The 72,089-nt window shown below is 34.7% G+C and overlaps 3 protein-coding genes across 3 annotated transcripts; 1 reads left to right on the forward strand and 2 right to left on the reverse strand.

Moving 5' to 3' along the window:
- The first annotated feature begins 26,588 nt into the window (after positions 1-26,588).
- On the forward strand, positions 26,589-36,061 carry LOC132170193 (ent-copalyl diphosphate synthase 1-like). Its single transcript, XM_088517258.1, has 15 exons — positions 26,589-26,685; positions 29,167-29,253; positions 29,389-29,465; positions 29,589-29,892; positions 29,987-30,170; positions 30,346-30,560; positions 31,181-31,301; positions 31,393-31,505; positions 31,605-31,831; positions 31,955-32,070; positions 32,485-32,583; positions 32,658-32,897; positions 33,932-34,058; positions 34,556-34,750; positions 35,824-36,061. Exons 1-15 carry the CDS (start codon positions 26,604-26,606, stop codon positions 36,058-36,060), a joined length of 2,424 nt encoding a protein of 807 aa, XP_088373384.1. The 5' UTR covers positions 26,589-26,603; the 3' UTR covers position 36,061.
- Positions 36,062-47,059: 10,998 nt separating this feature from the next.
- Positions 47,060-47,575, reverse strand: LOC148589979 (protein SUPPRESSOR OF NIM1 1-like). The gene is made up of 2 exons (XM_088515989.1): positions 47,204-47,575; positions 47,060-47,113 (listed from the first exon to the last, which is right to left on the reverse strand). The coding sequence occupies exons 1-2, from the start codon at positions 47,573-47,575 to the stop codon at positions 47,060-47,062; spliced, it is 426 nt and encodes a 141-aa protein (XP_088372115.1).
- A 1,109-nt stretch (positions 47,576-48,684) lies between these two features.
- Positions 48,685-53,005, reverse strand: LOC132170196 (cytochrome P450 71D8-like). The gene is made up of 2 exons (XM_088515993.1): positions 52,106-53,005; positions 48,685-49,302 (listed from the first exon to the last, which is right to left on the reverse strand). Exons 1-2 carry the CDS (start codon positions 53,003-53,005, stop codon positions 48,685-48,687), a joined length of 1,518 nt encoding a protein of 505 aa, XP_088372119.1.
- Positions 53,006-72,089: the final 19,084 nt, after the last annotated feature.

Below are 72,089 nucleotides of genomic sequence, written 5' to 3' on the forward strand. Positions count from 1 at the left end.
CTCTCTCCAAGTCATTCACACTCATTCCACATCTCTCTCTCTTGAACCGGTTCATATCTCTCTCTCCTTTTTTCCTCTCTCTCCACGTCTCTCTCTCTCTCTTTTCTTTTCAAGTCTTTCACTCTCATTCAACATCTCTCTCTCTCTTAATTTCAAAGAAAAAGACATCTCTCTCCCTCCACTCTCCACCATTAATATTCTCCTCTTTTTTCTCTCCATCTCTTTCTTTCTCTTTCTCCACTCTCCAACGTTAACAAAAACGTAATCTATTGGCCTAAAAATTCAAATTGGAGGTAATTATTCTTCTTAATCTTTTTTTTTTTTTCCAGACCAACAATGTTTTAACATATACTAATTTATATAAAGGGAAAAATATAAAAAAGCCCCCCAAACTACCAGCCGTTTTCGATTTAGCCCCCTAATGTTCCAAAAGTGATAAAGTAGCCCCCTAAACTACCAAACTATTGCATTTTGGCCACTCCGTTAGTCAAAACCGTCAGTTTGGACGGAAACTGCAAAACGACGTCGTTTGTTACAGGTAAGTTACTACAATGCCCTTTTGGGAAAAATATAAAAAAGCCCCTCAAACTACCAGCCGTTTTCATTTTAGCCCCCTAATATTCAAAAAGTGATAAAATAGCCCCCAAACTACCAAACAATTGCAATTTGGCCACTCCGTTATTCATTACCGTCAAATATGATGAAAAATTTAAAACTACATTGTTTTGGCAATGGTAAGTTACCAAAATGCCATTTTTGGAAAAAAATATCATATTAAAACAAGCAAGCAAAACGGCACCGTTTTTCTTAAAATTAGGGTTTCCTTACACTTACCAAAATGATGCCACTTTGGTAAGTGTTAGGAATTAAAAGAAAAAACCCTAGACCCCACGTAGGTGACCCACGAAAAAAACCCCCAACCCTAGTTTATCTTTGTCCCCAAAACCGCCGGCCACCACGTCGTCTATCTCCGACAGCCTATAAATCTTACCCATAACTCAATCTTTTTATTGTATTTCATAGTATAGCTGTCGGATCGGTGTTGTTTATCTACGAACGTGATTTTTTTGTTTGATTTCTACAATGGGTAAGAATTTTTCGGTGGCGCTTCGTAGCTAGTGGATGGTGTGGCCGGCGGTGATGGATGGTGGTGGCAGGGGCAGTCGTTTTGAGAGAAAGAGAGAGAGAGGGGCGTTGCCTTTTTTTCACTTGAGGGAGAAGGTTGCCGGAGATAGAACGATGTGGTGGTCGGCGGTTTGGGGGAGAGAGATAAACTGGGGTTGGGGGTTTTTTCTGCGTGGTGTCTAAGGTTTTTTCTTTTTATTCCTAACACTTATCAAAACGGCGCCGTTTTGGTAAGTGTAAGGGAACCCTAATTTCAAGCAAAACGGCGCCATTTAGCGTGCTTGTTTTAATATGATTTTTTTTTCTAGAAGGGCATTTTAGTAACTTACCATTGTCAAAACGACGTAGTTTTGAATTTTCCATCATATTTGACAGTAATGACTAACGGGGTAGTCAAATTGCAACTGTTTGGTAGTTAGGGGGCTACTTTATCACTTTCTGAACATTAGAGGGCTAAAATGAAAACGGCTGGTAGTTTAGGGGGCTTTTTTATATTTTTCTCAAAAGGGCATTGTAGTAACTTACCCGTAACAAACGACGTCGTTTTGCAGTTTCCGTCCAAACTGACGGTTTTGACTAACGGAGTGGCCAAAATGCAATAATTTGGTAGTTTGGGGGCTACTTTATCACTTTTGGAACATTAGGGGGCTAAATCGAAAACGGCTGGTAGTTTGTGGGGCTTTTTTATATTTTTCCCTTTATATAAATCAAACTAAAATTAAAGGTCTCATGTTTTAATTCATTAGAATGTTTATGGATTTTTTTTTTCAATGTAATTTACTCGGATTTTCAAGCATATTTTTAAGTTTTTTTTTTTTCTCTACTTTGAAAGCAATATTATTTTGCTTTTTTTTTTTTTTTAATATTCATAATTATATAGGTTTTATTTGTATTGAAATAGGGAAAAATATAAAAAAGCCCCCCAAACTACCAGCCGTTTGCGATTTAGCCCCCTGATGTTCCAAAACTCATAAAGTAGCCCCCCAAACTACCAAAATTTTTCATTTTGGCCACTCCGTTAGTCAAAACCGTTAGTCTGGACGGAAACCTCGAAACGACGCCGTTTTATTAGGGTTAAGTTACGAAATCGCCCTTATGGCATTTTTTTTTTTTTTTTTTTTAAAGCTGGAGCAAAACGGCGCCGTTTTGCTTATGGTTAGGGAACCCTAAGCAAAACGGCGCCGTTTTGCTTAGGTTAATAGGTAACAGTTTGGCCTCCTTCTCCTTCACGCTCACGCTCACGCTCACGCATCCGTTCCCCTGGTTCACCCATCCCCCCGCCCGATTCTCGGCTTCCCCGTTCACGCAGCCCCACCGCACGGTGCTCCGCCCGATCGTAGCCATCCCCCGGTCACGCAGCCCCCCTCGCACGCGGCGCCGCCCGATCGTAGCCATCCCCCGGTCACGCAGCCCCCCTCGCACGCTGCGCCGCCCGATCGTAGCCATCCCCCGGTCACGCAGCCCCCACCCAGCCCCGCGCACGGTTCCGGCCGGTCGTCGCGGTCCCTTCACGCAGCCCCCCGTTCACGCATCCGGTCCCGTCATCCCGAAGGTAGCCCACTTTCCCGATTGAGTTTTTCCTATGGGTTTGGTTGTTTTGTTGAAGATTTTGTGGAGAATGGGTTTGGTTTGTTTGTGGAAGATTTTTCTGGAGAATGGGTTTGGTTGTTTTGCAGAACATTTTGTGGAGAATGGGTTTGGTTGTTTTGTATATGTATTGATGTTCTGATTAAGTGTGAAGGAGAATTCGCTTTATAGTGTCCAAAAGTGATATGGGTCCCTATGTTTAGAATATTTTTGTCTTGTCTGCCTTGTCTGCAGCACAGCCGTTGTTTTTAGTATAAATTTTTTTTTTGGTTAAAAATTGAAAGTTATTGGTTGCTGTGTATATTGTCTGCTTATTGGTTTAAAATTTTGCATTCTGCCTTCCCTTTGTTCTGTGGTCCCCCTTGTTGTAATGCATGTCACATGTGGTCCCCTTTATTGTCTGCTGTAAAGGAAGAGAAAGAAGAAAAATCTGAACAAACCATGACAAGCAATACATCATAAGGTGACCGAAAATTAACAAAAAAGAAATGAAATTGTCCAAATGTAGAGCACCCACCTTGATTCTTTCAACCTACGGCTTGGGTGTCGAATTATGATTTTTGTATGCTACATAACGCCATTTTATTTAAAATGCACTCCCAAATGAGGAACTTTCATGTAATTTTTTTTGGCTCAACAGGATATTTGTTTTGTCTTTTAATTAAAGTCTCACATTTGAGTAAATATCTGATTGATAAATGATGTCTGTTTATTCTGATTTTGATTCTCGACTTTTAGGCCTTTGGCATATTGTGATAACTGATTAGTTGATCTGAAACTTGAATATTTTTCAGTTTCTTGGTTGAATTTAGAAAGAGAGATTATTTATGATGCCCCACCATAATCTCGTATATTACATTTATTTTCATCTGCAGTCTTGCGTCCATGTGGTATTGGACTTTGTCTCCCCTGAAAATGTTGCTGAGTGCATCCAGTTGAGTGATGAAGTCCTGCTGCTTCCGGATGACCATAAAGCAAAAGTAGACAAGCTAGAGGTAGACTTCCTTAGAATCTAAATTACTCATACATTTCCCTTTATCTCGATCAATGATAGAAAAATGGCCTTAACTTTGTTTATTCATTTCATTTCATTAGAAACTTGTAACATAAATAAAGGGAAATGTATTATTAACGATAATTTAGTTCCCAAACGAGGAACTTTCATGTAAATTATTAACGATAATTACTCAAACTGTAGCATGCATCATTTTATTTATAAGCAGAAAATTTTTTAATTTTTAATTTGTGTAAGGGAAGCTTGCATATTTATTTATTGGAAAAAAAAAAAAAATCAGTTAAAGTTACAAAATTGTGTGGTCATTTTGTAACATAAATAAAGTTAGATTGGAAAAAAGAATATGTATAGCACTTACTTCATTTTTACTCTAGTAACGTAAATATATATTCTTGAATTATTTTTTTATCGCACATATACAATCATGATAATTTTATAGTGTCGAGTAACCCTACATCCGATCACTATTTCCAACCTCCATCCGCAATGGGTGACGTGGCCATATATAATAATGTCATATAAAATACTCATATGATCATATGAAGCTTCATGTGCCTTTATAATTGGGTGTGCATAATTAATGACCATATAGTGTCTAGATTTGTTTCTGATATGTTCCCTTACTTTAGATTGCATGCCTTGTACAATTTAACGTTAATTATTATTATTATTTTTATTTTCCTGTGAAGTGACTTTAAATTAGTTAAAGTTAAATTGTACTTAATAGTAGTTGATATTTACATAAACTTGAATTTCTATTAGTAATTTTTTTTTTTTAATATTTTATTGAGTTGTTAATTTTCTTTACTTCTTTTATTGTTTAGGATGACTATACGAGATCTTGTGTTCGAGGTGCATTACGGTGGTAAGATTAATAGGGGGTTTACGTGCACATATGTGGGGGGTGAGGTAGATGTGCATGATGAGACGTACGATGAGGACAAGTTGTCATTTTTTGAGATTGAGGGTATAGTAAAAAACTATGGATACAATTCAGGGGATCTAGTGTATTACTTACAACCAGGTTGTACTCTTCAAGGGGGTTTGAAATTAATTTCATCGGATCATAACGTCTTGGAAATGGTTGCTGCACATAAAGGGGACTCCTTTACCAAGCGGATCTTCTCTGCATTCTCAACAACATTTGGGGCGTACTACTGCATGTACATCAGCACCTGCCAGAAGAGGTAAAACGATTGTGCCGACTGTGGATAAGGCAATTGCAGTCATGGAGTCTAACAAGAGAAAAAGGAAGAAGCCAGATTGGCAAAAATATTAGACACCAAGAAAATGGATTACGAACATCGCACATTGATCGTTGTGGATGTGTATATATATATATATATATATATATATATATATATATATATATATATGTATGGTTAATGCTACAATTTGGTTATTTTGGATGTGTAATATGTATATAGGTGATGGTAGACAGATTAACCTTGTAGCCGTTACAATTTGGTTATTTTGGATGTGTAATATGTATATAGGTGATGGTAGACAGATTAACCTTGTAGCCGTTACAATTTGGTTATTTTGGATGTGTAATATGTATATAGGTGATGGTAGACAGATTAACCTTGTAGCCGTTACAATTTGGTTATTTTGGATGTGTAATATGTATATAGGTGATGGTAGACAGATTAACCTTGTAGCCGTTACAATTTGGTTATTTTGGATGTGTAATATGTATATAGGTGATGGTAGACAGATTAACCTTGTAGCCGTTACAATTTGGTTATTTTGGATGTGTAATACGTATATAGGTGATGGTAGACACATTAACCTTGTAGCCGTTACAATTTGGTTATTTTGGATGTGTAATATGTATATAGGTGATGGTAGACACATTAACCTTGTAGCCGTTACAATTTGGTTATTTTGGATGTGTATTATATATTTGGTTTATGTTTACAATATGTACCTTGTGTATGAAACCATTATATTTTTGATAGAAAATTCATTTTTATCAAATTATATCATGAACAGGCTCTTAACTACAATTGCACGAGGAAAACACCAATGACACCAAGACTAGGTGTAAACACTACTTTATAGAACACAATCAATGCAATTCGGTTGGAATAGGTAAATGTACAAACAATTGAAACTCATCAAATTGTCATATTAGGAAATTGAAACAAGGTTTCGCACTTTAACATAGGTTTCACACTTTAATACAACATACTAAATAATAGTCCTTAACGTACATAGGTTTCTCCCTCTCACGGCAACATTGCCCTACTAACAGTACAATGACGTTTCTCCCTATCATTAACAAAACAAGACAACAACAAAAAAGCTAAGATCAAACAAGTGGCCAATGACATCCTTAAGTTTTTTTCAATGCTATTATTTTTGTACTTTTCAGCAGCAATTTGCAACGTCAACTTTGCCACTTCAGTTTCAAAACCTTTCTTCTGATCAGCTATTTGGGCATCAAACTGTGACACAGGGAGCATAGCTTCTTCGTCAACCCACATAAAATAATCACAACCCCGATCACTTTCGCTCTGCATATTTCATAAATGAGAATTACTAACCAATTCACAAACAAAGTGTAATATAATTCACAATGGAGTTCTTCAATGTTATTTGATTTAAGAGAGTCAAAAACAAAAGAAGACAAATAAGACAACAACAAAAGGAGACCTTATGAGCTTTCAAACTATTTCTATTTATGGAGTGTGAAACATTTACATCCCTAATTCTAATAAAAAATAAAATAATAATAAGAATTAAAAAAAAAAAAAAGAGTCTAAAGACCCACCTTTCTAATTAACATTATCTTTATTTGCTTAGAACAATAAATAATTGCTGTATGCTCTAAGAGAGAGAGCTAAAACAGTCGCATAGAATGGGAATATATACCATGTTATTATTAATTATTATTATTGGGAATAGATTGACATATGTTTTCATCATGTACATAAAAACGATGTCATTAAACTTCAAGAAGCAATTAACCAAATTAATAAGGCAAAAGGGGATAATAATTAAACTTATGCTATTGGGATACAGAGTGATGAATGGGATACAAAGTGAATATGCTATTGGGATACAAAGTGATGAATGGGTCTCAGAAAATGGGGTCCTGCATTTCAAAAGTAAATGAATATGTTCATCAAATATCTTCTTCTTTTTTTTTTCTTTCCTTAATTTTTTTGGCAGCTTACTTATTCAAACAAATTCATATTAATGGGTGTAAGTCTTCTATTCTCATCACATAAGCAAATGAAAAACGTCTAATATAAGTAGTCATCATCAAAAACATCAAATGGAACCCACAAAAAAACATTGGCTACACAACATGGAACACATCTCTTAGAATAGACCCACAAATCCAAACCAGCAATCACTGTACAGATTTGAATCAAATGGAGAAAAGCATAAAGAAAGAAAGAAAGAAAGAAATCGAAAACCCCTAATTTTTAAAACCTAAATTCGCACCTTATATTTACCGCATCCAATAAACCTTCTACCAAGATTTTTCTGCGTGCGAGAAGTCATCACTGGTGATTCTATTCCGCATAGGCATTTCGTACACGTAGAGGTAGACTTCGCCGGCGAACTTCCCACCGACAGTACACAGCCATTCGCATCATCTTCGCCAGCAAACTTCTCCATCGTTGACGATGGGACCAGCTGCGTGACATGCATTACAACAAGGGGGACCACAGAACAAAGGGAAGGCAGAATGCAAAATTTTAAACCAACCCATCCAACAATAAGCAAACAATATACACATCAACCAATACCTTTCTATGTTTAACCAAAAAAAAATTCACAGCAACCAATAACTTTCAATTTTTAACAACAAAAAAATTATATTCAAAACCAACGGGTCTGCTGCAGACAAGGCAAAAATATAGAGACAAAAATATTCTAAACATAGGGACCCATATCACTTTTGGACACTATAAAGCGAATTCTCCTTCGCACTTAATCAGAACATCAATACATATACAAAACAACCAAACCCATTCTCCACAAAATGTGAAGGAAAACAACCAAACCCATTCTCCAGGAAAATCTTCTACAAACAAACCAAACCCATTCTCCACAAAATCTTTAACAAAACAACCAAACCCATTCTCCACAAAATGTTCTGCAAAACAACCAAACTCATTCTCCAGAAAAATCTTCTACAAACAAACCAAACCCATTCTCCACAATATCTTTAACAAAACAACCAAACCCATAGGAAAAACTCAATCGGGAAAGTGGGCTACCTTCAGGATGACGGGACCGGATGCGTGAACGGGGGGCTGCGTGAAGGGACTGCGACGACCGGCCGGCAGCGTGCGAGGGGGGCTGCGTGGGGGCTGCGTGACCGGGGGATGGTTACGATCGGGCGGCGCCGCGTGCGAGGGGGGCTGCGTGACCGGGGGATGGCTACGATCGGGCGGAGCACCGTGCGGTGGGGCTGCGTGAACGGGGAAGCCGAGAATCGGGCGGGGGGATGGGTGAACCAGGGGAACGGATGCGTGAGCGTGAGCGTGAGCGTGAAGGAGAAGGAGGCCAAACTGTTACCTATTAACCTAAGCAAAACGGCGCCGTTTTGCTTAGGGTTCCCTAACCATAAGCAAAACGGCGCCGTTTTGCTCCAGCTTTAAAAAAAAAAAAAAAAAAAAATGCCATAAGGGCGATTTCGTAACTTAACCCTAATAAAACGGCGTCGTTTCGAGGTTTCCGTCCAGACTAACGGTTTTGACTAACGGAGTGGCCAAAATGAAAAATTTTGGTAGTTTGGGGGGCTACTTTATGAGTTTTGGAACATCAGGGGGCTAAATCGCAAACGGCTGGTAGTTTGGGGGGCTTTTTTATATTTTTCCCATTGAAATAAGATAAATGATTTATTTGATTGCATTAAATCTTCATTGAAAGACAATTTTTTTTTTTTAAAGACTAAACCGATTTTTTAATTCATTATTTTAGAAAGTTAACAGTTAAAAATTGAATGGTTCATATTTTTGTTATCTCTCTCTATCTCTCGTTTTTTCTTCTCTCTCAACGTCTCTCTCTCTCTCTCTCTCTCTCTCTCTCTTTCCTCTCTGCAAGTCATTCACACTCATTCCACATCTCTCTCTCTTGAACCGGTTCATATCTCTCTCTCTCTTTTTTTCCTCTCTCTCCACGTCTCTCTCTCTCTTTTCTCTCCAAGTCTTTCACTCTCATTCAACATCTCTCTCTCTCTCTCTCTCTTAATTTCAAAGAAAAAGACATCTCTCTCCCTCCACTCTCCAACATTAATATTCTCCTCTTTTTTCTCTCAATCTCTTTCTTTCTCTTTCTCCACTCTCTAACGTTAACAAAAACGTAAGCCTAAAAATTCAAATTGGAGGTAATTATTCTTCTTAACCTTTTTTTTATTTTTTTTTTTTTCAGACCAACAATGTTTTAGCATATACTGATTTAAATAAATTAAGCTAAAATTAAAGGTCTCATGTTTTAATTCATTAGAATGTTTATGGATTTTTTTTTTCTATGTAATTTACTCGGATTTTCAAGCATATTTTTAAGTTTTTTTTTTTTTTTTTTTTTTTTCTCTACCTTTGAAAGCAATATTATTTTGCTTTTTTTTTTTTTTTTAATATTCATAATTATATAGGTTTTATTTATATTGAAATAAGATAGATGATTTATTTGATTGCATTAAATCTTCATTGAAAGACCATTTTTTTTAAAGACTAAACCAATTTTTTAACTCATTATTTTAGAAAGTTAACAGTTAAAAATTGAATGGTTCATATTTTTGTACTCTCTCTAGCTCTCTTTTTTTCCTCTCTCAACGTCTCTCTCTCTCTCTCTCTCTCTCTCTCTCTCTTTTTTCTCTCTGCAAGTTATTCATACTCATTCCACATCTCGATCTCTCTCTTGAACCGGTACATATCTCTCTCTCTCTCTCTCTCTCTCTCTCTCCTATTTTTTCCTCTCTCTCCACGTCTCTCTCTCTCTCTTTTCCCTGCAAGTCTTTCACTCTCATTCAACATCTCTCTCTCTCTTAATTTCAAAGAAAAAGACATCTCTCTCCCTCCACTCTCCAACATTAATATTCTCCTCTTTTTTCTCTCCATCTCTTTCTTTCTCTTTCTCTACTCTCCAACGTTAACAAAAATATAATCTATTGACCTAAAAATTCAAATTGGAGGAAATTATTCTACTTAGCCTTTTTTCTTTTTCTTTTTTTAGACCAACAATGTTTTAACATATTCTAGTTTATATAAATTAAACTAAAATTAAAGGTCTTATGTTTTAATTCATTTGAATGTTTATGGATTTTATTTATTTTTTGTGTAATTTACTCGGATTTTCAAGCATATTTTTAATTTTTTTTTTTTAATATTCATAATTATATAGGTTTTATTTGTATTGAAATAAGATAGACGATTTATTTGATTGCATTAAATCTTCATTGAAAGACCAATTTTTTAAAAAAACTAAACCAATTTTTTAACTCATTATTTTAGAAAGTTAACAGTTAAAAATTGAACTGTTCATATTTTTGTTCTCTCTCTATCTCTCTTTTTTTCCTCTCTCTCAACGTCTCTCTCTCTCTCTCTCTCTCTCTCTCTCTCTCTCTCTCTCTTTTCTCTCTCCAAGTCATTCACACTCATTCCCCATCTCTCTCTCTCTCTCTCTTGAACCGGTTCATATTTCTCTCTCTCTCTCTCTCCTTTTTTTTCCTCTCTCTCCATGTCTCACTCTTCCTTTTCTCTCCAAGTCTTTCACTCTCATTTAACATCTCTCTCTCTCTCTTAATTTCAAAGAAAAAGACATCTCTCTCCCTCCACTCTCCAACATTAATATTCTCCTCTTTTTTCTCTCCATCACTTTCTTTCTCTTTCTCCACTCTCCAACATTAACAAAAACGTAATTTATTGGCCAAAAAATTCAAATTGGAGGTAATTATTCTTCTTAACCTTTTTATTTTTTTATTTTTTTTATTTCAGACCAACAATGTTTTAACATATACTAATTTATATAAATTAAACTAAAATTAAAGGTCTCATGTTTTAATTCATTTGAATGTTTATGGATTTTTTTTCTATGTAATTTACTCGGATTTTCAAGCATATTTTTAAGTTTTTTTTTTTTTTTTCTCTACTTTTGAAAGCAATATTATTTTGCTTTTTTTTTTTTTTTTTTAATATTCATAATTATATAGGTTTTTATTTGTATTGAAATAAGATAGATGATTTATTTGATTGCATTAAATCTTCATTGAAAGACCAATTTTTTTTAAAGACTAAACCAAATTTTTAACTCATTATTTTAGAAAGTTAACAGTTAAAAATTGAAGAGTTCGTATTTTTGTTCTCTCTCTCTCTCTCTCTATCTCTCTTTTTTTCCTCTCTCAACGTCTCTCTCTCTCTTTCTCTCTTTCCTCTCTCCAAGTCATTCACGCTCATTCCACATCTCTCTCTCTTGAACCAGTTTGTATCTCTGGCTATCCTTTTTTTTCCTCTCTCCACGCCTCTCTCTCTCTTTCCTCTCCAAGTCTTTCACTCTCATTCAACATCTCTCTATCTCTTAATTTCAAAGAAAAAAAACATCTCTCTCCCACCACTCTCCAACATTAATATTCTCCTCTTTTTTCTCTCCATCTCTTTCTTTCTCTTTCTCTACTCTCCAACATTAACAAAAACATAATCTATTGGCCTAAAAATTCAAATTGGAGGTAATTATTCTTCTTAACTTTTGTTTTTTTTTTTTCTAGACCAACAATGTTTTAACATATTCTAATTTACATAAATTAAACTAAAATTAAAAGTCTCAATTTTTAATTCATTTGAATGTTTATGGATTTTTTTTTCTGTGTAATTTACTCAGATTTCAAGCATATTTTTTAGTTTTTTTTTTTTTTCCCCTACTTTTGAAAGCAATATTATTTTGCTTATTTTTTTAAAAAAATATTCAGAATTATATAGGTTGTATTTGTATTGAAATAAGATAGATGATTTATTTGATTGCATTAAATCTTGATTGAAAGACCAATTTTTTAAAAAAGTAAACCGATTTTTTAACTCATTATTTTTAAAAGTGAACAGTTAAAAGGTGAACGGTTCATATTTTTGTTCTCTCTCTATCTCTCTTTTTTTCCTCTCTCAATGTCTCTCTCTCTCTTTCTCTCTTTTCTCTCTCCAAGTCATTCACGTTCATTCCACATCTCTCTCTCTTGAACCGGTTCATATCTCTGGCTCTCCTTTTTTTCCTCTCTCCACGTCTCTCTCTCTTTTCTCTCCAAGTCTTTCTCTCTCATTCAACATCTCTTTCTCTCTTAATTTCAAAGAAAAAGACATCTCTCTACCTCCACTCTCCAATATTAATATTCTCCTCTTTTTTCTCTCCATCTCTTTCTTTCTCTTTCTCTACTACCCAACATTAACAAAAACATAATCAATCACTACAAGAAATTTACTCATCAGGGGCGACTTATTAAGGGCGACTATAAAGTCACCCCTAATACTCAACTATTAGGAGCGACTTTTGAAAGTCGCCCCTAATAGTTAAGTATTAGCGTCCACATCAAAGTAGACGCTAATAGCCGACCGAAAAGATGAATATTAGCGTCCACTTTACAGTGGACGTTAATAACTCGACCCTAATATACACGTGGGAATTATTCAAGAGGCAGGAAAAATATAAGCAGCCAAAAAAAAACTTTTAGCATCGACAAAAGTGGAGCAATAGCATCCACTTAAGTGGACGCTAAAAGTTGGCAAAAAAAAAATTTTTTAAAAAATCAAATAAAAGATTAATAGCGTCGACTTTGAAAGTGGACGCTAATACTTAAGTATTAGAGTCGACTTTGTGAACGCTAAAGAGTAGGTAGAAAAATAAAAAAAATAATAAAAAAATAAAATTGATGCCCAATAGCGTCCACTAAAAGTGGACACTGAAGACTCATTATTAGGGTCGACTTTGAAAGTGGACGCTAATACTTAAGTATTAGGGTCAACTTTGTGGACGCTAAAGAGTAGGTAGAAAAATAAAAATAAATAAAATAAAATAAAATTGATGCCCAATAGCGTCCACTAAAAGTGGACACTGAAGACCCATTATTAGAGTTGACTTTGAAAGTGAACGCTAATACTTAAGTATTATGGTCGACTTTGTGGACGCTAAAGAGTAGGTATAAAAATTAAAAAAAAAAAAAAAAAAAAATTGATGCCCAATAGCGTCCACTAATAGTAAATGCTGGAGACCCATTATTAGGGTCCACTTTGTGGACGCTAAAGAGTAGGTAGAAAAATAAAAATAAAAATAAAAAAATAAAATTGATGGCCAATAGCGTTCACTAAAAGTGGACGCTGAAGACCCATTATTAGGGTCGACTTTGTGGACACTAAAGAGTAGGTAGAAAAATTAAAAAATAAAATAAAATTGATGTCCAATAGCATCCATTAAAAGTGGACGCTGAAGACCCATTATTAGCGTCCACTTTCAAAGTGGACGCTAATACTTAAGCATTAAGTGGACCCTAAAAATTAGGTAGAAAAAAAAAATAAAAAAAAATAATAAATATTGGGGCAATGCTATTGACCCTACATATATAATAGAAAAAAGTTATTTCCCAAAAATTCGCCTCCGATAATATGTCATTATTTTTTTTATATTAATTATTGGTGAATTTTTTAATTTAATTTTTTTATTTTCTATTCTTACTTTATATAAAAAATAAATATTTATTTATTTCTTTTAAATGAATTAGTTCGATTACTCGTGATAGGATCAAACGTCCGATTGATCCTAAATCCTAATGAATTACTTCGATTGATCATGATAGATCAAACATCCGATTGATCCTACTAAATCAATTCGGTTAATCGTGATAGGATCAAATGCTCGATCAAACATCTGATCGATCCTACTGAATTAATTTGATTGATTGTGATAGGTTCAAATGATCGATCAAACATTCGATCGATCCTAATGAATTAGTTCAATTAATCGTGATAGGATCAAATGTTCGATTGAACATTCGATTGATCCTAATGAATTAGTTCGATTGATCATGATAGATCAAACATCCGATCGATCCTACTGAATTAATTCGATTGATCGTGATAAGATCAAATGATCGCTCAAACATTCAATTGATCCAAATGAATTTGTTCGATTGATCGTGAGAGGATCAAACGTCCGATTGAACATCCGATTGAAACTAATGAATTAGTTTGATTGATCATGATAGATCAAACATCCGATTGATCCTACTGAATTAATTTGATTGATCGTGATAGGATCAAATGATCGCTCAAACATTCGATTGATCCTAATGAATTAGTTCGATTGATCGTGATATGATCAAACGTCTAATTGAGCATCCGATTGATCCTAATGAATTAGTTCGATTGATCATGATAGATCAAATATCCGATTGATCCTACTGAATTAATTAGATTGATTGTGATAGGATCAAATGATCGATCAAACATCCGATCGATCCGACTGAATTAATTCGATTGATCGTGATAGGATCAAATGATCGATCAAACATCCGATCGATCCTACTGAATTAATTCGATTGATCATGATAGGATCAAACATTCGATCGATCCTAATGAATTAGTTCAATTAATCGTGATAGGATCAAATGTTCGATTAAACATCCGATTGATCTTAATGAATTAGTTCGATTGATCATGATGGATCAAACATTCGATTGATCCTACTGAATTAATTTGATTGATCGTGATAGGATCAAATGATCACTCAAACATTCGATTGATCCTAATGAATTAGTTTAATTGATCATGATATGATCAAACGTCTGATTGAGCATCCGATTGATCCTAATGAATTAGTTCGATTGATCATGATAGATCAAATATCCGATTGATCCTACTGAATTAATTGGATTGATCGTGATAGGATCAAATGATCGATCAAACATCCAATCGATCCTACTGAATTAATTTGATTGATCGTGATAGGATCAAATGATCGATCAAACATCCGATCGATCCTACTGAATTAATTCGATTGATCGTGATAAGATCAAATGATCGATCAAACATTCGATCGATCCTAATGAATTAGTTCAATTAATCGTGATAGAATCAAATGTTCGATTGAACATCCGATTGATCATAATGAATTAGTTCGATTGATCATGATAGATCAAGCATCCGATCGATCCTACTGAATTAATTCGATTAATCGTGATAGGATCAAATGATCGCTCAAACATTCGATTGATCCTAATGAATTAATTCGATTGATCGTGATAGGATCAAACGTCCGATTGATCCTAAGGAATTAGTTCGATTGATCATGATAGATCAAACATCCGATTGATCCTACTGAATTAATTTGATTGATCGTGATAGGATCAAATGATCAATCAAACATTCGATCGTTCATACAAAATTAATTCGATTGATTTTGATAGGATCAAATGATCGCTCAAACATTCGATTGATCCTAATGAATTAGTTCGATTGATCGTGATAGGATCAAACGTCCGATTGAACATCCGATTGATCCAAATGAATTAGTTCGATTGATCATGATAGATCAAACATCCGATTGATCCTACTGAATTAATTTGATTGATCGTGATAAGATCAAATGATCGATCAAACATTTGATCGATCCTAATGAATTAGTTCAATTAATCAAAATAGGATCAAATGTTCGATTGAACATCTGATTGATCCTAATGAATTAGTTCGATAGATCATGATAGATCAAACATCCGATCGATCTTACTGAATTAATTCGATTGATCATGATAGGATGAAATGATCGATCAAACATTCGATCGATCCTAATGAACTAGTTCAATTGATCGTGATAGGATCAAATGTTCGATTGAACATCCGATCCTAATGAATTAGTTCGATTGATCATGATAGATCAAACATCCGATCGATCCTACTGAATTAATTCAATTGATCATGATAGGATCAAATGATCGATCAAACATTTGATCGATCCTAATGAACTTGTTCAATTAATGGTGATAGGATTAAATGTTCGATTGAACATCCGATCGATCTTAAGGAATTAGTTCGATTGACCGTGATAGGATCAAATGATCGATCAAACATCCGATCGATCCTACTGAATTAATTCGATTGATCGTGATAGGATCAAATGATAAATCAAACATTCGATTGATCGTGATATGATCAAATAATCGATCAAACATCTGATTGATCCTAGTGAATTAGTTCGTTTGAACTGTAAACATTCAATTTAAGCTATTAATTATTTATAAAAATAAAAAATAAATAAATAAAAAATCATGTGAATAGTATTTTTTTGTTGAAAATGTTTTTTTATACTGATCGATCCTAGTGAATTAGTTCGTTTGAATTATAAACATTCAATTAAGCTATTAATTATTTATAGAAAAAAATATTGTGTGAATAGTATTTTTTCTTGAAAATGTCTTTTATACCCTTAAAATTGTTATAGAATTTTAAATTTACCCTACATTTAAAATTAAAATTATCTTAAAATAATTGTTAGTATAATTTTTTTTGTTTTTTTTTTTTTAAATACCCTAAATAGCGGCGACAATTATGTTGCCGCTATTTATGCTCAATCAGCAGCCACTACCTAATGTCACCGCTGATTAAGCCTCATTAGCAACAACTATGCAATATCGCCGCTGATTGAGGCTTAATAGAAAATTTTTGCGCCAATAAGTGGCGTGGTTTCTGAAATTTTCGAACCAAAAATTTTCCCCAAACCCTCAAAAACACGAAAATCCCTAAAGTTTTCCCCTCCCTCAAAAGCACTCAGCTCCCTCATCCTTCTCACTCTCGATCTCTCTCCCGTTGCTCTCCCTAGCTCACCCTCCCTCTCTCTCTCTCTCTCTCACTCTAGCGAGGTCTTCGGCCACCGGCGAAGCTGTCTCACCGTCGCTCCTGTCTATCTCACTTCGGCGCAAGGTTCTGTCTACTGGCGAAGAAGAATGGGGCTTGCTCTCCCTCCCACGCTCCTGTCTCTCTCTCACTCCGACAAAGCCGAAGGCTCTCTCTCTCCTCCACCGGCGGTAATTAGTCATATCATCATCTGACTTTCCTTCTATAATTACTTGTAGCATGCTTATGCCCCTTACAGTTCTTTCTTGTTTGATTTGGGTAGCTGATTGTGGGTTGATTTATGGAATGGGCAATGCAGTAATGGAAGAAGATGAAGGAGGGATGAGCTCACAACCAAGTTTAAAAAAATGGGCAAGGTGAGTTTTTTTTTTTGGCTTTTCCTCAGTTAGCTCCCTCTCTTTATTCGGTTGGGGCGGCAGAGCAGCACCTACGCGAGTGGGTCACGGTCCCGACGCCGGAAAACCTCATAATCGTTTGGGTCCCTATGTTTTTCGGTGGCCAAATATGGTGGAGAGGCTTTTTGGTATGTATTAATTTCTATTGATTTCGTTACATAGGTTTTATTTTGCTTATTTTTTTAACAAATATTCGGAATTATATAGGTTTTATTTTTATTGAAATAAGATAGATGATTTATTTGATTGCATTAAATCTTGATTGAAAGACCAATTTTTTTTAGAGACTAAACTGATTTTTTAACTCATTATTTTAAAAAGTTAACTATTAAAAATTGAACGGTTCGTATTTTTGTTCTCTCTCTATCTCTCTTTTTTTCCTCTCTCAACGTCTCTCTCTCTCTTTTTTCTCTCTCCAAGTCATTCACTCTCATTCCACATCTCTCTCTCTTGAACCGGTTCATATCTCTTGCTCTCCTTTTTTTTCCTCTCTCCACGTCTCTCTCTCTCTTTTCTGTCCAAGTCTTTCACTCTCATTCAACATCTCTCTCTCTCTCTCTCCTTTTTTTTCCTCTCTTTCCACATCTCTCTCTTTTCTGTCCAAGTCTTTCACTCTCATTCAACATCTCTCTATCTCTGAATTTCAAAGAAAAAGACATCTTTCTCCCTCCACTCTCCAACATTAATATTCTCATCATTTTTGTCTCCATCTCTTTGTTTTCTCTTTTTCTACTCTCCAACATTAACAAAAACATAATCTATTGGCCTAAAAATTCAAATTGAAGGTAATTATTCTTCTTAACCTTATTTTATTTTATTTTATTTTATTCAGACCAAGAATGTTTTTACATATTCTAATTGATATAAATTAAACTAAAATTAAAGGTCTCATGTTTTAATTCGTTTGAATGTTTATGGATTTTTTTTTTTCTATGTAATTTACTCGGATTTTCAAGCATATTTTTATGTTTTTTTTTTTTTTTTTTTTTTTTTTTCTACTTTTGAAAGCAATATTATTTTGCTTATTTTTTAAAAAAATATTCGGAATTATATAGGTTTTATTTTTACTGAAATAAGATAGATGATTTATTTGATTGCATTAAATCTTGATTGAAAGACCAAATTTTTTTAGATACTAAACTGATTTTTAACTCATTATTTTAAAAAGTTAACTGTTAAAAATTGAACAGTTCGTATTTTTGTTCTCTCTCTATCTCTCGTTTTTTCCACTCTCGCAACGTCTCTCTCTCTCTCTCTCTCTCTCTCTCTCTCTCTCCAAGTCATTCACTCTCATTCCACATCTCTCTCTCTTGAACTAGTTCTTATCTCTCTCTCTCTCCTTTTTTTTTCCTCTCTTTCCACATCTCTCTTTTTTCTGTCCAAGTCTTTCACTCTCATTCAACATCTCTCTATCTCTGAATTTCAAAGAAAAAGACATCTCTCTCCCTCCACTCTCCAACATTAATATCTCTCATCTTTTCTCTCTCCATCTCTATCTTTGTCTTTCTCCACTCTCCCAACATTAACAAAAACATAATCTATTGGCCTAAAAATTCAAATTTGAGGTAATTATTCTTCTTAACCTCTTTTTTTATTTTTTTATTTTTTATTTTAGACAAACAATGTTTTAACATATTCTAATTTATATAAATTAAACTAAAATTAAAGGTCTCATGTTTTAATTCGTTTGAATGTCTATGGATTTTTTTTCCTGTGTAATTTACTTGGATTTTCAAGCATATTTTTATGTTTTTTTTTTTTTCTCTACTTTTGAAAGCAATATTATTTTGCTTATTTTTTTAAAAAAAGTTTCAGAATTATATAGGTTCTATTTTTATTGAAATAAGATAGATGATTTATTTGATTGCATTAAATCTTGATTGAAAGACCAATTTTTTTTAGAGACTAAACTGATTTTTTAATTCATTATTTTAAAAAGTTAACAGTTAAAAATTGAACGGTTCATATATTTGTTCTCTCTCTCTCTATCTCTCTTTTTTTCCTCTGTCTCAACGCCTCTCTCTCTCTCTCTCTCTCTCTCTCTCTCTCTCTTTTCTCTCTCCAAGTCATTCACTCTCATTCCACATCTCTCTCTCTTGAACGAGTTCGTATCTCTCTCTGTCTCTCCTTTTTTTCCTCTCATTCCACATCTCTCTCGCACTTTTCTGTCCAAGTCTTTCACTCTCATTCAACATCTCTCTCTCTCTTTTCTGTCCAACTCTTTCACTCTCATTCAACATCTCTCTCTCTCTCTTAATTTCAACGAAAAAGACTTCTCTCTACCTCCCCTCTCCAACATTAATATTCTCCTCTTTTTTCTCTTCATCTCTTTGTTTTCTCTTTCTCTACTCTCCAACATTAACAAAAACATAATCTATTGGCCTAAAAATTCAAATTGAAGGTAATTATTCTTCTTAACCTTTTTTTTTTTTTTTTTTTTGACAAACAATGTTTTAACATATTCTAATTTATATAAATTAAACTAAAATTAAAGGTCTCATGTTTTAATTCGTTTGAATGTCTATGGATTTTTTTTTCTGTGTAATTTACTCGGATTTTCAACCATATTTTTATGTTTTTTTTTTTCTCTACTTTTGAAAGCAATATTATTTTGCTTATTTTTTTTAAAAAAAAATTTCGGAATTATATAGGTTTTATTTTTATTGAAATAAGATAGATGATTTATTTGATTGCATTAAATCTTGATTGAAAGACCAATTTTTTTTTAGAGACTAAACTGATTTTTTAACTCATTATTTTAAAAAGTTAACAGTTAAAAATTGAACGGTTCATATTTTTGTTCTCTCTATCTCTCTTTTTTTCATCTCTCAACGTCTCTTTCTCTCTTTTTTCTCTCTCCAAGTCATTCACTCTCATTCCACATCTCTCTCTCTTGAACCGGTTCATATCTCTTGCTCTCCTTTTTTTTCCTCTCTCCACGTCTCTGTCCCTCTTTTCTCTCCAAGTCTTTTACTCTCATTCAACATCTCTTTCTCTCTTAATTTCAAAGAAAAAGACATCTCTCTACCTCCCCTCTCCAACATTAATATTCTCCTCTTTTTTCTCTCCATCTTTTTCTTTCTCTTTCTCTACTCTCCAACATTAATAAAAACATAATCTATTGGCCTAAAAATTCAAATTGGAAATAATTATTCTTCTTAACCTATTGTTTTTTTTTTAGACAAACAATGTTTTAACATATTCTAATTTATATAAATTAAACTAAAATTAAAGGTCTCATGTTTTAATTCATTCGAATGTCTATGGATTTTTTTTTTCTGCGTAATTTACTTGGATTTTCAAGCATATTTTTATGTTTTTTTTTTTTTTTTTTTTTCTCTACTTTTGAAAGCAATATTATTTTGCTTATTTTTTTTTTAAAAAAAAATTGGAATTATATAGGTTTTATTTTTATTGAAATAAGATAGATGATTTATTTGATTGCATTAAATCTTGATTGAAAGACCAATTTTTTTTTAGAGACTAAACTGATTTTTTAACTCATTATTTTAAAAAGTTAACAGTTAAAAATTGAACGGTTCATATTTTTGTTCTCTCTATCTCTCTTTTTTTCCTCTCTCAACGTCTCTTTCTCTCTTTTTTCTCTCTCCAAGTCATTCACTCACATTCCACATCTCTCTCTCTTGAACCCGTTCATATCTCTTGCTCTCCTTTTTTTTCCTCTCTCCACGTCTCTGTCCCTCTTTTCTCTCCAAGTCTTTCACTCTCATTCAACATCTCTTTCTCTCTTAATTTCAAAGAAAAAGACATCTCTCTACGTCCACTCTCCAACATTAATATTCTCCTCTTTTTTCTCTCCATCTCTTTCTTTCTCTTTCTCTACTCTCCAACATTAATAAAAACATAATCTATTGGCCTAAAAATTCAAATTTGAGGTAATTATTCTTCTTAACTTTTTTTTTTTTTTTTAGACAAACAATGTTTTAACATATTCTAATTTATATAAATTAAACTAAAATTAAAGGTCTCATGTTTTAATTTGTTTGAATGTTTATGGATTTTTTTTTTCTGTGTAATTTACTCGGATTTTCAAGCATATTTTTATGTTTTTTTTTTTTTTCTACTTTTATTATTTTGCTTATTTTTTTTTTAAAAAAATTCGGAATTATATAGGTTTTATTTTTATTGAAATAAGATAGATGATTTATTTGATTGCATTAAATCTTGATTGAAAGACCAATTTTTTTTAGAGACTAAATTGATTTTTTAACTCATTATTTTAAAAAGTTAACAGTTAAAAATTGAACGGTTCATATTTTTGTTCTCTCTCTATCTCTCTTTTTTTCCTCTCTCAACGTCTCTCTCTCTCTTTTTTCCCTCTCCAAGTCATTCACTCTCATTCCACATCTCTCTCTGTTGAACCGGTTCATATCTCTTGCTCTCCTTTTTTTTCCTCTCTCCACGTCTCTCTCTCTCTCTCTCTCTCTCTCTCTTTTCTCTCCAAGTCTTTCACTCTCATTCAACATCTCTTTCTCTCTTAATTTCAAAGATAAAGACATCTCTCTACCTCCACTCTCCAACATTAATATTCTCCTCTTTTTTCTCTCCATCTCTTTCTTTCTCTTTCTCTACTCTCCAACATTAATAAAAACATAATCTATTGGCCTAAAAATTCAAATTGGAGGTAATTATTCTTCTTAACCTTTTTTTTTTTTTTGTTTTTGACAAACAATGTTTTAACATATTCTAATTTATATAAATTAAACTAAAATTAAAGGTCTCATGTTTTAATTCGTTTGAATGTCTATGGATTTTTTTTTTCTGTGTAATTTACTCAGATTTTCAAGCATATTTTTTTTTTCTCTACTTTTGAAAGCAATATTATTTTGCTTATTTTTTTTAAAAAAAATTCGGAATTATATAGGTTTTATTTTTATTAAAATAAGATAGGTGATTTATTTGATTGCATTAAATCTTGATTGAAAGACCAATTTTTTTTAGAGACTAAACTGATTTTTTAACTCATTATTTTAAAAAGTTAACAGTTAAAAATTGAACGGTTCATATTTTTGTTCTCTCTATCTCTCTCTTTTTCCTCTCTCAACGTCTCTCTCTCTTTTTTCTCTCTCCAAGTCATTCACTCTCATTTCATATCTCTCTCTCTTGAACAGGTTCGTATCTCTCTCTCTCTCTCCTTTTTTTTTCCTCTCAATCCACATCTCTCTCTCTCTTTTCTGTCCAAGTCTTTCACTCTCATTCAACATCTCTCTCTCTCTCTCTCTCTCTCTTAATTTCAAAGAAAAAGACATCTCTCTACCTCCACTCTCTCCCCAACATTAATATTCTCCTCTTTTTTCTCTCCATCTCTTTCTTTCTCTTTCTCTACTCTCCAACATTAACAAAAACATAATCTATTGCCCTAAAAATTCAAATTGGAGGTAATTATTCTTCTTAACCTTTTTTTTTTTTTTAGACCAACAATGTTTTAACATATTCTAATTTATATAAATTAAACTAAAATTAAAAGTCTCAATTTTTAATTCATTTGAATGTTTATGGATTTTTTTTTTCTGTGTAATTTACTCAGATTTTCAAGCATATTTTTAAGTTTGTTTTCTTTTTTTTTTTTAATTTTTTTTTTAAAGCAATTTTTTTTTTTTTTTAAATATTCGGAATTATATAGGTTTTATTTGTATTGAAATAAGATAGATAATGTATTTGATTGCATTAAATCTTGATTGAAAGTCTAATTTTTTTAAAGAGTAAACCGATTTTTTAACTCATTATTTTTAAAAGTGATCAGTTAAAAAGTGAACGGTTCAAATTTTTATTCTCTCTCTATCTCTCTTTTTTTCCTCCTCTCAACGTCTCTCTCTCTCTCTCTCTTTTTTCTCTCTCCAAGTCATTTACTCTCATTCCACATTTCTCTCTCTTCAACTGGTTCGTATCTCTCTCTCTCTCTCTCTCCTTTTCTTTCATCTCTTTCCACATCTCTCTCTCTTTTCTGTCCAAGTCTTTCACTCTCATTCAACATCTCTCTATCTCTAAATTTCAAAGAAAAAGACATCTCTCTCCCTCTACTCTCCAACATTAATATTCTCCTCTTTTTTCTCTCCATCTCTGTCTTTCTCTTTCTCTACTTTCCAACATTAACAAAAACATAATCTATTGGCCTAAAAATTCAAATTGGAGGTAATTATTCTTCTTAACCTTTTTTTTTTTTCCTGACCGACAATGTTTTAACATATTCTAATTTATATGAATTAAACTAAAATTAAAGGTCTCATGTTTTAATTCATTTGAATGTTTATGGATTTTTTTTTTTTGGTGTAATTTACTCTGATTTTCAAGCATATTTTTAAGTTTTTTTCTTTTTTTCTCTACTTTTGAAAGCAATATTATTTCGCTTATTATTATTATTATTTTTTAAATATTCGAAATTATATAGGTTTTATTTGTATTGAAATAAGATAGATGATTTATTTGATTGCATTAAATCTTGATTGAAAGACCAATTTTTTTAAAGAGTAAACCGATTTTTTAACTCATTATTTTTAAAAGTGATCAGTTAAAAAGTGATCGGTTCATATTTTTGTTCTCTCTCTATCTCTCTTTTTTCCTCTCTCTCTCAACGTCTCTCTCTATCTCTTTTTTCTCTCTCCAAGTCTTTCACTCTCATTCCACATCTCTCTCACTTGAACCAGTTCGTATCTCTCTCTCTCTCTCTCTCTCTCCTTTTTTTCCTCTCTTTCCACATCTCTCTCTTTTTTGTCCAAGTCTTTCACTCTCATTCAACATCTCTCTTTCTCTGAATTTCAAAGAAAAAGACATCTCTCTCCCTCCACTCACCAACATTAATATCTCTCCTTTTTTTTTCTCTCAATCTCTATCTTTGTCTTTCTCCACTCTCCCAACATTAACAAAAACATAATCTACTGGCCTAAAAATTCAAATTGGAGGTAATTATTCTTCTTAACCTTTTTTTTTTCCAGACCAATAATGTTTTTACATATTCTAATTTATATAAATTAAACTAAAATTAAAGGTCTTATGTTTTAGTTCATTTGAATGTTTATGGATTTTTGTGTGTGTGTGTGTAATTTACTCGGATTTTCAAGCATATTTTTAAGTTTTTTTTTTTTCTCTACTTTTGAAAGCAATATGATTTTGCTTTTTTTTTTTTTTTTTTTAATATTCGGAATTATATAGGTTTTATTTGTATTGATATAGGATAGATGATTTATTTGATTGCATTAAATCTTGATTGAAAGATTTTGTTTTATTTTGTATTCATAATTTTTTTTTTCTCAAATATTCAGAATTATGTGAATTTTATTTGTATTTAGATATAACCTTTAAGCATGTCTTTTTATTGAAAGAGTAATGATTGATTTTTTAACATGACTATTTTAGCCTGTAGTTAATATAAAAAAAAAATAAAAATGAAGATGCGTTTAAGTTTTCAAATCAAGTAAAATAAAGAACCATGCGCATCGCGCGAGTTATATGCTAGGGTATCTATATATAAATAGATGCATAGATACTTCTTTTTCATTTTTGTAGTGGTAACGAAAAAGAATTTTCCTTCTAAAATGCTTTTTCTTTATTTTTGTAGAACGCTTCTCATATCATTTTTGGATTTATCTTTGTGTATCTATGTAAAAAATTTTCACGACTATAAATTAATTATTTTTATGTTTGTTTCTCTAGAAAGATTCATTGTATTGAAATATAATAGATATCACACCAATAAGATTTTATGTTTTAATTCATTTGAATATTTTATTGGATTTTTTTTTTTTTTTTTTTTGTGATTTACTCGAATTTTCTAGCATTTTTTTTGGAAGTGTTAACGTTGAAAGAAATTTATTTGATTTCATTAAATATTGAGTGAAATGTGTGTTTTATTTTGTATTAAAAAGAAGAGAGAAGATTTTGTTTATTTTACTCTGCATTTTTTCTGAAATGATTAGAACTTTATGGGTTTTATTTGTATTACAATATAATAAGTATCACATTAACAATATCAGAGTTTCTTACTATTTTTCTACTAATATTTTGATCATCAGAATTCAAGTGTCCTTCTTGCTATTTTTATTTTTTCTTTTATACTTTTCATTAAGTAGATGTTTGGTATATTTCAAAAAAAAAAAAACATGTTCAGTATAGTAATTTACTGGTGTATAACCTTTAATATGTATTTTCACGCACCTATTTTAACTTATAATGAAAAGTAAGATGAGATGCATTTAAGTTTTGAAATTAAATTATAATGAAGAATCCCGCGCATTGCGCGGGTTACATGCTAGTTTAATTGAACATCAAGTCATATAACACAATTGTGACTTAAAAAATTATGAGATCATTTGTTAGAAGGTCGAATTTGATGGGAACAGAGAATGAAATAATCAGTAATAATAGTTAATAGGATGCTACATGCAATTGAGATAACTTTTGTTTGTCGCCAAATTATAAAATTTTGGCACTTGGGTCCGTCCTAGATGGTATGAAAGTAAAAATTAATTTTTAATTTTTTTTTTATAAGACAGTTATATAATAGTATACTAAATAACATTAAAAATTATTGGGAAAATTGATAATTAATTGACAACCAATTTCCCACCAGCCCTTTATGAGAAAGACAAATTTAGAAAGAAAACACACGTGAACACACACTAATCACACACGTAAACTCTTCGGCAATATGCCTACATCCACGGGGCGTGATCCGGTCTCCTTCTTTACTATTGAGAAATATTGAGTACAATAGTACAAGCCTGAACCGCTCAAGTTTAATATCTTAAACCCAAGCCCTTAACCCCTTGTACACCCCACTCAACTGTCCCTCTCAAATACCCAGTAAAGAAAAACTCTCTACATTTTGTAAATGCCACAAAGTGCTCTCACAAATTTGGATTTTCCACATAATCTCAACCAAGGACTACATATTCTTTTATAGAGGCTTAATCACGAAAAATAGGAGAACATTTTTAATCCAATTGCTGCTGGAAAAACGAAACCATCATGAATACAAAGTCTTTTCCATGATGAAGATAAGCATTGTAGCCCACATGTTTATCCACACACGTTTTCTCCAAAAAAATTCAATTTCAAGTTATTCTTTGACTCCTTTTAAAACTAACATTATCTTCTTATACATAAATAGAACTTGAGCCCACCAACTTGAATATTGATATTTTTTAGCAATTATCTTCACACTTGTTGACAATTTGAGCCATTATCAACAATAAACCGTAAAAACAAACATTTATCTTATAAGAGAAATGATATTTAGTAAATTCTCATACGACTGTCATACAACTATGAAGATATGGCAGTAAAAATCAGTTATTGATTTTTTCTTTTTACAAGTCCTTATTAATTCAAAGGTTGATTTTTACTATTACATCATCATAATTATATGATAATTCTACGAGTGTCATATATATATATATAAAGCGGAAGAAATTGGAAATTGTTTATAAGTTAGAGGAGAGAAAGGAAAAGGACAGGAGTGCCCTCAATTTCATGGTTTTGACTTTAGGATGATCCCATGCACCTATTAGCGGGAATCTCTTGGGAAGTCCTATCTGTCTTCTTGCTTCCCTCTACTATCCTTTTAAATCCTCCCCCCTATCGCTACCTTGCTATCCACAGCAAAACAAAAACATCATGTCTCATCTATCTAACTTTCTCCACCTCTCTCCTACACTTCCCCCCGGCGTTCCACCACCATCTTCCTTGTCCCTCGAGGGTAAGTTTTTTTCTCGTCTTCTCCTTCTCTTACCCCCTCAATCATATATATACGAATTGAACAAGTTTTTTTTAAGGACTCTGGGCAGATCTTTGTCTTGGAATGTTTCGTTTGATTGCTGAGAAAAAGGTAAGAAAATATCCAAAAAGTGTGCAAGTAGTTATGTTTCTGGTTATAATTTTTGTTTTACAAAGCCAAAATGCAATTAACAGCCTAATTAGTAATGAGATGGCAGGTTTAGTTTAGGTTCATGAATCCAATATTTCATACAGTAGTAGAATATTTATTTATTTTTTCTTATTCTCTTGAGTTTCTTTCGAAGAATTAATGGTGCGTGGATAAGCTTTTTACAATCTCTTTTAAAAGAAATAATTAACCAAATTGTTTATGAATGGCAGCATCGTATATATATTTCCCTACCAGGAGGGCTGCATTCGTATATGCTCATCAAAAAGTTTTTTCTTTTTTCGTTTCTTTGACATTATTTTTTCATTTTTAAGTAGTAATAATTTAATTATATATCAAAATTATTCCAGTAATTGATTGATTGCATCGCTATCATATTTGTAACAAATAGGGGAAACTTCAAATAGTCCTCATGAACTTCTAGCCTTTTTGATAAGCACCCTCTGAATTTTCAAAACTCTCACTTAGGCTCCCTGAACTTTAGTTTATTCTCACTTTGGACCATTTTAACGTTAAAGTCAAACAATTTGACTTTTTATAACCATTTTATCTTCAATCAAAACTACTTCGTTTTGGACTCCAAAACTACACCGTTTTGGGTTTCAAAACTACATCACCATCCAACCCAAAACGACGTCGTTTTGAGCATAATATTAAAAAAAAAAAAAAACAAAGGGGGGGGGGGGGGGGGGAGAGTGTGGGGGGAATCGGGGTGCTTTTTGGGGTGGTCGATCACCCCCAGATCGGCCAGGGGGTGGCTCCAGCCAACCCAATTTCTTTTTTTTATTTTTTTTTTATTTTTTTTTATTATAAATAATGCCTAAAACGACGTCATTTTGGGTTGGGTAGGTGTTGTAGTTTTAGGACACAAAACGGTGTAGTTTTCGGGTGATGATAAAATGGGCATAAAAAGTCAAACTATTTGACTTTAACATTAAAATGGTCAAAAGTGAGAGCAAACCAAAGTTTAGGGGGTCTAAGTGAGAGTTTTGAAAATTCAAGGAGTGTTTGTCAAAATGACTGGAACTTCAGGGGGGCTTAGTAAAGTTTCCCCTAACAAATACAACTGCTTCTTTTAGAGAAAGAAGCTCCTTCTTCTCTCTAAGAGAAGCTTTCCACCTCCTTTTGTGGTTCTCCTTCTACCTTGTGTGGCTGCCTGAGGGAGGAGGGATGGAATTTTTTCCCTCCGCCCTCCCTTCCACCCTTGTTCTCCTTCATTTTCTTCTCTTTTTCTCTTGTTTTCCCCTGTTCTCTGTTTTGTTTCTTGTCTTTTTTTCCCCTTCACAGCATCTCCCATCGCTCCTCCACCATCACCGTTCAGCACAATCCCATCTTCGCCATAGATCGGCCGAGCCCAGCCTCCACCTGCCATCCATCAACCGCCCCAACCCCCAAACTGATGTTTCTCGATTTGGTTTTTTCAAAACCCGATCTGTCAACATTAGTTCGCTCCTCCATCACACATGCCTCACCACCATGCTCTATAACCTCCTCGCTTCCCAATGCAACCATCTGCACCTCCGTTCGGCCAACACTCACCGAAGCGTGAGCCACACGCGCCCGAGTGTGGATCTCACTCGCGGACGCGTGGGACACACGATCTGGAGTGTGGACAGCCGTCATCCATGTGTGGCTCCTCCGATATGTCCTTCGCCCGCCTACCTCTACCCCTTCCGGTGTTTTGTGGTTTTTTGCTCCTTTGATTTTGGCCCTCCAGTCTCCATCACCGGCGTGTGTACTTCACGCTCCGATGAATGGCTTACACTCGCTGGCCCAGAATCTCGCTCCATTGCCGATGTTGCTGAGGGGTTTTTACTTTCTTTATTGTATTTTGCTTTGCTTTGTGTCTTGTATTTCTGTTTGTTGTGTTTTGTTGTTTTTTTGTGGGTATTTATCTCCTTGAGCTACTCTAGTTTGATATTTTTGTGGAGATTGCTTCATCAACCGGAGATCAGTATTCCCCTATAGCTGATCCAGATTGGAATTTAGTGCCTCTCCTTCAACAGCCTCCTTTTGGAGGGTGTTGTTGTTTCAAAGCTAGTCAGATCTTTGGCTTGCTTAAAACACCACTTTGATAGTGCCATTTCTTGATCTGTTGACCAAGATACAGAGGACTGGGCCATTTTTTGGCCCATTTTCTATTTGTTTGTATTTTCTGCATTGTATTACTATTTTGGGTGTGTTGTTGAGAAGCTCAACCCTTTTTCGGTTTTTTTATTCATGTATCCTTTCCTTATTTGCTCATGATGGAAAAAAAAAAAAAAAAAAAAAAAAAAAAAAAAATCATATTTGTAGGTGTCTGGTCATTCGGGGCTAAAGACGAACAAGTTAACTCTGATTCTCGCTTTGGATGCAGCGCTATGTCCAAGCCTCGCATTGAAGGTATATATATATATATATATATATATATATATATAAACACATACAAGTACAAATACAGTTGTTTATTCAAAAAAAAAAAAAATTATTATTATTATATATAAAATTTAATTATTATGTGTGCAATACAATACACAGACGTGTTTCAAAATGGTCTGCCAGTCTTAAAGGGGCCTGAGATTGTGGAGGATGACAAAGAGAGGGAAGCTCTGACGGTGCTTTGAAAACTCTCGACTTTTTCTTTTTCTTTTGTTTTTTCATTTATTTACTGGCGTTTGACATATTAATTGATTTTGGAATTCTGCTTTTAATGCGTTTTTGCTTTAAAGCAAATAAAGGTTTCCACGTCAAATCATATAAAGGAACGTGTCGAGTACATCAAATCGATGTTGGGCTCCATGGAAGATGGAGAAATAAGTATTTCAGCTTATGACACAGCGTGGGTTGCTCTTGTTGAAGACATTCATGGAAGTGGCCTTCCTCAGTTCCCATCTACCCTTCAATGGATCGCCAAAAACCAGCTTCCCGATGGTTCATGGGGCGACAGTCAAATTTTTTATAGTTATGATCGGATAATCAACACTTTAGCCTGTGTTATTGCCTTAAAATCATGGAATATTCATCCTGAAAAGTACGAAAAAGGTATTATATATTATAAATTAATTCAACAAAATTAATTATTAGTCTTTTTTTTTTCTTAATTAATTAACTTTTTTTTTTTGTAATTAATTAATAGGGATTTCATTTTTGAAAGAGAAAATATGTAAGCTGGAATACGAGAACGCAGAGCAAATGACCATTGGATTTGAAGTTGCTTTCCCCTCACTACTCGAAATAGCTCGAAGTTTGAACATTGAAGTAGCTGATGATTCCCCTGTGTTGCAAGAGATATATGCAAAGAGAAACATAAAGCTAACGAGGTAGTCTCAGAGCTCAGACATGAACCATGATTATGTTTGCTTGCTACTATATAGTTTATAACAACAAAATTTAATAAAAATAAAATAAAATTAGAATCCATGGCCATTATATATAATATATATATGTATGTGTAAGTACTGATTATAGTGTGTATGGGGCGGGGGATGTATATAGGATACCAAGAGACATGATGCACAAAGTGCCCACAACACTACTCTATAGCTTGGAAGGGATGCCAGGGCTGGAGTGGGAAAAGCTTCTTAATCTGCAGTTCCAAGATGGGTCTTTCTTGTTCTCTCCATCATCCACTGCCTTTGCACTCATGCAGACCAAAGACGATAACTGCCTCACTTATTTAAAAAATGCGGTCCACAGGTTTAATGGTGGAGGTAAAAAGTACCTTTTTACCCGCCCATTTCAAGGAACTGTTCCTTTCACTTTCCGTTTGTGTTTGCTTGCTTTTTTTTTTTTTTTTTTTTTAAATTTACTTTACCCCTCGAAGTTTCAAGAGTTTTTTAATTTAAATCTCAATGTTTAAAAATTGGCAATGTACTCCCCTAATGTTTTAAAAATTTTCAATTTAGACCTTCCATTACAAATTTCCGTATAATTGGACGGAAATCATTCTACCTACGTCTCACGTGAAATTTTGATGCCCTTTATTTCAATTTTTTTCTCATTAAAACCTATAAAATTACATAATTTACCCTCAATTTCATAGATTTTAATGAAGGCAATTACGTAATTTCATACATTTTAATGAGGTCAAAATTAGAATAGAGGGCATCAAAATCCCATGTGAGCCGTACGTGGGATGATTTATGTCCAATTAGGTGGCAATTAGTAACGGATGGTCTGAATTGAAAATTTTTGAAACATTAGGGGGCTACATTGCTAATTTTTAAACATTGAATGTCAAATTGAAAAACTTCTGAAACTTCAAGAGGTAAAATGAATTTTTTTTTTTTTTTTTTTTTTTCTTCTTATTATTATTCATTCTGCTTTTTAGTACCCGGCGTGTACCCGGTGGATTTGTTCGAACGCATGTGGGCTGCCGATCGTTTGCAGCGCCTTGGAATCTCGAGATATTTTCAGCCAGAGATTAAGGAATGCATTAATTATTGTTACAGGTACTGTACATACATATTTATATATATTAGGAAAAAAAAAAAAAGTAGATTTTTTAAGTAGTACTATTAATGGGTATTAAAAAATGTTCAGATATTGGACTGATGAGGGGATTTGCTGGGCGAGAAATTCAAAGGTTTATGATGTTGATGATACGGCCATGGGATTCAGGCTACTAAGATTGCATGGCCATAAGGTTTCTGCTGGTAAGTTTGCTTGTTTATTTATTTATTTATTATTATTTACTCATTTTTCAGATTCCAGTAGGGAGGGTGATCGATATTGGTGTTTTTTGTTTGTAACAGATGTGTTTCAACACTTTCGGAAAGGAGATGAGTTCTTCTGCTTTGCCGGACAGTCGACACAGGCCGTCACCGGAATGTTCAACCTGTACAGGGCTTCTCAGGTGGTCTTTCCGGGAGAGAAGATCCTTGAGGATGCAAAGCACTTCGCATTCAACTTCCTAAGAGAAAAACAAACTGCTAATGAACTCTTTGACAAATGGATCATAATGAAGGACTTGCCTAGTGAGGTATATATATAATATGGGTCCCAAAAAAAAAAGAAACAGAGAAAAAAAACTTTTATAGCATTTAAATTTGTTAAATAATTAAAAAATTATTTAACAAATTAACAATAACAATAACAATAACAGGTAGGCTATGCCCTGGAAGTCCCCTGGTATGCAAGCTTACCTCGCGTGGAGACAAGATTCTACATAGAGCAATATGGTGGTGACGATGATGTTTGGATTGGGAAGACCCTCTACAGGTTCTCTTTTTGTTTTTACGGTTGGATTTAAAAGTTAATATATCTAACGGTGTATATAATAACATAGGTGAGTGTATAGTTTAGTATGGGACAATCATAATTAACCTTTTAATAATGCATATATAATGCGTTTTTTACTTTAGGACTTTAACTAACAACATATACATGTTCTAGAAAAGATGCCCACTTCTATATACGAAGCAAGGATGCGACATGCATGTACGGCTAAATAGTTGTTGAAAGCTGACTTTATGTTTGTCTACATATATACTATTACTAGGGTACATTTGTATATATATATACATATAACCAGGGTTAGGATGGTCATCATCTAATTAATTAAGTAATTAGCACTCTATAATTAACATTTTTGTTTCTGAGTTTAATATAATGATTGTAAATTAATCACTTCAGGATGCCCTATGTCAGCAATAAAACGTATCTGGAGCTAGCAAAACTAGACTACAACAATTGCCAAGCCTCTCATCGGATGGAGTGGGAGAGCATTCAAAAGTCAGGGGCATTAATAGAACTTTTTTATTATTATTATTATTATTGTTATTATTATATGTGTGATGTTCATGCAGGTGGTACTCAGACTGTAATCTTGGAGACTTTGGATTGAGCAGAAAAACCCTGCTGTTTGCTTATTTTTTGGCGGTAGCCAGTATTTTCGAACCGGAAAGATCCAACGAACGACTTGCATGGGTGAAAACGACGGCGTTGGTGGAGGCAATCACGTCATACTTTGTCGAGGAGGAAATGAGGAGAGCCTTTCTACATGAATTCAGGAACAACGCTGATCCACGGGACTGCATAAACAGAAGGTTCCACATATGCATATATATACTACTCGACTCGATCAATCTAGAGTTTTTCGATAATATAAAATAGAGTAATGATATACAAATGACGTGGCTTTTAAAATCACCATTAAATTAAATTTGAAAGGATCATTATTAAATTTTAATTTATTGATAATTTGTTGTTTTTGTCTGCTTTGTTGGCTTTTAGAACCATCCGCTTCGTTGTTTTCGTTGTTTTTTTGCTTTACTCAAAATACTCTCTGTCCTGCATGGACGACATAACTCCCAAGTGGTGTTTCATATATGACTCGGATTTTGTTTTTTCTCAATTTTATTTACTTATTGATCTTGGTTTGGTAGGTCTTTGTCTTCTTGCTATTTTACTTAAAATAAGCATTTTTTGATGTAGCTACCTCACATATTCAATTCTCATCTCACTTTTATATAACTGGATTAATGTGACACGTTAGTGCAGTTATATAGGAGTACTGCGATTATTATAGAGTAATGCTAAGTATATCAGATTGTTATATTACTGCTATACAATTAGGATGACAATACAATAAAATTCAAATTTTGAATCTTTTTATTTTTATTACTTGTGATCTGATAGTTAAATTTTACTACGTACCACATCATCAAATTTTATGACAATCGTATAACAATCAACTAAATAATATTACTCTTTATTCTAGATGGAACAAAGAAACACGCAAGAAAATAATTAGCTATAAAAATGGGAGTTCCTCAAGAATTGAAATTCAGAAATATCTAGTAAGAAGAAACCCACAAGGCATAAGCTCATTGCTCAATATAGATAAAAGTGGCTCAAACAATGAGGGTGCATGTATCAAAGGATAAGTAGCCGTGCATACCAAAATTTAGAAATATTGGTGGTAATTAGTGTCTGCCATATATATATAACTCTATGGACTATGGGCTATGGTCATTCATGAAAAGTCATATATATTCATATGCATGGGAAGTCAGAAAGTCTAAGTGTCTGACATGCCCTAAATAAAGTGATATTGATGTGATATTGTTTGTGTATGAAGAAGGTCAAATACGAACAAGGGTGGATGGCTAGGACTGGTGGGGTCCTTGCTTCAAACCCTAAATGATCTCTCATTTGTGGCTCTGATTTCTCACGCTCAAGATATTAGCCACCCTTTACGACGATCGGTGAGTTATTTTGGACAACTTCTCTACGCTTCTCAGACAGAGACTTATTATAGTAAAGTCTTTTCATCCATATTTATTTTCAATTAAAGGTATATTATCGCTTTCTTTCGAGGGCAGAATCATAATTTTAAGGTGTGTCGGACAAAACTAAAAAAAATGATTTTTTTTTTGTTTTTTTAGGGTAAAAAGTTAATTTTAAAATTTTGAGGTCTGCCCAGCCATGGCAGCTTTTATTGTAAGTCTTTTACAAATTAACATGGTTGTTCGTATGACTATGATAGCTACTATATTAGGAACTAAACAATTAAATTTACTTATTAAATTTTATTGGTTATATATATTGTTCCGTGTGATACTCATGTGAACTGACACGTGAATTTCTAAGTGAATTATAGTATACTCCAATTATTTTTCTATATATATATTATAATCTAACAAAGCAACTGTAATGGTTTTTTTAATTTGGTGGGATTTTTGTTTTTTTGTTATATATATAGTGGGAAAAGTGGCTGGTTAAGTGGCATAGGGAAGGCGATAGGCACAAAGGAGAGGCAGAGTTGGTAGCGCATATGATAAATCTCACCGCTGGCCGCTCGGCTCGAGAGGAGCTTTTGTCCCATCCTCAATATCTGCGACTGTCCGACCAAATCAACAGATTATACTATCAACTTTGTTTTTACCAAAACAACAAGGTTAGTGAGAGACACGACAATCCCTCTGCACATTCGACAAAACCTTCTTTTTGGATATTTTTTTATTTTATTTTACTTTTGTTATTTTGGCTTCATGCTCATCTGTCACCATTTTCAATTGATTTCATAGTCTTCTGCTCTGGCCTAGAAGCGTGCTGTAAAAAGCAGAGTTGCATGCTTTTTCTTGGGGCATTTCAGTACAAACCAACAAATAAAATTTTAAAAGTACAAAAACAATGCCCTATGTATATTGTCTCTTACTACCCAATCCAATAACATTATTTATTATATTTAATCAATTTAAACTTTTGAGATAAATGATAATTAACAGATGTTATTCACCATTTCATTTAAGTTAAATATCCTACGTACTAGATTTTACTTATTAAATAAGAAGTTTCAAATAACATTATTTATTATATTTAATCAGTAGTTTAAACTTTTGAGATAAATGATGATTAACAGATATCATTCACCATTTCATTTAAGTTAAATATCCTACGTTCTAGACTTTACTTATTAAGGGAGAAGTTTCAATCTACACGTGAAAGTTGGTATTAAAATATTGATTAACTTCGTAAGATATTATTTTACATGTTTGGTATTTTTCTGAACACAAAACAATATGGGTTGTTTGTTAAAAAAAGCATTCCCTTTGGGTTGTAGAGGCATTTTTGTGAAAGGTACCATTGCATCTTTGGATAAAGTCATCTAGTAATTGATGTCCAAATTGTAAGCAATTTTGACCGTACATGTGAGAGATTTTATATGAAACCAAGCCACCTACCCTAGTATATAGGTGGATGGATAGCCTAAAATGAATTTTATATAAACTCTCTCAGAGATTCCAAACCCGTAGCTTTCTATTTGGTAGGGCCCAAGAAGAGACCAATGGTTTGTGAATGGTATAGCAGCTTTGTATGCGGTAGGGACCTCAATTAATGAGTCAATAGCTTTTCACTAACTGTATGCAACTTTCATTTGCATGGTTGTAAACCTCTTTCACCACCCAATTCCTTCATTGCAAAGAGGTTATGTTGCTTTCTGATACGCTAATCTTCCAAATCTAGCAGGTATACAACCATGGCAGTCACTCTTCATGTGATGACAGCATCACAAACCCCGACATAGAATCCAACATGCAAGAACTTGTCCAGTTGGTGCTCCAGAACTCCTCAGATGATGATATTGATTCTGAAACCAAGCAAACATTTCTTGCAATAGCAAAAAGTTTTTATTATGCAGCCTATTGTGATCAAGGGACTATCAACTTCCACATTGCCAAAGTACTATTTGAAAGAGTAGTTTGAATTTTCTCTGTAAATGATGTCTTTTGCGAAGCACATTCTTCACAATTATCAATATTGATATGGGATTAAAAAGTAAAAAACCACAAGTGATTCAATCTTTGTCCAACTGGCCCAAAAAGATATTTATATTCAAATTAATAGCTATACAACTATGATGTTCTAGGTAATAACCAGACGAGCAGTGAAATTTATAATTGAGTAATGCTATTTTGTAGACTGTTATATACGACTGTTTTAGTCGCTGAATTAATCGTATAATACTCTGCTAAAGAGATTTACTCTTCATAATTACATTATATTATAACGAAGAAGAACAAGAATAAGCAGAGAAAGAAAGAGGTAGAAAACACAAGTAACCAGTTGATAGGAAGAATGGTTACACCATCCAAATCTATCTACCATACACCTGTGACAAACGAAATGAAAATATCACACAAAGTGAAAATGTTATCAGACAAGATCATGTCTTGTAGAGTTGAGAAGTATCCAAGAATCATTGCTTTTTAATTTAAGAATGATACAAAACAATGCAACATCAGAGAAAGATATCTGCTTAAATGTTTTTTTAATGCAAGGGTTTCAAAAGCCTATGCATGAAAGTTTTAATAGATGCCTTAAAGGCCAGTCTACGTGCCTAAGAAGTATAGAATCAAAATACTACTCCCAATACATAATTCAGAAGACAAATATTCCAACCAGTATATCCTTGAAAGAACAAAAATCACTGCAGTGAAGAGGAACCAACACTACCTAACACAGAACTGGTCAATAAGAAATCGATAAAGTGGTCTGCACAATTTTAGTTTAGTGGATGAATATGGTAGAGCAAATCTTGTTGTTTTGTGAAGAAGAAGCACCTCTTTTGAGCTTCTTGCCATATGGGTCTCCTAAATGTAAGCAAAATTGAAAAATGGCAGACAGTATCACGCACAGACACGTGACAGAGTTGGTGCTTTGGTCTTCAACATGAAGTGGAAGTTCACCAAATCCCACACAAAAGATTTGATATCCCATTTGTTGAGATAAGAGAGAGAGAGAGAGAGAGAGTGAAACCCTGACTACACCTACTAACTAGTCCCATCTGTAAAAGGAAACCAACTCTCTTATAATGTTTTGACTGGTGCCTATGACCTACCATGATTTTGCCATCAAACCAATCCATCAACAAGTATTGCCACTTCCAATCCAATTTCAAGAACAGAGACTTGAGGACTAGCACATAAACTTTAAGGGGAAGGATTACGTATATAGGGGCCCTTCCCAAAAGCCCTTTACATTGTCTGCAAGCAAGCAGCTGAGGGCCACTATGCGTACAACCGCGTAATATCATTGACTAATTAAAAAAGAGAACCATCATCTTTTGTCATTCTCTACCTCTCAAGCTCCATCTCTTTCAATTTCTTTTGTCATTCTCTCTCCAGCTCCATCTCTTTCAATTTTCTCAAAACAACCAAAAATCCTAGAGCTAAAACACAGATCAGCTGGCCATCCATCTTTTTCCATATATATATACCCTATCCCACGACCTTGCAAGAAGAAAACATCACCAAGCTTTCTCACTTTGCAAGTTTTAAACATGATCTGATCTCTCATGCTCTTTTGAAAGATTTAATATTATGTTTTAGTGATTAAATGCATGAAGCTTTATTTTGAAATGGGATTATTGGATTGTTGTGAGTGCACTTGGGAGTGTTGTGTCCCACATTGAGAAAATATAAAAGAAAAAAGTGCTTAATATACTTAACTAACTTAAGTGGACCTTAGCCCATTAGCTTAGACTTTTGGGTTAGAGTTGTGTTCAATTATGTATATTAATGTACTATTGGTAAAAACTCCATAATCACTTTATCTCCCAACAGGTTTATGAGAAATTGTCAACAATAAGAGCATTGAGGGTGTGAAAGAGTTGGAGCAAGAAAAAGAATTTTTCATTGTGATTTGTGTGTGTGTGTGTTATGCTTCCTATATATATATATATATATATATGGTGAGGGACGGATCCAAGAAGTCCGATGGTCTGGGGCCGGGCTAAGGCATAAATTATTATTTTTTAATTGAAATGAAAAATATATTAAAATAGTTAAGTAATGGTGAAAGCATAAATGAAAAATACATTAAGATTTTAAGATTTTCAGTACTTTGAAATATTACGTCCGTACGAACCAACTTTAATGTAAGCTCTTCGCATTGATTAAACGCAATCCAATCTAAGACTAACAGCATCTAGTAAACTAACAAAATAAAATGTTAAATAGTAAAATTTAAAAATGTAAAATAGTAAAATAGTTGGGACCTTGGAACGTGCAACTTCAATGTCTCTTTTTCACAAACCCATACAATTACAAATAGAATTTTACTTGAAAAATGATCGTTCAACCTTTGAAATTGCCAAAAAAGAAGAGAAAAGAAACAAAAACCAATCAGTGAATCAAAGAAAAATCCATTCCCAACGGCAACAAGCATAACCCTTTCTCTCTCTCAACCCTCATTCACATCATTTAACCGCATTCAAAATTCAAATCTACTGAAATTCAAGAAACCCAAGAAGAGAAAACAGAAAGAACAGTGAGAGAGCAGAGACAGAGCATAGCGCAAGAAGTGCGAAGAGGCAAGAAGCGCTGGCTGCAGATACTGCCTAAATCCGGCTCTTGTGGGTAGTGAACAGACTACAATGGTGATTGGTGAATACAATTTTTGGGAGAAGTAAAGCAAGCATAAAAATTGAAGAAAAAAAATTGAAGTAAGGGTTTTGAACACTTACAATCTACTGCCGCGGCTGCCGCCTGCCGGTGCCAGAGATCAAGACTTGAAGTTCAAGTGAAGTTCTTTCAACTTCTTTGAGACTACAGAGGATACTGAAAGATCAAGGTTTGCAGTAGCGATTTCCAAGTTTTTATTTTCTTCTGAATTTTTTTTTTTTTTTTTATTTTTTCATTCTACTGCAAAGTCTGCAATATCGGGATTTTCCTTCTGCAATCGACAACACACAAGTGTGTTTGAATGGGGTATAAGCCAAAAAAAAAAAAAAAAAAATCTAGGGCCAAAAAATTGATTGGGCAGGGCAAAAAACATATTGGATTGGGCCAAAAAAAATATATTGGGACAGGGCCAATGGGCCTAAATTAGTTTTTTTTTTTGTTAGTTTTTTTACTTGCTAAAATTTTTTTCTTGCAAAATTGGGGGAGGGCCCTGGCCTACACCGGCCCTCCCCTTCCTCCGTCTCTCTCCAACCAATCTATATAGTGTACACAAAATCTTGGTTCAAAGATACATCAGCCAATACACCTTCTGATAAGATCAAGATTCAAGATAACGCTACTACACCCACTGATTTGATACGGCTGCAAATTTATCACACCACATTTAAACTTTTACAAAATGTAGTCATTTGATTTTTCTAAAGACCGAGCTTTCTACGTAGAATGTTTTTTGTGGTGGTATGATGGAGGCCCAGTGGTGACCTGTCGGTGGTCCACTAGTGGTCCAACGGAGGCCCAGAATGGGCTGTCGTTGCTCCAGTGAAGGTCTAGCGATAATCCGGCAGTTTAGGAACCAATCTGTCAAGGGGCAGTGGTGCGGCAATTTGACAGAAATTGATTGCTTCCAATAAATGGGTTGGTCCAGTCGCGAGGCTCTCACTAAGAGGAACAGATACATAGTTCGGTCAAATGGGCTTGAGCCTTTTTTATTTCTAATAATTGGGAAATTGTGCAATCCAGCTGGACCCGAACGGGCCTTCAATTGCTCACTTCAATCAATGGATTAGGAAGGGTGGGAAATACGGACTAGTGCTTCATTTATGCCCTAAATCCTATTGGTCTCAGAAAGGGAACAGTGACAAGAAGTTTAACGTTGCAAATTTTTGAAAAATAGTAACTTTAAATTAACATTTTTTAAAAATTTAAAATATATATGATTGCAAAAATAATAAAATTTATCATTCTTCTTAGCTTTTGGAAGAACTCGCAAAAAAGTTCAAACTTTTCTTTCCTTCTCTTGAATGTCCAACCAACCATCTTACCATCTCACAAATGAATTCTTAATAACTATTAACTTTTTAATTTTTTTTACCACTTTGTTTAATAACACTAGCTACTTTTTCTTCTCCATCTTCTGTTTTTTTTTTTTTTTTTTTTTTTTTCAAAACAAAAACATGAATAATCAACTAAAAACAGATGCAAAACATTTAAAACTATTTACATATTTATGTCACGTCATAACACTTTCTTCAAACAAAACACACAATTTAAAAAGCATTGAAAATCGAAGCTATATCCCCGACCATCGTCCCAAGTAATTTTTAGGTAGATAATGCCTCAAAGGGCAAGTGAAGGACTAAGTAAAAGAAGTAGGCATCAAATGCAAGTTGTTTTTCCTTGCGACAACACCGCCAAAGGCTTCAATCATGTCAAGTTCCTCTAGTTTCATCTTGTTTGGGAGTTTCCAATCAACACTACAAGAATTTAGGTCTTTAGGGGCGACTTAGAGTGGACGCTAAAAGTCCTAAAGTAGACGCTGTTGACAACAGCGTCGACTTTTGGATCCTAAAGGTGTCGACGCTAATCGTCCGACCCTAATGATCAAATGTGTGATTATCAGCGTCCACTTAAAGTCGACCCTAATGATCACTTTTAGCGTCCACTTTATCGACCCTAAAAGTCGCAATGTTTTGACCCTAAAGCTTATGTAAATGGAAGGCATAGTCGACGCTGATAGTCAACCATTAGCGTCCACTTTGAGTGGACGCTGATAGTTAACCATTAGCGTCCACAAAGTAGACCTTAATGGTCCTAAAAAAAAAAAAAAAAAAAAAAATTAACTATCAGCGTCCAAACCAAAGTGGACGCTGATAGTTAACCATTAGCGTCCACAAAGTGGACCCTAATGGTCATAAAATAAAAAATAAAAAATAAAAAATTAACTATCAGTGTCCAAACCAAAGTGGACGTTGATAGTTAACCATTAGGGTCCACTAATGGTCCTAAAAAATTTTAAAAAAAAAATTAACTATCAGCGTCCAAACCAAAGTGGGCGTTGATAGTTAACCATTAGCGTCCACAAAGTGACCCTAATGGTCCTAAAAAAATTAACTATCTGCATCCAAACCAAAGTGAACGCTGATAGTTAACCATTAGCGTCCACAAAGTGGACCCTAATAGTCCTCAAAATTAAAAAAAAAAAAAATTATCTGCACTCGATCGCACAATCGTGTGCGATCGATAGCAGTACCAGTAGGTTTTCGACCTTTTGCGCTCGAACGCACATTGGGCATGCGTTCGATCGCGAAACTAGTAGGTTTTTGACCTTTTGCGATCGATTGCACTCCACTTACGCTTGATCGCAGTACCAGTAGGTTCTTCAAGTTTTTAAAACTTCTCATGACTTCTAGGTTCTTCAGGTTTTTCAATTAGTCAATAAAATGTTTGGGGTCATATTTCTCAAGAGAAACCAAAAAAGGCCTCAAATCCCTATATGCTAAAATACATAACACCGAGTCCAACTCACTCCTGGATGCAGACATGTAGCGTTAAGAATTTCAGGGAAACTATACCTCAATAACTTCAGGAATTAAAACATCCACTTGATTGGCATTCATGTTATCATCATGTCAACTACTTTTGCAGCCAAGATTTCTAGATACTGCACGAGTATTTTCTACAGACAAAAGACAATGTCAATAATAACCATTACTAAAAACAATAGGAAGGGGAAATTGCCAAGTTAAGCATTACTAACATAAAGTTTCAGCATGATAAATGCCTCAACCCGGATAAACAAGATAAGAATCCAGTATATGAGACTAAATATAGAGTAAGCCAAATAGGAAAGAAAATGGCTATAACAGACTGAGATGGTTAGGTGAGACAATAAGAAACTTTACCTTATAATCTAGGTATATTACTAAAGCCACTGTGAATACTCTCATGCGTCTACTGTAGATGTTTCCCCACCCCATCGGTGATAGCTAAAATGGAGTCAAATGTATTTAAGTTTACAGATCTCGGCTAAAGAAAGAAGAAACAGAAATGATCAAGCTCTACACAAGGTGGGGCCAAGCAATCCAGCATTGACAGGGTCAATCAATGCAGTGTACAAAGCACAAATAAACTCTTTTTTGCTGAAAATAGAAAAACCACAAGTGAATGCCAAGGCAAAAAATGATTAAGAACATTTATGAATAGGGTCCCCAAAATAAAATCCCAATTCAAGAAACACACAAAATCAAATCAAGAAATTATCCAAAAATCAAAACACCCACCATTAGCGTTGACCCAATAATCCTCAAATTCCATATACTAGGGGCTTCAACAAAAAATAAATAGGGGCGGGCTTCTACAATTTTTCATCCCCAAATCCAAAATTAGCAAAATACTCTCAAATCATCCATAGGTATGCCAACATGAAGCGTAAATTTCAGAAATATGCACCAAGATTCGAAATTAAACCAAAGCATGAGAAAACAGGGTTCCGAAGAGAGAGAATTTCAGACAGTAACGGAAAGAGAGAAGAAGAAGAGGAAGAAAATCTACCTGAAGCTCTTCTTTCTTCCTTGCTCGGCAACTAGAGAAAGACAAATGTTCATTAGTGAGAGAGACAAAGAGATATATATCATATCACAGACCAAAAGTCAGATCTGAGACTAACGTAAAAAAATTGAATAAAATCGAAGAAAACAATATATATATATATAGAGAGAGAGAGAGGAGAGCGAGAAAGAGGACTGAATGAGAGAGAACCTGGCTGTGTGTCTGCAACTAGAGGGAGAAAATACATGGTTGTGCATTTGCAACTTTGAATCGCATCTCTCTCTCGCGGTCTCATCTGTCTCTCTCCGTTTGTCCGTCACTCTCTCTCTCTCTCTCTCTCTCTCTCTTGTGTCGATCTCTCTCTCTCTCTCTCTCTCTCTCTAGCTCTCTCTCCTGGTATTGTGCAGAACTGCAGAAGGGGGATAACATGAGAAGAATGGGTTAGAGAGGCGAAGAAGAAAAAAGGGGGAGATACAAAAAAAATTTCCGAAAATTTCACTCACCGCGCCAAAGGATCCCGCCTTTTAATTTGTACGAAACTGACACAGTTTCATATCAGCGTCGACCCATGTGAGTCGACGCTGATAATCATACTATCAGGGTCAAACCTATAATGTTGACGCTGATTGTGCACTTTTTAATTTTTTTTATTTGAACTTATTAAGACAATTATATTAGCTTATTAAATTTTTTTTAAGTCAAAATTTATTGAAAAAAAAATTTTAATTTTTTGGGTCATAATTGTAAAGTTTTCTATTTTTTATTTGTTAATATATATACATCATTTTGTAGTTTTCTCTCTCTCACACACACACACACACACACACACACACATATATATATATATATAGACAAATTTCTTTTAACCTAATCTATAAAAGTTACCTGTATTTATTGAACATGTAAGATGCACATGTTTGATTGAACCTTCAGTTGTATCCAGTTAGATCGATCAATTGATCTTATCACGATCAATCAAACTAATTCACTAGGATCAATTAGATGTTCGATCGAACCATCAATTTTTTCAAGTTTGATTGATCATTTGATCATATCACAATCAATCATATCATATCACAATCAATCGAACCAATTCACTAGGATCGATTAGATGTTCGATCGAACCATCAATTTTCTCAAGTTTGATTGATCATTTGATCATATCATAATCAATCAAACCAATTCACTAGGATCAATCAGACTTGATCGATACTTCGATTTTATCGCAATTGATTAGACTAATGCACTGCGATTGATCGCACATTTGATCGTACATTCAATGTGTCAAGTTCGATTGATTATTTGATCCTAGCACGATATATTAGACTAATGCATTATGATCGATCGGACGATTGGTCGAACCTACAATCGTATAAAGTTCGCTTAATCATTTGATTGTATAACTATCGATTAGACTAATCCACTTCGATCAATCGAACTAATTTACTAAGATCGATTGGATATTCGATCGAACCTTCAATTTCAATTGTGTCCAGTTTGATCGATAATTGATCCTATCACGATCAATCGAACTAATTCACTAGGATCGATCGGATGTTCGATCGAATCTTTAATTTGTTTGAAGTTTGATCGATCGTTTGATCCTATCACGATCGATTGAATATCCAATAATTTATATAAAATAAATAATGACATTATCGGAGGTAAATTTTTGGGAAATAACATTTTAACGCCAAATCCTAATGGAAGGAGATATTGCATCAAATTATATGTTCGATGAGTCAAATATTAAATATGTTTTTATTATTAAAATATTAACTACAAATTTAAAGTTAATAAATTTTTAGTATAAAAGATCATTAATGTGATATTTATCTTATAATTAATTATTAGCTTAAATTTTTAAGATATATAGTAATTTAACATTTTAACGCCAAACCTGAATGGAGGGGGATATTGCATCAAATTCGATGTTCGAAGGGTGAAATTTTATTGAACTTGTCACTATTGATCTAACTAAAATATAAAGATAATACAAAATTCAAAGAGTTTAATAGATCATTTGATCGCATTACGATCGATCGAATTAATGTACTAGTATCAATCAGAATCGATCTTATCAGATGTTCGATTGACTTTTAATCATGTCAAATTCTATTAATTGTATCACATATAACTAATACACTAATATAATATAAAATGCTTAGAGTTGAATTGAATATTCGATCGAACTAATTTTTCATTTTTTATTAGACTTGAATTGAATGCTTAGAGTTTAATTTTTCATTTTCTAAAATGAAAAATTAATTTTAATTTTATAAAAGTTTTAATTTCAAATTAAGAGAAAATTTATAATTTTATAAAAGTTTTGAGGGTATAAAGGACATTTTATCATTTTTAGAAGTAGTTTTATTTGAAAGTTTAATTATATAAAAAAAAGTATTGATTTTGGAGCTTAATCATTGTTTTTTAAGCAAACATAGCGAATCTAACCACGCAAAAACCACTTAATTTATACAAACAATATGCTGTTTAATTATATACTTTTACACGAGAAAGCAATTTTTTCTGAAGGCAAGCCACTCCTTTTTTTTTTTTTTGTACCTCATCTTTAGCGTCCACTAAAGTGGACCTTAATACTTAAGTATTAGTGTCCACTTTCAAAGTGGACAAGTGGACGCTAATAATGGGTTTTCAGCGTCCACTTTTAGTGGACGCTATTGGACATTAATTTTATTTTTTTTATTTTTTTTTATTTTTCTACCTAATCTTTAGTGGACCCTAATACTTAAGTATTAACGTCTACTTTGAAAGTGGACGCTAATAATGGGTCTTCAGCATCCACTTTAGTGGACGCTATTGGGCATTTATTTTATTTTATATTTATTTTTCTACCTAATCTAAAGTGGACGCTAATACTTAAGTATTAGCGTCCACTTTGAAAGTGGACGCTAATAATGGGTCTTCAGCGTCCACTTTTAGTGGACGCTATTGGGTATCAATTTTTATTTTTTTTTATTTTTTTTATTTTTCTACCTAATCTTTAGGGTTCACTTAATACTTAAGTATTAGCGTCCACTTTCAGAAAGGACGCTAATAATGGGTCTTCAACGTCCACTATTGGGCATCTATTTTATTTTATTATTTTTTTTTCTACCTAATCTTTAGGGTCCACTAAGTATTAGCGTCAACTTTGAAAGTGGAAGCTAATAATGGGTCTTCAGCGTCCACTTTTAGTGGACGCTATTGGCATCAATTTTATTTTTATTTTTCTACCTAATCTTTAGTGGACCCTAATACTTAAGTATTAGCGTCCACTCTCATAGTGGACGCTATTGATCTTTTATTTGATTTTTTTTTTTTTGCCAGCTTTTAGCGTCCACTATTGGTCCACTATCAGCGTTGACCATTGTCGTCGCTAAAAGTTTTTTTCGGCCGCTTATATTTTTCCCGCCTCTTGAATAATTCTCGTGTGTATATTAGGGTCGAGTTATTAGCGTCCACTGTAAAGTGGACGCTAATATTCATCTTTTCGTTCGGCTATTAGCGTTCACTTTGTTGTGGACGCTAATACTTAACTATTAGGGGTGACTTTCAAAAGTCGCTCCTGATGAGAAATTTCTTGTAGTGCAAATTGGTATAGTAGTTGAGCAAGAGGAAGTTCAATATTGGCTAAACCAAATAATACTCCTGGGCACATCCTCCTTCCTGCCCCAAAAGGGATATATTCAAAGTGAGTCCCTTTGAAATTAATTGAACTATCAGCAAACTTTTTTGGCACAAAACTTTCAGCATCACGCCAATATGCAGGATCTCTTCCAATTGCCCACGCATTTATAATGACTTTAGTTTTGATGGGTATTTCATATCCATCAATTTTGCATTGCTCCCTGCATTCTCTTGGACATAGAAAGAGGAGGGTGTACGTAGCCTTAAAGTTTCTCTGATCACTGACTTCAAGTAACTTAGGTTATGCAGGTCTTTCTCTTGAATTTTTTTTTTTCTTTCCTTTAAAGGTCTGTCTTATCTCAGTTTGAGCCTTCTCCAACACTTTAGGGTTTCTCATCATTTTTGTCATAGCCCACTCTATGACATATTTTCTGTCATAGACCAGAAAATATATGTCCTAGAAAAAATTGAAAATTTATAGTAATGGTTAATTAATTATATTCATAAATTTTTATAAGCTTAATCTTCTTCAAAAACTAAAATTTAACATTGTATGAAAGATTTGAACTTTAACTCTCTAATTTGCAACCATTAACAAAAATTATAAAATAACATCAAGAATTTTACAGCATGATATACCCTTAACATTCTCTCGATCAGCAGCCAGCGACATGAGAATACTGATTCCAAGTTTGATACTATTCAGAAAATTCTCAAGTTTAATCCTTGCTCCTGCATGATCAATACTAACATCCTAGCTGAACAACACTTGTATTTTTATTTTATTTTTTCTAAAAGTGAGATTTCTATTTTCGGGAACGCTCATTCTAATCAAGTGTAAATCAAGTATAAAGCTGAGATTTAATCAAGTATAAATTAATCAACTTCACGACTAGCTGCATCATTCAAAATATCAAAAGAGCAGATTCATTAATAAACCTAATTTAGAAAATATAAAATATTCCAACAAATTGGTTCCATATCACAATCTTTTCGACTTCATCGTCGAAGCTGCTTACGCAAAGCAGGCCGTTGCAAGAGTCTTCAATATCCGTGCTTTGTAAGTTGTACTGTGGTCGTTTGATCTGATCCTCGTCCGAAAAGTTTACGATGGAGTAATCATGTGGATGATCGGTGTCTAAAATGAGAAAGCGTTCTTTGGAGCGATTGAGATGCGACTTAATGAAATATGAGTCGTTGATTAGGGCGAACCATTGCTTCGAAACGCATTGAAAACGAACCAGAGGGTTGATGGGTAGTAAGGAAAGTATCTCAACGATGAGCTCTTGCGGAAGAGTCTTCATGCTCATCTTTTGAGCGAATTCCTTCTTCTTCTTTTGGTATATACGATTCTCCATCCTTGTAGAGTGAGTTCTCTGATCAACTGAACGTATGTCGGTGGGTTTCTCAGAGGTAGAATTGGAAAATATATGCAGAGATTTAGTGATCATGAAGACACGTACGCAGCACATATATGGAATTTAATTGATTGCCTTATATTGTTTCTCTTCAAGGAAAAGGGAATCAATTTAATTGATTGCTTGGAATTTTCCTTGGTGGACCCCAACAATTAGGTAAAAGCAACAGGGTTTCGTATGAAAATATACCTACTGGCCTGTAAGTGTTTTTGATTTTGATTAAATAATCCAGAATCTGATTTGATTCTAATTTTATCGACATTTCCAGTTTTAGCCCTTGCTTTAACACTAAATTAGACTACAGTGCCTTAGTGGTGGCCACCACTAAGATCAACTTGCTGATGATTTCAGGGGCAGAAGGAAAGAGGGTTCAGAGGGGTCAAATGCCTCCTTCACCTCCCAAAGAGTTATATCTTTGGTATTAAATTTTTTTATGATTGCTTCCGCTCGCATATGATGTATCGATAGCGATCTCATAATGAGAGAACAACTTAAATCTTCATGTTATTTTGTGTGATTATTTTGTTATATATTTACCTTAATTAGTTGTGGTCTCATGCATCCACAATAAATGGTATCAAAGCTAAGGATAAAAAATATTGCAAGCTACTTCATGGCAGAATTATTCATCCTTAATTAGTTGAAAATATAGAGGATGTAAAATGGTGTTCATCCTCGATCTATGAGAGTATTATTCTAGTAGTTACTTCTGCCATAAAATAATTATTATTTTTCAACTCTAGTATAACAAAATAATAGAAGATGAATAATACGTTCATGGCGGCAGAAGTAACTACTGGAGTTGAAAATATTAATTACCTGCTTACTTTATTCATCAACCGTTTATATATATAGCTAGCTAGCATTTATATATAGCATTACAAAGAAATGTGATAAAGATAAACTACTCTCATAGAGTGTATCCTATCACTAATATTTAACAACTACTAATAAAGATAAGGAGATCAGGATAACAAGATACAAAATACTAATGAGATAATTCTCTTATTTACCTAATGCCATATCTCCTAATTAGGCATGTAACAGCCTCAAAAGGCAAGTGGAGGACTAAAAGAAGTAGGAATCAAATGCAAGTTGTTTTTCTTTCTGACAACTGCACCAATGGCTTCAATCATGTCAAGATCCTCTATCCCACCTTCGAGTTTCCAATCAAATTGGTATAGTAGTTGAGCAAGAAGAAGTTCAATATTGGCTACACCAAATAATATTCCTGGGCACATCCTCCTTCCTGCCCCAAAAGGAATGTATTCAAAGTAAGTCCCAGTGAAATCAATTGAACTACATTCAAACCTCTCTGGCATAAAACTCTCTGCATCCTGCCAATATCCAGAATCTCTTCCAATGGCCCATGCATTTATGATGACTTTGGTTTCAACAGGTATTTCATACCCATCAATTTCGCATGACTCTCTACATTCTCTTGGGACTGACAAAGGAGCAGGAGGGTGTAACCTTAGAGTTTCTTTGATTACTGACTTCAAGTAACTTAGATTCTTAACGTCTTTCTCATGGATTGTTTTCTTTCCTTTGAATGCTTGTCTTATCTCAATTTGTGCCTTCTCCAAAACTCTAGGGTTTCTCATTATTTCTGACATAGCCCACTCTTCGGTGGTTGATGAAGTATCACTTCCAGCAACAAATATGTCCTGAAAAGAAATTAAAATTTTAGAATAGTGGTTAATTAATATACTCACAAATTTTTACAAGGTTAATCTTTTTGAACAACTTAAAAAAAAAATTTGACTTAGTATCAAAGTAGGTTTCTATGTTCGGACTTCAACTCATATTATACCGCCCAGTTAAATTCCATGTTTTCGCACCGTTACACTCTTCTCTCTCCAACTCTTGACAACAAAAGAATGAGAAATGCTACCCACTCTTACTCTCACTCTCAAATGCACATTCCTTAACGTGATAGTAAAATTCATGTTTTGATACAAAATTCAATAGTGATCCATCCAAAATCTAATGGTAAAAATTATGGAGTGTGAGTGTAGGATGTGTATAGCATTTATCTAAAAGAAACTCGGAAAATTACACTTTACCCCCCAAAGTTTGGGGTCATTTTCAATTCGATTTTCAATGTTTCAATTTTTGCAATCCACTCCCTAACTTGCCAAAGTTTTGCAATTTGGCCATTTCATCAGTCAAAGCGACTTTGACTGACGGAACAGTCACATGCAATCACTTTTGATTTTTTTTTCCTAAAATGCCCCCATCCCTGTTGCAAAATACCCTCCCTCACCTTTTCAGATAACTCCTGCAATGCCTCCATTCGGCTTCAATAAAGAAGTCGGCTAACTTGTAAACAAAGCAAAGAAGGAAATCAAGAAGGTCTAGAAGAGAGAAGACACAGAAGCTCACAGCCTCGTTTATGACTCTGCCGGTTACTATTAAAACCCTTTTGGTTTTCCCCATGGCAGCCATTTTTAACAAGACCACCAGACAGAAACAGAGAGATCGAGGATCACAATGAAAATGTGAAGGCACACCCATTGGCTTAAAAAAGTTCAGAGTGTCATTGTAAGTATAAATAGCTTCTCTTCTGTTGAAAGGCAAATCCTATATTGCTAGGAAAAAGAGAAAGCCAACAAAAAAATATGGGTTTCTGGTTCATGGAAACAGCTATCTCCCAAATGATGTCTCATATAATGAAAGCGTGTGGGAATCCTCTCTCTTGAAACTTATAAATCTTAAAAAGAGGGAGAGAGAGAGGGGATTGAGTCTTGAGACACATAAGAGCTAGAAACAGATATATGAATTCATTGTTTCATTTAACCTCGTTTGTTGGCCAAGGAGAAGGTCGGGTGGTAGTTGAACCCCCCCAGTTGAAGAAACAAATTCGCCTCAGCAAAAAATACCGCCCATGTGGTCGTTTTCTTTTTATATATACAATACTTTCTTCCAATAGAATTTAGTCTGTAACAAAGAAAGAAAGAAAGAAATGTTTCTTCTTTCCGTCTTATACCCAATAGATCAGAAAAAGGCCCACTTTTCTTGCCCATCACAAATTCTAGATTGCTATTTATAACTGATCATCAGTTGCCTCCTTCCAAGTCATAGTCTTTTGAAGAATTGCAGGAGTTATCTGAAAAGGTGAGGGAGAGTATTTTGCAACAGGGATGCATGGGGGCATAGTAGGAAAAAAAAAATCAAAATTGATCACTTGCGACTATTTCGTCAGTCAAAGCCGCTTTGACTGACGGAATGGCCGAATTGTAAAATTTTGGCAAGTTGGAGGGGGTGAATTGCAAAAATTGAAACATTGAAGGTCAAATTAAAAATGGCTCCAAACTTTGGGGAGTGTAATGTAATTTTCCCAAGAAACTTTTATTTTTCTAAACAAATCCATAATAAACTTAGTGATCTCAATGATAAAATGAGATTCAATACAAGCAGGGGTAGACCTACCTTAAACTTTGGGGGCATCCTTGGCAACCCAAAAAATTTTAATGACCTTACAAAAATATAATTTTCTATACTATGGTCCTGACAAATGATGACTTTTTCATACCCCTAAATGTTTCTAAAGAAATATTAATAGATGAATTTTATTCCATGAAAGACTGTCACCGAGCATCATTCGAAGGAGATGCTTAATTATTATTATTATTTTTTTTAAAAAAAAAATTGTAGTTGTCTATAGCAAACTAGAAAAACTTTTGTATTCGAAATAAACATTCTTTTTAAACATGATTTTATAGGCATGTAACTTTTATATACAGTTATGACTTATTACTTAGTTTGAAATTAAGTTTAAGATTTGTTAGCTTTTATTTTACATAAACGCACACACACATTGAAGGACTATATCTATGTATTTATCTATTTGCATAAATTCGGACCCCTAATGCAAAAAAATAATGGTTCCGCCCTTGAATACAAACCTCTTTATAGCTTAATAATTCTATTCCTATGGTTACTAGAAAATCTTAAAAAGCACATATAAAAGCCACATCATAGTTGGGATAAAAGCCACATCATAAAAGCCACATCTTAAAAATCTCCTGGTGTCCTCCCAACTGTGATGTGGCTTTTAAAATCACCGTTGAATTTGAAATTATCATTTTTGACTTTTAATCTATTGGTGATTTTAAAAGCCACATCATAGTTGTGATAAGACTAGAAGAACACCTAGCATTAAAATTTCTATGAAAATCGAAGAATATAAAAGTGCAAAAGTTAATTAGAAAACCAAAAAAAAAAGTCCAAATGTTATTATTAGACCCTGAAAAATAATACACCGAAAAGGAAAAAAGAAAATCCTAGCCATCATATATATAACTTTTCCTGCATCAGTCAATGGAGTTGGACACAACTTTTGCTACAACGGTGATTTATCAAGAAACATTTATAGATTCTTTTTAATTGAAGAAAAATATATTAATTCTCAGAGTCGTTGGGAATTATTTATTTTTGAATGATTTGGATTGTAGTAGAAATACTAACCAAAATGATGGCCTTGATGTTGTTGGTTGTGATTGGGAACTCAAGTGTACCACTTTGTTGAAGGCGTAGAAGGACGTCAACAAAATCTTCCTTCTCTATTTCAGACTTGCTATTTGATGCACTCATCTTTTTCTCCCTATGCTCATGGATGATATTCTCCAGGATCTTGTCGATCTTCCTATGAATCTTCTCTAGTTTTGCTTTCAACCTGCTAATAAAATGAACACATTTATGTGAAGGGAAGAAATCAGCTAACTGATCAAAGCGTCCTGACAAGGATAAAAATTCATTTGTCAATGATAGAAATTCATCTTGGTCTTTGCATTTGCTACCGAATGCTGCTCTACATACAATGGTACTTGTCAAAGTGAAAATACGTTCACTCAAATTGATTAGAGATCCTGAAGATGAGTGGATGGAGTCAATGAGATTATGAACCTCTTCTTCTCTAAGAGTAGAGAATGACTGGACCCTCTTGGCACTTAAGAGTTCCAAAACGCAAACTTTTCTTATTTGCCTCCAGAAATCCCCATATGGAGAAAAGACAATGTCTGAACCCCCATAGAGCATAATTCTACGGAGAAGAAAATCTGGCCTCGACGCAAAGGCAAGGTCATGTGTCTTCATGAACTCTTTGGCCATCCTGGGGGATGATACCACAACTAATGAAATTTCACCCAGTTGTAGGTGCATGAGGGGTCCATGTTTCCTGGATAGTTCTCGGAGAGTATGGTGTGGTAGTGATCCTACCAAGTTGTACAAGTTTCCTATAAGAGGTAACTTCCATGGCCCTGGGGGCAATTTCTCAACTTTGGCTCGTTTGTATGCGGTAATATATAGCCAACCCAAAGTGAGGAAAAGAAGGAAAGTGGTGAGAGCCAAGGAATATTGGAGCGCCATCACACATTCGAGAGAAACAAGTGATTGAATTTCTTTCACTAAAGTTGCAAACTTATAGTGCTATGTGCAGTACGATCCCATCAGCCGGTGGTTAAAACTAGGGATAGCAATTTTTGATATGATGTATGAACCCGACACGAAATTAAAGGGTTAAGGTTGAGGAGTCTGACCCATTTAATTAAATAGGTCGAGTTAGGGTTGACATATATAGTTTTCTACCTATACATCAACATACCCCGAACCCGACACAAGACATAATGACAGACAATTTTGGACATTACCCGCGAACCCAATACAAAATTAGAGGGTTAAGGTTAAGGGGTCTAACTCGTTTAATTAATGGATCAGGTTAGAGTTGACTTATAATTTTATACACATGCCTCGACAAGATCCGAACCTAACATACTCACACGAATTGCACCAGTAGGTAAAACATGGTGTTTGGTGCAAAGACACATAGAGGGTGATATATATGAGAAAAATGCAAAACTAATCATTATGGTTTACCCGATTTGCAATTAGCACCATGTGGTAACAAAATAAACTTAAAGGTCCTTCAAATATGTCAAAAAAAAAAAATTATTTCCTACAATCAAATTTCGTCTACTAACGTAACAAATTTCAAAAGTAAGACACACCAAAACAATTAAAATTGTGACACATGTCCTATTTAAGTCGGTGTTACACTAACAAAATATATTAACTTAGTTGACGTAATTTGACTGTAGGGAATAAAATAATTTTTTGGCATACTTTAGGGATTTCTCGTTAATTTCCTCATATTTGTTAGTAATCCGAATGACAAGATTACTGGGGATCTTTATCCAAATTTTTAAAACCTAGTAGTGTGGGCATCGGTGGGGATACCTATCCAAATTTGTCAAATTTGTAATGTGGGCTGGTATTAATTAGTGCGAAACTAACCTCCCCCCCCCCCCCCACTTGGATTGAAAATCTGAGACAGTCCTATGATTACCTAAACAAGCAGGTCAGTGGAGAACCTAAATTTTTATTGGGCAGGTAAGCCCCATAGTAATTCTCTCATATTTGTTAGTAATCCAAACAACAAGATTACTGGGGATCTTTATCCAAATTTTTAAAACCTAGTAGTGTGGGCATCAGTGGGGATACCTATCCAAATTTGTCAACCTTGTAATGTGGGCTGGTATTAATTAGCGCGAAACTAACTTGTAGCTTGGGGTCCATCAACACATACATCAACACACCCCGAACCTGACACAGGACATAATGACAGGCAATTTTGGACATTACCCGCGAACCCAATACAGAATTAGAGGGTTAAGGTTAAGGGGTCTAACCCGTTTAAATAATGGATCAAGTTAAAGTTGACTTATAATTTTATACACATGCCTCGACATGACCCGAACCCAACATACTCACACGAATTGCACCAGTAGGTAAAACATGGCTTTTGGTGCAAAGATACATGGAGGGTGATATATATGGGAAAAATGCAAAACTAATCATTGTGGTTTACCTGATTTGCAATTAGCACCATTTGGTAACAAAATAAACTCAGAGGTCCTTGAAATATGTCAAAAAAAATAATAATTTATTTCCTACAGGCAAATTTTGTCCACTAACGTAACAAATTCCGATAGTGAGACACACCAGAACCATTAAAATTGTGACACATGTCCTATTTAAGTCGGTGTTACACTAACAAAATATATTAACTCAGTTGACGTAATTTGACTGTAGGGAATTAATTATTATTTTGTCATACTTTAGGGATTTCTCGTTAATTCCCTCATATTTGTTAGTAATCCGAATAACAAGATTACAGGGGATCTTTATCCAAATTTTTAAAACCTAGTAGTGTAGGCATCGGTGGGGATATCTATCCAACTTTGTCAAATTTGTAATGTGGGCTGGTATTAATTAGCGTGAAACTAACCTCCCCCCCCCCCCCCCCCTTGGATTGAAAATGTGAGACAGTCCTATGATTACATAAACAAGCGGGTGAGTGGAGAACCTAATTTTTTTTTGGGCAGGTAAGCCCCATATTAATTCTCTCATATTTGTTAGTAATCCGAACAACAAGATTACTAGGGATCTTTATCCAAATTTTTAAAACCTAGTAGTGTGGGCATCAGTGGGGATACTTATCCAAAGTTGTCAACCTTGTAATGTGGGCTGGTATTAATTAGCGCGAAACTAACTTATAGCCTTGGGTCCATCAACATATACATCAACACACCCCGAACCCGACACAGGACATAATGACAGGCAATTTTGGACATTACCCGCGAACCCAATACAAAATTAGAGGGTTAAAGTTAAGGGGTCTACCCCTTTAATTAATGAATCAGGTTAGAGTTGACTTTTAATTTTATACACATGCCTCGACAAGGCCCGAACCCAACATACTCACACGAATTGCACCAGTAGGTAAAACATGGCTTTTGGAGCAAAGATACATAGAGGGTGATATATATGGGAAAAATGCAAAACTAATCATTGTGGTTTACCTCATATGCGATTAGCACCATGTGGTAACAAAATAAACTCAGAGGTCCTTGAAATATGTAAAAAAAAAAAAAATTTATTTCCTACAGTCAAATTTCGTCCACTAACGTAACAAATTCCGATAGTGAGACACACCAGAACCATTAAAATTGTGACACATGTCCTATTTAAGTCGGTGTTACACTAACAAAATATATTAACTCTGTTGACGTAATTTGACTGTAGGAAATTAATTATTATTTTGTCATAGTTTAGGGATTTCTCGTTAATTCCCTCATATTTGTTAGTAATCCGAATAACAAGATTACTAGGGATCTTTATCCAAAAATTTAAAACCTAGTAGTGTAGGCATCGGTGGGGATATCTTTCCAACTTTGTCAAATTTGTAATGTGGGCTGGTATTAATTAGCGTGAAACTAACCTCCCCCCCCCATTTGGATTGAAAATGTGAGACAGTCCTATGATTACCTGAACAAGCGGGTGAGTGGACAACCTAAATTTTTTTTGGGCAGGTGAGCCCCATATTAATTGTCTCATATTTGTTAGTAATCCGAACAACAAGATTACTAGGGATCTTTATCCAAATTTTTAAAACCTAGTAGTGTGGGCCAGTGGGGATACTTATCCAAAGTTGTCAACCTTGTAATGTGGGCTGGTATTAATTAGCGCGAAACTAACTTATAGCTTGGGGTCCATCAACACATACATCAACACACCCCGAACCCGACACAGGACATAATGACAGGAAATTTTGGACATTACCCTCGAACCGAATACAAAATTAGAGGGTTAAAGTTAAGGGGTTTAACCCGTTTAATTAATGAATCAGGTTAGACTTGACTTATAATTTTATACACATGCCTCGACACGGCCCGAACCCAACATACTCACACGAATTGCACCAGTAGGTAAAACATGGCTTTTGGTGCAAAGATACATAGAGGGTGATATATATGGGAAAAATGCAAAACTAATCATTGTGGTTTACCTGATTTGCAATTAGCACCATGTGGTAACAAAATAAATTCAGAGGTCCTTAAAATATGTAAAAAAATAAAATAATTTATTTCCTACAGTCAAATTTCGTCCACTAACATAACAAATTCCGATAGTGAGACACACCAGAACCATTAAAATTGTGACACATGTCCTATTTAAGTCGGTGTTACACTAACAAAATATATTAACTCAGTTGACGTAATTTGACTGTAGGAAATAAATTATTTTTTTGGCATACTTTAGGGATTTCTCGTTAATTCCCTCATATTTGTTAGTAATCCGAATAACAAGATTACTGGGGATCTTTATCCAAATTTTTAAAACCTAGTAGTGTGGGCATCGGTGGGGATACCTATCCAAATTTGTCAAATTTGTAATGTGGGCTGGTATTAATTAGCGCGAAACTAACCTCCCCCCCCCCCCCACTTGGATTGAAAATGTGAGAAAGTCCTATGATTACCTAAACAAGCAGGTGAGTGGACAACCTAATTTTTTTTTGAGCAGGTGAGCCCCATATTAACTCTCTCATATTTGTTAGTAATCCGAACAACAAGATTACTAGGGATCTTTATCCAAATTTTTAAAACCTAGTAATGTGGGCATCAGTGGGGATACCTATCCAAATTTGTCAACCTTGTAATGTGGGCTGGTATTAATTAGCGCGAATAACTTATTGCTTGGGGTCCATCAACACATATATCAACACAACCCGAACCCGACACAGGACATAATGACAGGCAATTTTGGACATTACCCACGAACCCAATACAAAATTAGAGGGTTAAGGTTAAGGGGTCTAACCGGTTTAATTAATGGATCAGGTTAGAGTTGACTTATAATTTTATACACATGCCTCAACACGACCCGAACCCAACATACTCACACGAATTGCACCAGTAGGTAAACATGGCTTTTGGTGCAAAGATACATAGAGGGTGATATATATGGTAAAAATGCAAAACTAATCATTGTGGTTTACCTGATTTGCAATTAGCACCATGTGCTAACAAAATAAATTCAGAGGACCTTGAAATATGTAAAAAAAAAAAAAAAATTTATTTCCTACAGTCAAATTTCGTCCACTAACGTAACAAATTCTGATAGTGAGACACACCATAACCATTAAAATTGTGACACATGTCCTCTTTAAGTCGGTGTTACACTAACAAAATATATTAACTCAGTTGACGTAATTTGAATGTAGGAAATAAATTTTTTTTTTGACATACTTTAGAGATTTCTCGTTAATTCCATCATATTTGTTAGTAATCCGAATAACAAGATTACTGGGGATCTTTATCCAAATTTTTAAAACCTAGTAGTGTGGGCATCTATGGGGATACCTATCCAAATTTGTCAAATTTGTAATGTGGGCTGGTATTAATTAGCGCGAAACTAACCTCCCCCCCCCCCCCCCCCACACACTTGGATTGAAAATGTGAGACAGTCATATGATTACCTAAACAAGCGGGTGAGTGGACAACCTAATTTTTTTTTTGAGCAGGTGAACCCCATATTAATTCTCTCATATTTGTTAGTAATACGAACAACAAGATTACTGGGGATTTTTATCCAAATTTTTAAAACCTAGTAATGTGGGCATCAGTGGGGATACCTATCCAAATTTGTCAACCTTGTAATGTGGGCTGGTATTAATTAGCGCGAAACTAACTTATTGCTTGGGGTCCATCAACACAGATATCAACACAACCCGAACCCGACACGGGACATAATGACAGGCAATTTTGGACATTACTGACGAACCCAATACAAAATTAGAGGGTTAAGGTTGAGGGGTCTAACCGGTTTAATTAATGAATCAGGTTAGAGTTGACTTATAATTTTATACACATGCCTCATCACGACCCGAATCCAACATACTAACACGAATTGCACCAGTAGGTAAACATGGCTTTTGGTGCAAACATACATAGAGGGTGATATATATGGGAAAAATGCACAACTAATCATTGTGGTTTACCTGATTTGCAATTAGCACCTTGTGGTAACAAAATAAACTCAGAGATCCTTGAAATCTGTCAAAAAAAATAATAATTTATTTCCTATAGTCAAATTTCCTCCACTAACGTAACAAACTGCGATAGTGAGACACACCAGAACCATTAAAATTGTGACACATGTCCTATTTAAGTCAGTGTTTCACTAACAAAATATATTAACTCAATTGACGTAATTTGACTGTAGGGAATAAATTATTTTTTTGGCATACTTTAGGGATTTCTCGTTAATTCCCTCATATTTGTTAGTAATTCGTACAACAAGATTACTGGGGATCTTTATCCAAAATTTTAAAACCTAGTAATGTGGGCATCGGTGGGGATACCTATCCAAATTTGTCAAATTTGTAATGTGGCCTGGAATTAATTAGCGCGAAACTAACCTCCCCCCCCACTTGGATTGAAAATGTGAGATAGTCCTATGATTACCTAAACAAGCGGGTGAGTGGACAACCTAATTTTTTTTTTGAACAGGTGAGCCCCATATTAATTCTCTCATATTTGTTAGTAATACGAACAACAATATTACTGGGGATTTTTATCCAAATTTTTAAAACCTAGTAATGTGGGCATCAGTGGGGATACCTATCCAAATTTGTCAACCTTGTAATGTGGGCTGGTATTAATTAGCGCGAAACTAACTTATTGCTTGGGGTCCATCAACACATATATCAACACAACCCGAACCCGACACAGGACATAATGGCAATTTTGGACATTACTGACGAACCCAATACAAAATTAGAGGGTTAAGGTTGAGGGGTCTAACCGGTTTAATTAATGGATCAGGTTAGAGTTGACTTATAATTTTATACACATGCCTCAACACAACCCGAACCCAACATACTAACACGAATTGCACCAGTAGGTAAACATGGCTTTTGGTGCAAACATACATAGAGGGTGATATTTATGGGAAAAATGCAAAACTAATCATTGTGGTTTACCTGATTTGCAATTAGCACCTTGTGGTAACAAAATAAACTCAGAGGTCCTTGAAATATGTCAAAAAAAGTAATAATATATTTCCTATTGTCAAATTTCGTCCACTAACCTAACAAACTGCGATAGTGAGATACACCAGAACCATTAAAATTGTGACACATGTCCTATTTAAGTCAGTGTTTCACTAACAAAATAGATTAACTCAATTGACGTCATTTGACTCTAGGGAATAAATTATTTTTTTGGCATACTTTAGGGATTTCTCGTTAATTCCCTCATATTTGTTAGTAATTCGAACAACAAGATTACTGGGGATCTTTATCCAAAATTTTAAAACCTAGTAATGTGGGCATCGGTGGGGATACCTATCCAAATTTGTCAAATTTGTAATGTGGGCTGGAATTAATTAGCGCGAAACTAACCTCCCCCCCCACTTGGATTGAAAATGTGAGATAGTCCTATGATTACCTAAACAAGCGGGTGAGTGGACAACCTAATTTTTTTTTTGAACAGGTGAGCCCTATATTAATTCTCTCATATTTGTTAGTAATCCGAACAACAAGATTTCTGGGGATTTTTATCCAAATTTTTAAAACCTAGTAATGTGGGCATCAGTGGGGATACATATCCAAATTTGTCAACCTTGTAATGTGGGCTGGTATTAATTAGCGCGAAACTAACTTATTGCTTGGGGTCCATCAACACATATATCAACACAACCCGAACCCGACACAGGACATAATGACAGGCAATTTTGGACATTACCCACGAACCCAATACAAAATTAGAGGGTTAAGGTTAAGGGTTCCAACCGGTTTATGTAATTGATCAGGTTAGAGTTGACTTATAATTTTATACACATGCCTCAACACGACCCGAAACTAACATACACACACGAATTGCACCAGTAGGTAAACATGGCTTTTGGTGCAAAGATACATAGAGGGTGATATATATGGGAAAAATGCAAAACTAATCATTGTGGTTTACCTGATTTGCAATTAACACCTTGTAGTAACAAAAGAAACTCAGAGGTCCTTGAAATACGTCAAAAAAATAATAATTTATTTCCTACAGTCAAATTTCGTCCACTAACGTAACAAACGGCGATAGTGAGACACACCAGAACCATTAAAGTTGTGACACATGTCCTATTTAAGTCAGTGTTTCACTAACAAAATATATTAACTCAATTGACGTAATTTGACTGTAGGGAATAAATTATTTTTTTGGCATACTTTAGGGATTTCTTGTTAATTCTCTCATATTTGTTAGTAATTCGAACAACAAGATAACTGGGGATCTTTATCCAAAATTTTAAAACCTAGTAATGTGGGCATCGGTGGGGATACCTATCCAAATTTCTCAAATTTGTAATGTGGGCTGGTATTAATTAATGTGAAACTAACCTCCCCCCCCCCCCCCCCCCTCCCCCTCCCCCCCCACTTGGATTGAAAATGTGAGACAGTCCTATGATTATCTAAACAAGCGGGTGAGTGGACAACCTAAATTTTTTTTTGGGCTGGTATGCGCCATTTTAATTCTCTCATATTTGTTAGTAATCCGAACAACAAGATTACTGGCGATCTTTATCCAAATTTTTAAAACCTAGTAGTGTGGGCATCAGTGGGGATACCTATCCAAATTTGTCAACCTTGTAATGTGGGCTAAGCGAAACTAACTTATAGCTTGGGGTCCATCAACACATACATGAACACACCCCGAACCCGACACAGGACATAATGACAGGCAATTTTGGACATTACCCGCGAACCCAACTCAGAATGAAAGGGTTAAGGTTAAGGGGTCTAACCCGTTTAATTAATGGATCAGGTTAGAGTTGACTTATAATTTTATACACATGCCTCGACACGACCCGAACCCAACATACTCACATGAATTGCACCAGTAGGTAAAAGATGGCTTTTGGTGCAAAGATACATAGAGGGTGATATATATGAGAAAACTGCAAAACTAATCATTGTGCTTTACCTGATTTGCAATTAGCACCATGTGGTAACAAAATAAACTCAGAGGTCCTTGAAATATGTCAAAAAAATTATAATTTATTTCCTACAGTCAAATTTTGTCCACTAACGTAACAAATTCCGATAGTGAGACGCACTAGAACCATTAAAATTGTGACACATGTCCTATTTAAGTCGGTGTTACACTAACAAAATATATTAACTCAGTTGACGTAATTTGACTGTAGGGAATAAATTCTTTTTTTGACATACTTTAGGGATTTCTCGTTAATTCCCTCATATTTGTTAGTAATCCGAATAACAAGATTACTGGGGATCTTTATCCAAATTTTCAAAACCTAGTAGTGTGGGCATCGGTGGGAATACGGGGGTGTCAAAAATAACCGGGAAACCGGAACCGGGACCGGAAAACCGGGAAACCGGGAAACCGGAAACCGGAAAACCGGGACCCGGTTCCGGTTCCGGTTTCAAAAAAAAAAAAAACCGGGACCCCGGTTCCGGTCCCGGTTTTTGGCACCCGGTCAAAACCGGGAAAACCGGAACCGGGTATTAAATAATATATATATATATATATATATATATATATATATTTCCGGTCCCGGTTTTTGGCACCCGGTCAAAACCGGGAAAACCGGAACCGGGTATTAAATAATATATATATATATATATATATATATATATATATATATATATATAATTCTTTTACTCTTAGTATTACGCAATACTCAGTATATATATAAAACAATACTTTTTATTGTTTTAATGTTTTATTTATGTATCTAATTTAAAATTATGTTTAGGGTATTTTAAAAATTTTGAATTTTTATTTTTAAGGCTCATATAGGCAAAAACATTGATTATTTAGGATTTTTATGCTTTTTTAGGTTTATTTTTTAATTATTTGAAACAATCACAATAAAGCCTCTTTAATTTAAACAAAAAGATTAATAGTTTCTTTTTTAAATGAGCTAACTTATGAAAAAAATAATGGGCTTATTTTAGGCCCAATACCTAAAATAAGCCCCAAACACTAATTATTTTCAAAAACCGGGTACCGGACCGGGTAAAACCGGAACCGGCCGGGAACCGGGACCCCGGTTAACCAGGGTCCCGGTTCCGGTTTCCCAAAACCAAGAACCGGGGTACCCCGGTTCCGGTTCCGGTTTTGGCCAAAAACCGGGAAACCGGACCGGGTTGACACCCATACCCATCCAAATTTGTCAAATTTGTAATGTGGGCTGGTATTAATTAGCGCGAAACAAACCTCCCCCCCCCCCCCCCCCCCCCCCCCACATTTGGATTGAAAATGTGAGACAGTCCTATAATTACCTAAACAAGCGGGTGAGGGGACAAGCTAAATTTTTTTTGGGCAGGTGAGCCCCATATTAATTGTCTCATATTTGTTAGTAATCCGAACAACAAGATTACTGGGGATCTTTATCCAAATTTTTCAAACCGAGTAGTGTGGGCATCAGTGGGGATAGCTATCCAAATTTTTCAACCGTGTAATGTGGGCTGGTATTAATTAACGCGAAACTAACTTATAGCTTGGGGTCCATCAACACAACCTGAACCCGACACAGGACATAATGACAGGCAATTTTGGACATTACCCACGAACCCAATACAAAATTAGAGGGTTAAGGTTAAGGGGTCTAACCTGTTTAATTAATGGATCAGGTTAGAGTTGACTTATAATTTTATACACATGCCTCGACACGACCCGAACCCAACATACTCACACGAATTGCACCAGTAGGTAAACATGGCTTTTGGTGCAAAGATACATAGAGGGTGATATATATGGGAAAAATGCAAAACTAATCATTGTGGTTTACCTGATTTGCAATTAGCACCATGTGGTAACAAAATAAACTCAGAGGTCCTTGAAATATGTCAAAAAAAATAATAATTTCTTTCCTACAGTCAAATTTCGTCCACTAACGTAACAAATTGCAATAGGGAGACACTCCAAAACCATTAAAATTGTGACACATGTCATATTTAAGTTTGTGTTACACTAACAAAATATATTAACGCAATTGACGTAATATGACTGTAGGGAATAAATTATTTTTTTGGCATACTTTAGGGATTTCTCGTTAATTCCCTCATATTTGTTAGTAATTCGAACAACAAGATTACTGGGGATCTTTATCCAAAATTTTAAAACCTAGTAATGTGGGTATCGGTGGGGATACCTATCCAAATTTGTCAAATTTGTAATGTGGGCTGGTATTAATTAATGCGAAACTAACCTCTCCCCCCCCCCCCCCCCCCCCCACACTTGGATTGAAAATGTGAGACAGTCCGATGATTACTTAAACAAGCGGGTGAGTGGACAACCTAAATTTTTTTTTGGGCAGGTGACCCCCATTTTAATTCTCTCATATTTGTTAGTAATCCGAACAACACGATTTCTGGGGATCTTTATCCAAATTTTTAAAACCTAGTAGTGTGGGCATCAGTGGGGATACCTATCCAAATTTGTCAACCTTGTAATGTGGGCTGGTATTAATTAAAGTGTAACTAACTTAGAGCTTGGGGTCCATCAACACATACATCAACACACCCCGAACCCGACACAGGATATAATGACAGGCAATTTTGGACATTACCCGCGAACCCAACACAAATTAAAGGGTTAAGGTTAGGGGGTCTAACCCGTTTAATTAATGGATCAGGTTAGAGTTGACTTATAATTTTATACACATGCCTCGATACGACCCAAACCCAACATACTCACACGAATTGCACCAGTAGGTAAAACATGGCTTTTGGTGGAAATATACATAGAGGGTGATATATATGGGAAAACTGCAAAACCAATCATTGTGGTTTACCTGATTTGCAATTAGTGGTAACAAAACAAACTCAGAAGTCCTTGAAATATATCAAAAAAAATAATAATTTATTTCCTATAGTCAAATTTCGTCCACTAACATAACAAATTCTGATAGTGAGACACACCAGAACAATTAAAATTGTGACACATGTCGTATTGAAGTCAGTGTTACACTAACAAAATATATTAACGCAATTGACGTAATTTGACTGTAGGGAATAAATTATTTTTTTGGCATACTTTAGGGATTTCTCGTTAATTCCCTCATATTTGTCAGTAATTCGAACAACAAGATTTCTGGGGATCTTTATCCAAATTTTTAAAACCTAGTAATGTGGGCATCGGTGGGGATACCTATCCAAATTTGTCCAATTTGTAATGTGGGCTGGTATTAATTAATGCGAAACTAACCTCCCCCACCCCACACTTGGGTTGAAAATGTGAGACAGTCCTATGATTACCTAAACAAGCGGGTGAGTGGACAACCTAAATTTTTTTTTGGGCAGGTGAGCACCATTTTAATTCTCTCATATTTGTTAGTAATCCGAACAACAAGATTACTGGGGATCTTTATCCAAATTTTTAAAACCTAGTAGTGTGGGCATCAGTGGGGATACCTATCCAAATTTGTCAACCTTGTAATGTGGGCTGGTATTAATTAGAACGAAACTAACTTAGAGCTTGGGGTCCATCAACACATACATCAACACACCCCGAACCTGACATAGGACATAATGACAGGCAATTTTGGACATTACTCGCGAACCCAACACAAAATTAAAGGGTTAAGGTTAAGGGGTCTAACCTGTTTAATTAATGGATCAGGTTAGAGTTGACTGATAATTTGATACACATGCCTCAACACGACCCGAACCCGACATACTCACACGAATTGCACCAGTAGGTAAAACATGGCTTTTGGTGCAAAGATACATAAAGGGTGATACATATGGGAAAACTGCAACACTAATTATTGTGGTTTACTTGATTTGCAATTAGTGGTAACAAAATAAACTCAGAAGTCCTTGAAATATGTCAAAAAAAATAATAATTTATTTCCTATAGTCAAATTTCGTCCACTAACGTAACAAATTCTGATAGTGAGACACACCAGAACCATTAAAATTGTGACACATGTCCTATTTAAGTCAGTGTTACACTAACAAAATATATTAACTCAATTGACTTAATTTGACTGTAGGGAATAATTTATTTTTTTGGCATACTTTAGGGATTTCTCGTTAATTCCCTCATATTTGTTAGTAATCTGAATAACAAGATTCCTGGGGATCTTTATCCAAATTTTTAAAACCTAGTAGTGTGGGCATCGGTGGGGATACCTATCCAAATTTGTCAAAGTTGTAATGTGGGCTGGTATTAATTAGCGTGAAACTAACCTCCCCCCCCCCCCAATTTGGATTGAAAATGTGAGACAGTCCTAGGATTACCTAAACAAGCGGGTGAGTGGACAACCTAAATTTCTTTTTGGGCAGGTGATCCCCATATTAATTCTCTCATATTTGTTAGTAACCCGAACAACAACATTACTGGGGATCTTTATCCAAATTTTTAAAACCTAGTAGTGTGGGCATCAGTGGGGATACCTATCAAAATTTGTCATCCTTGTAATGTGGGCTAAGCGAAACTAACTTATAGCTTGGGGTCCATCAACACATACATCAACACACCCCGAACCCGACACAGGACATAATGACAGGCAATTTTGGACATTACCCGCGAACCCAACACAAAATGAAAGGGTTAAGGTTAAGGGGTCTAACCCGTTTAATTAATGGATCAGGTTAGAGTTGACTTATAATTTTATACACATGCCTCGACACGACCCGAACCCAACATACTCACGTGAATTGCACCAGTAGGTAAAAGATGGCTTTTGGTGCAAAGATACATAGAGGGTGATATATATGAGAAAACTGCAAAACTAATCATTGTGGTTTACCTGATTTGCAATTAGCACCATGTGGTAACAAGATAAACTCAGAGGTCCTCGAAATATGTCAAAAAAATTATAATTTATTTCCTACAGTCAAATTTTGTCCACTAACGTAACAAATTGCAATAGTGAGACGCACCAGAACCATTAAAATTGTGACACATGTCCTATTTAAGTCGGTGTTACACTAACAAAATATATTAACTCAGTTGACGTAATTTGACTGTAGGAAATAAATTATTTTTTTGGCATACTTTAGGGATTTCACGTTAATTCCCTCATATTTGTTAGTAATCCGAATAACAAGATTACTGGGGATCTTTATCCAAATTTTTAAAACCTAGTAGTGTGGGCATCGGTGGGGATACCTATCCAAATTTGTCAAATTTGTAATGTGGGCTGGTATTAATTTGCGCAAAACTAACCTCCCCCCCCATTTGGATTGAAAATGTGCGACAGTCCTATGATTACCTGAACAAGCGGGTGAGTGGACAACCTAAATTTTTTTTGGGCAGGTGAGCCCCATATTAATTGTCTCATATTTGTTAGTAATCCGAACAACAAGATTACTAGGGATCTTTATGCAAATTTTTAAAACCTAGTAGTGTGGGCATCAATAGGGATAGCTATCCAAATTTTTCAACCGTGTAATGTGGGCTGGTATTAATTAACGCGAAACTAACTTATAGCTTGGGGTCCATCAACACATACATCAACACAACCCGAACCCGACACAGGACATAATGATAGGCAATTTTGGACATTACCCATGAACCCAATACAAAATTGGAGGGTTAAGGTTAAAAGGTCTAACCTGTTGAATTAATGGATCAGGTTAGACTTGACTTATAATTTTATACACATGCCTCGACACGACCTGAACCCAACTTACTCACACGAATTGCACCAATAGGTAAACATGGCTTTTGGTGCAAAGAATTGAGGTTGATATGTATGGGAAAAATGCAAAACTAATCATTGTGGTTTAGATGATTTGCAATTAGCACCATGTGGTAACAAAATAAACTCAGAGGTCCTTGAAATATGTCAAAAAAAATAATAATTTATTTCCTACAGTCAAATTTCGTCCACTAACGTAACAAATTCTGATAGTGAGACACACCAGAACCATTAAACTTGTGACACATGTCCTATTGAAGTCAGTGTTACACTAACAAAATATATTAACTCAATTGACGTAATTTGACTGTAGGGAATAATTTTTTTTTTTTGCATACTTTAGGGATTTCTCGTTAATTCCCTCATATTTGTTAGTAATTCGAACAACAAGATTACTGGGGATCTTTATCCAAAATTTTAAAACCTAGTAATGTGGGCATCGGTGGGGATACCTATCCAAATTTGTCAAATTTGTAATGTGGGCTGGTATTAATTAATGCAAAACTAACCTCCCCCCCACTTGGATTGAAAATGTGAGACAGTCCTATGATTACCTAAACAAGCGGGTGAGTGGACAACCTAAATTTTTTTTTGGGCAGGTGACCCCCATTTTAATTCTCTCATATTTGTTAGTAATCCAAACAACAAGATTACTGGGGATCTTTATCCAAATTTTTAAAACCTAGTAGTGTGGGCATCAGTGGGGATACCTATCCAAATTTGTCAACCTTGTAATGTGGGCTGGTATTAATTAGAGCGAAACTAACTTAGAGCTTGGGGTCCATCAACACATACATCAACACACCCCGAACCTGACACAGGACATAATGACAGGCAATTTTGGACATTACCCGCGAACCCAACACAAAATTAAAGGGTTAAGGTTAAGGGGTCTAACCCGTTTAATTAATGGATCAGGTTAGAGTTGACTTATAATTTTATACACATGCCTCGACACGACCCAAACCAACATACTCACACGAATTGCACCAGTAGGTAAAACATGGCTTTTGGTGCAAAGATACATAGAGGGTGATAATATGGGAAAACTGCAAAACTAATCATTGTGGTTTACCTGATTTGCAATTAGTGGTAACAAAATAAACTCAAAAGTCCTTGAAATATGTCAAAAAAAAATAATAATTTATTTCCTATAGTCAAATTTCGTCCACTAACGTAACAAATTCTGATAGTGAGACACACCAGAACCATTAAAATTGTGACACATGTCCTATTTAAGTCAGTGTTACACTAACAAAATATATTAACTCAATTGACGTAATTTGACTGTAGGGAATAAATTATTTTTTTGGCATACTTTTGGGATTTCTCGATAATTCCCTCATACTTGTTAGTAATTCGCACAACAAGATTACTGGGGATCTTTATCCAAAATTTTAAAACCTAGTAATGTGGGCATCGTTGGGGATACCTATCCAAATTTGTCAAATTTGTAATGTGGGCTGGTATTAATTTGCGCAAAACTAACCTCCCCCCCCCCCATTTGGATTGAAAATGTGCGACAGTCCTATGATTACCTGAACAAGCGGGTGAGTGGACAACCTAAATTTTTTTTGGGCAGGTGAGCCCCATATTAATTGTCTCATTTTTGTTAGTAATCCGAACAACAAGATTACTAGGGATCTTTATGCAAATTTTTAAAACCTAGTTGTGTGGGCATCAGTGGGGATAGCTATCCAAATTTTTCAACCGTGTAATGTGGGCTGGTATTAATTAACGCGAAACTAACTTATAGCTTGGGGTCCATCAACACATACATCAACACAACCCGAACCCGACACAGGACATAATGACAAGCAATTTTGGACATTACCCATGAACCCAATACAAAATTGGAGGGTTAAGGTTAAAAGGTCTAACCTGTTGAATTAATGGATCAGGTTAGACTTGACTTATAATTTTATACACATGCCTCGACACGACCTGAACCCAACTTACTCACACGAATTGCACCAATAGGTAAACATGGCTTTTGGTGCAAAGAATTGAGGTTGATATGTATGGGAAAAATGCAAAACTAATCATTGTGGTTTAGATGATTTGCAATTAGCACCATGTGGTAACAAAATAAACTCAGAGGTCCTTGAAATATGTCAAAAAAAATAATAATTTATTTCCTACAGTCAAATTTCGTCCACTAACGTAACAAATTCTGATAGTGAGACACACCAGAACCATTAAACTTGTGACACATGTCCTATTGAAGTCAGTGTTACACTAACAAAATATATTAACTCAATTGACGTAATTTGACTGTAGGGAATAATTTTTTTTTTTTGCATACTTTAGGGATTTCTCGTTAATTCCCTCATATTTGCTAGTAATTCGAACAACAAGATTACTGGGGATCTTTATCCAAAATTTTAAAACCTAGTAATGTGGGCATCGGTGGGGATACCTATCCAAATTTGTCAAATTTGTAATTTGGGCTGGTATTAATTAATGCAAAACTAACCTCCCCCCCACTTGGATTGAAAATGTGAGACAGTCCTATGATTACCTAAACAAGCGGGTGAGTGGACAACCTAAATTTTTTTTTGGGCAGGTGAGCCCCATTTTAATTCTCTCATATTTGTTAGTAATCCAAACAACAAGATTACTGGGGATCTTTATCCAAATTTTTAAAACCTAGTAGTGTGGGCATCAGTGGGGATACCTATCCAAATTTGTCAACCTTGTAATGTGGGCTGGTATTAATTAGAGCGAAACTAACTTAGAGCTTGGGGTCCATCAACACATACATCAACACACCCCGAACCTGACACAGGACATAATGACAGGCAATTTTGGACATTACCCGCGAACCCAACACAAAATTAAAGGGTTAAGGTTAAGGGGTCTAACCCGTTTAATTAATGGATCAGGTTAGAGTTGACTTATAATTTTATACACATGCCTCGACACGACCCAAACCCAACATACTCACACGAATTGCACCAGTAGGTAAAACATGGCTTTTGGTGCAAAGATACATAGAGGGTGATATATATGGGAAAACTGCAAAACTAATCATTGTGGTTTACCTGATTTGCAATTAGTGGTAACAAAATAAACTCAAAAGTCCTTGAAATATGTCAAAAAAAATAATAATTTATTTCCTATAGTCAAATTTCGTCCACTAACGTAACAAATTCTGATAGTGAGACACACCAGAACCATTAAAATTGTGACACATGTCCTATTTAAGTCAGTGTTACACTAACAAAATATATTAACTCAATTGACGTAATTTGACTGTAGGGAATAAATTATTTTTTTGGCATACTTTTGGGATTTCTCGTTAATTCCCTCATATTTGTTAGTAATTCGCACAACAAGATTACTGGGGATCTTTATCCAAAATTTTAAAACCTAGTAATGTGGGCATCGTTGGGGATACCTATCCAAATTTGTCAAATTTGTAATGTGGGCTGGTATTAATTAATGCGAAACTAACCTCTTCCCCACCCCCCCACCCACTTGGATTGAAAATGTGAGACAGTCCTATGATTACCTAAACAAGCGGGTGAGTGGACAGCCTAAATTTTTTTTTAGGCAGGTGACCCCCATTTTAATTCTCTCATATTTGTTAGTAAGCCGAACAACAAGATTACTAGGGATCTTTATACAAATTTTTAAAACCTAGTAGTGTGGGCATCAGTGGGAATACCTATCCAAATTTGTCAACCTTGTAATGTGGGCTGGTATTAATTAGAGCGAAACTAACTTATAGCTTGGGGTCCATCAACACATACATCAACACACCCCAAACCCGACACAAGACATAATGACAGGCAATTTTGGACATTACTCGCGAACCCAACACAAAATTAAAGGGTTAAGGTTAAGGGGTCTAACCCGTTTAATTAATGGATCAGGTTAGAGTTGACTTATAATTTTATACACATGCCTCGACACGACCCGAACCCAACATACTCACACGAATTGCACCAGTAGGTAAAACATGGCTTTTGGTGCAAAGATACATAGAGGGTGATATATATGGGAAAACTGCAAAACTAATCATTATGGTTTACCTGATTTGCAATTAGCACCATGTGGTAACAAAATAAACTCAGAAGTCCTTGAAAGATGTCAAAAAAAAATTAATAATTTATTTCCTACAGTCAAATTTCGTCCACTAACGTAACAAATTCCGATAGTGAGATGCACCAGAGCCCTTAAAATTGTGACACATGTCCTATTTAAGTCGGTGTTACACTAACAAAATATATTAACTCAGTTGACGTAATTTGACTATAGGGAATAAATTATTTTTTTGGCATACTTTAGGGATTTCTCGTTAATTCCCTCATATTTGTTAGTAATCCGAATAACAAGATTACTGGGGATCTTTATCCAAAATTTTAAAACCTAGTAGTGTGGGCGTCGGTGGGGATACCTATCCAAATTTGTCAAATTTGTAATGTGGGCTGGTATTAATTAGCGCGAAACTAACCTCCCCCCCCCCCCCCCCCATTTGGATTGAAAATGTGAGACAGTCCTATGATTACCTAAACAAGAGGGTGAGTGGACAACCTAAATTTTTTTTAGGCAGGTGAGCCCCATATTAATTCTCTCATATTTGTTAGTAACCTGAACAACAAGATTACTGGGGATCTTTATCCAAATTTTTAAAACCTAGTAGTGTGGGCATCAATGGGGATACCTATCCAAATTTGTCAACCTTGTAATGTGGGCTGGTATTAATTAGCGCAAAACTAACTTATAGCTTGGGGTCCATCCACCCCCCCTCCCCCCCTCCACTTCGATAGAAAATGTTAGTCCTATGATTACCTGCCCAAACGGGTGGATGGACAGCCTAAATTTCTTTTGGGCAGGTTTGCCCCATATTAATTCTCTCATATTTGTTAGTAATCCGAACAACAAAATTATCGGGGATCTTTATCCAAATTTTTAAAACCTAGTAGTGTGGGCTTCAGCG

Source organism: Corylus avellana, chromosome 1 (genome assembly GCF_965113065.1).
Source record: "Corylus avellana chromosome 1, dhCorAvel1.hap1.2, whole genome shotgun sequence".
NCBI classification, from domain to species: domain Eukaryota; kingdom Viridiplantae; phylum Streptophyta; class Magnoliopsida; order Fagales; family Betulaceae; genus Corylus; species Corylus avellana.

Excerpts from the sequence above, each read along its gene's own strand:
- LOC132170193 (XM_088517258.1), top strand. The coding sequence starts at position 26,604 with ATGTCTCATCTATCTAACTTTCTCCACCTCTCTCCTACACTTCCCCCC. Across the intron at positions 26,686-29,166 it reads ATCTTCCTTGTCCCTCGAGG|GTGTCTGGTCATTCGGGGCT; the intron begins GTAAGTTTTTTT and ends TCATATTTGTAG. Across the intron at positions 30,561-31,180 it reads CCACAGGTTTAATGGTGGAG|TACCCGGCGTGTACCCGGTG; the intron begins GTAAAAAGTACC and ends TCTGCTTTTTAG.
- LOC148589979 (XM_088515989.1), bottom strand. The coding sequence starts at position 47,575 with ATGGAGAATCGTATATACCAAAAGAAGAAGAAGGAATTCGCTCAAAAG. Across the intron at positions 47,114-47,203 it reads ACGATGAAGTCGAAAAGATT|CTAGTCGTGAAGTTGATTAA; the intron begins GTGATATGGAAC and ends TGAATGATGCAG.
- LOC132170196 (XM_088515993.1), bottom strand. The coding sequence starts at position 53,005 with ATGGCGCTCCAATATTCCTTGGCTCTCACCACTTTCCTTCTTTTCCTC. Across the intron at positions 49,303-52,105 it reads ACATCAAGGCCATCATTTTG|GACATATTTGTTGCTGGAAG; the intron begins GTTAGTATTTCT and ends ATTTCTTTTCAG.